General features: G+C 32.9%; 3 protein-coding genes and 2 long non-coding RNA genes across 5 annotated transcripts; all 5 read left to right on the top strand.

Moving 5' to 3' along the window:
* The first annotated feature begins 10,194 nt into the window (after positions 1 to 10,194).
* Positions 10,195 to 14,069, top strand: LOC143067208 (C3 and PZP-like alpha-2-macroglobulin domain-containing protein 8). Its single transcript, XM_076240305.1, has 5 exons — positions 10,195 to 10,280; positions 11,235 to 11,328; positions 12,062 to 12,274; positions 12,771 to 13,004; positions 13,793 to 14,069. Exons 3-5 carry the CDS (start codon positions 12,112 to 12,114, stop codon positions 14,053 to 14,055), a joined length of 660 nt encoding a protein of 219 aa, XP_076096420.1. The 5' UTR covers positions 10,195 to 10,280; positions 11,235 to 11,328; positions 12,062 to 12,111; the 3' UTR covers positions 14,056 to 14,069.
* Positions 14,070 to 22,424: 8,355 nt separating this feature from the next.
* On the top strand, positions 22,425 to 25,422 carry LOC143066320 (uncharacterized). Its single transcript, XR_012975552.1, has 3 exons — positions 22,425 to 23,454; positions 23,671 to 23,925; positions 24,070 to 25,422. It is a non-coding gene; the product is annotated as an uncharacterized LOC143066320 (long non-coding RNA).
* Positions 25,423 to 38,055: 12,633 nt separating this feature from the next.
* On the top strand, positions 38,056 to 43,205 carry LOC143067207 (selenoprotein T2-like). Its single transcript, XM_076240304.1, has 4 exons — positions 38,056 to 38,244; positions 41,152 to 41,389; positions 42,151 to 42,238; positions 43,043 to 43,205. Exons 1-4 carry the CDS (start codon positions 38,087 to 38,089, stop codon positions 43,147 to 43,149), a joined length of 591 nt encoding a protein of 196 aa, XP_076096419.1. The 5' UTR covers positions 38,056 to 38,086; the 3' UTR covers positions 43,150 to 43,205.
* Positions 43,206 to 57,006: 13,801 nt separating this feature from the next.
* On the top strand, positions 57,007 to 66,489 carry LOC143067206 (ras-related protein Rap-2c-like). The gene is made up of 2 exons (XM_076240303.1): positions 57,007 to 57,854; positions 66,355 to 66,489. Exon 1 carries the CDS (start codon positions 57,308 to 57,310, stop codon positions 57,845 to 57,847), a length of 540 nt encoding a protein of 179 aa, XP_076096418.1. The 5' UTR covers positions 57,007 to 57,307; the 3' UTR covers positions 57,848 to 57,854; positions 66,355 to 66,489.
* Positions 66,490 to 69,300: 2,811 nt separating this feature from the next.
* Positions 69,301 to 70,712, top strand: LOC143067205 (uncharacterized). Its single transcript, XR_012975877.1, has 2 exons — positions 69,301 to 70,114; positions 70,157 to 70,712. It is a non-coding gene; the product is annotated as an uncharacterized LOC143067205 (long non-coding RNA).
* Positions 70,713 to 70,988: the final 276 nt, after the last annotated feature.

Here is a 70,988-nt window from a genome sequence, read left to right as displayed (position 1 = left end):
AAAGAAACAAAAAGATTGTAGAACATTGAAAACCGTAAATTAGATAAAAGCCAGGTAGAGAAAATCCTATGTCTTAAGATTCTTTCTATACATTGTAAACCGTAAACTTGCAAACAATGATATTTCATGTCAACACAGGAGTAATGACAACTTAAAAATAGGTTTTCCAATATGTAAGTATATTACTGTTAGGTTTTATGAAACTTTAAGTTGTTAACAACTGTTAGAGAAATAATGTCTCTAAAGTTGAAAAAATAGATATATTAAGTTGCATATCGCTAGATTTTTTAGGTTAGTTAGCCCCTTTTTCAACACATATTCTCTATCCATGGTATGTCGCCTTTAAAAATAAGAGTAATTCTTGCAAACAGCTCATGCCTTTTCTCTACCCACGGTATGTTGCATATTATATAATAATGAGTCCCATAAATAAACTCATCATAGATACCAGGACTGAATTTTGTATATACGCCAGACGCGCGTTTCGTCTGCAAAAGACTCATAAATTACTCATTCCTTTTTCAACTACAACATGCTGCCATATATCATAACAGCGAGTATCACAAACTACCCATTCTAATTTATTCACCAACATAATGCTGCGATATAGCATGAATAAAGGCAACAGTAGTTAACCGCTGTTCAAAATAAAAAAAAAAAACACAAACGCCAACATACAAAAAAACGGACTATTTGATATCAATTGCCATATATCTGTCTTGGTACTTGACTTTTTAAGAATAAATGGTGGTTTGGACCTGGTGTTATGGCTAGCCAAACCTCACGCTTAAATGGTAATATGCAACAGGAATACATTACAAACAAACGCAAGAACAACACAGGATAATGACATTTTACTTTTTGTTCATAATACTTATGGAAAATGGAAATTGATGAAAGTGAGTCTCTCAAAATCATCACCCCTATTCCCAAACTATGATATGTTACTATAGAGCATAACAGTGAGTCTCACAAATTACTCCAAAAAAAATATTTTCTTATTCTTTCGTCCACCGAATATAATTTATATGTATGGGACAGACTCTATATAAACCAGCAAATGACCAATATAATTCTTATCTCATCAATAACTTAAACACCAGATCTTGTCCAACACGATGACCATTCTCGTGTGTGCAAAGAATGAAATTGCAGAAAGAGATATTATAAACCAAGATACTTCAAAACTAGTTAACGTTTTATTCTTTTATTCAAATCGTCACTATGTAATTATCTTTTGGGATATCAGTATTCTACCTTCCATAAAGATTAAATAATTGATCTGAGATACTAGTATGTCTAGCGGCTGAACACCTGCCGGCTCTAAAACTATACATCCCAAAAAAGCTGAATCTAAACCTATTTCTGATAGTAAAAAGATCATGTTTTACTATGATGAAAATCTCTAGAGCACTAGTACAATAAGATTAAGCTCTGAACACAAAATCATCAGAAGATACGTTTAGTTGTGCTTCTAAAACATGTCATCAGGACAGTGTCCTTAATCGAGATTAGCTATCCAAAACGGTTTTTTTGGTTACAATCGTTTTTAAAACTCTCAATAAAAATATCAATATGACTGTTTCCGAATGTAATAAGTTTTGATCTGATCTTGCATAGTTTGCTGTATCTTAAAACTCCTGAATAAGCCAGATAACACATTGCTAACAACAATTGTTTTTTAACGAATTATTATTATCGACAAATTTCAGATTAAAGTCTTAGCATTGTATTTGCATCCATAGGTTATTTCTTAATAGTACTATTAAGCTTTCTTTTAGCTGCCTTCACAATAGTTTTAACTGTACTAGAGTCGCAAGGGTCTTCAAAACCAGCTAAACTCTGAGACCACTTAATAGAATAAAATGGAGCTTTTGAAGTACTAGGTTTGAGTGTTGCATTAAATTTGGGAAATATAAACCGACATAAAATTGGTTGACAGGCAGGACAAATGTGATTTCTGGATATTTCCCGGTCCACATTACTAAAGGTCTGAAATTAAATGCATGTTCAACAATTGCATTTCTGGCTTTCGTGTCAATTATTGAATTTCATATTTCTAAACAAAACCTTCTAAGGTCTGTGTGCTTTACCGGCTTTTGAATTTGTCCAGAATCCCATTGAAAAAACTATCTTTAAAATAATTATAAATATAAAGATAATAATATTTACCATAGAATAGTAATAAATGCCCAGGAATCACAAAACGAAAACAAAAGGTCAACTGACCGTAACTATACCCAGTGGTATGCTGCAGGCCAAGTATGTTCTCGGTTCAGATTTTGACTGGAGTTTTGGGCTAATTGGCCTACATGTTTTGTTTGACTTACAATTAAAATAGTCATAGACAGTTAAAGCATAAGCTGTCTCTTTTATTCACTGACATCCGGTCTTCGTTTTCGGTTACTCTCGTACAATTTCGCACAATTCACCAAAGCGTTAGATTTGTGACAATAAACGCAGAGTTAAAATTCAAGCTAATTTCGGTGTCTGGGACTTTATTGGTGTTTTTTGGTTTCGTGTTTGTCAAAACTGATGCAGTAGCTGTACGATTTTCAATGCAGTCTAGTAAGTTCAAAGCTTTCATTCCACGGCTATTCAATTCATTAAATTTACCTTTCCAAAATTCGGCCAAACATATTTTAGTATCTATCTAAATTCTCTTGCAAGGTTTGTACGAATGTCTTTTGGTAGTTTCTTTAGTATAAAAGGTACTAAAAACGCTGCGTATGAATCATCTGATCATCCTGTTGACCCTGTTTTGTTTCAATTTTATCATAGAAATGTAGAAGGGTGCAATGCATGTACCTCTGAGTAATTTATATTCCTGGTCGTATCTTTCTTGTAAAAGGGAAATTGTGGTTGAATATTTTGACGTTACTTTAGGTAGGGTTGCATGTGCATATACCCGTCATTTAGTCACTGTACTGTGCCCTCGTCTCATTTGCATAACAGTTCCTGCTTCCGTTTTACACTATCCAGTATGTTGTTGAATTTCTTCAAATTTCATAATCAGTTTTGAGACTGCACTTCCATGACTAGCTGTTCTTCAACTAACTGGTTTCGCATCTATATGGTAGTGGTTTCTACTAGACGGCTACTGGTTTTTGATCTCACGTTTATATGGAGAATTGTTCTCACTGTAAACAATTCGATTTCACAACTTCATGGAAGATTGTATTGCTGACGATTAATTCATCTCAGAAATCAATCAATCAGGCCTCCAGAATTGTTTTGGGGTTTTGTAAAAATGTTGTACTAAGAATATAATGTAACGTTTTATAACTAAAACGCCTGATCTCATGTTTGGAGGGACGATTGACTCATATCGACTACCTTATCTCGCGTAAAGAACTTTCTCCTTGTCGACTTCTGATCTTATATCTGCATAAATGTATGATTTTTCTCCCTATTGAATACGGTATCTTATGTCTGCATATATGATTGTTTTCTCTGTCGACTTCCCAATCTCGCGTCTGTTTGGACTATTGTTCTTCCTGGCGAATACAGACGTTGTAATCCGACTTTGAAATCAACAAATCAGAGTTCAACTTCTTGATTAGGCGTTTTGTACATAATTTTTACACTCCGAGTACCAAATGCAGTTTTGTAACTGGAAGTCCTTTGCTATGCTAACGTATGTGTGGAAGATTGTTTCCCTGTCCACTAGCTAATCTTACGTTTTCGTGGACATTTTCCGCTCTCTACTTGATCTCACGTGTGTTTGTAGGTATTTTCTACCTTTCGACTATTCAATTTCACAACTTTATTAACATTGTTCTCCCTGATGACTATCTTATTTTACGTTTGGGGAAAATGTTTGTAAGTAAAATGTTCTCATTGTTGAATGTATGATCTAACGTCGGTTATGGAGCGTGTCTGTTCTCTCTCTCTCGACACTGTGGGTTCATTATTTTTCGTTGGATACCAATTTTCGTTGATTTTGTCGAAACAGGTAAAGCACGAAAGTAAATATTAAAACAAAAGTTAATTTTCTATAGGTTTGTGTGCAGACTTGGCCAAAACCTTCAAATTAAATATCCACAAATCCGTAAGTTTTCCATAATCCACGAAAATTGGTATCCACGAAATAAATGAATCCACAGTATTTGGTCTCCCTTACGTATGGAAGACAGTCTATCTATATCGACTAATTGATCTCAGGTTTGTATGGAAGAATGTTTGATTTTTAACCCATTTAATTTAATGTCTCTATTTTCTGAACGATGCGGTAATCTCTCGACACAGAATACATCACGTTTCGTTTATATGTTAGAATTTAAATCAGATAAGACAAATACGATTGATTATGTGGAAGACTTGGTTTATTTTAACTTTCATTACAGTCCAGACGTCAACTCAACAGTTAGGTATGTCTTGAATTGTGCTTGCTAAAGTCCACCTTTGATGCTAAATCATTTATTATAAGAAGTATCAAAACTGCACACAATTTGCTTGACTCTTTCCATTTGTATTTTATTTGAATCAATACACACAGTTCAAATATTACAAAAGAAAATTATCACCTTTTCATTTTAAGATAATTTATTAATGTATTGGTAAATGCGTTACTTAATCACGGCTGGTAATCTACACACGCAGAACATTTGGTTCTGCAATGAAAACCGTGAGAGGATTTTCCGGTTGTGCTTGAGTGGAGCAATTGTCACTGCTTCGAAATGTATATACATTTCTAAATCGCAATTTTCTTATTCGACTGATCAAAATATTGAAAATCGGAGAATGCTATGCTGTGGTAAATACTTGAACAAAAAGATGAATGTATCATTTACCTTTGTACGTGGAGTTGAATTCCTACAAAATCAGTTGTCGCACGAGAATTTGCCTAAAAAAATGACATTTAAATTTTAAAATGGTTCTTATTACAGACCCTCAAGTTCAAATTTACTTTTTATTCGGTCAATGGGTATGCATGTCGTTTTGGGCGGCATGTACGCTGTCCGGTATTGATCGACATCTTGATAAATCTAAAAACCTCATATTTTCATTATGACATGCGTGAGGGGATCGGTTCTGATTGAGGACATCGTAAATGCGTGAGGGGACGTGAAATCATAATATTATATCCAAACTATGAGTATTTGAAAGTTGCCTAAATGTGGTCAGATTGTTCATGAAAAAACACATTTGTGTGAATAAACCAAATGAATGAGATAGAATTTTGAAATACATTGTGGGAAGATAGGTTTTAGGAACAATAAAAGGAAAATAATTTTCAACGATTAATTTCTAGCTACAAATAAAAGTTGAAAAGTTTCATATCAGCCCAGTATATATTTTTTACGAAAAGAGGTAACTCCCCTTGTATTGCGTATTTAAAAAAAAAAAAAAAAAGGGATCGCGAAAACACAAATTTTGATATTTAGTTGAATATTTTGATTTATACAATACAGCACAAAATTTTCTGTATATTAATAAACAGTCTTACCAATAAATTGCATATGTCTCCAATAAAGGCAACAGTAGTAAACCGTTGTCGAAATTCATAAAATGATTGAGAAAAAACAAATTCGGACTGCAAACTAAAACTGAGGGAAACACATCAAATATAAGAGGAAAACTACGACACAACACAAAATTAAACTTTAACACACACAGAAACGAATTACAATTTAACAATGGCCATTTTCCGGACTTGGCACAGGACATTTTAAGAAAAAATGGCGGGATGAACCCGGTTTTGTGGCATGCCAAACCTCCCACTTCTACGGCAATGGTAAATTTATCAGTTAAAGACAACATTACATGACAGGACTACAATACAAATAAATGATAGAACATATAAGGACAGAGAAACACTCCAATTATAGCTAACAAAAGGTTATTTCGAATAATTCATAATTTTACAACCAGTAATGTTTTATAATATGACTATATAATAAATATACATGATATAATCGAAGTGGTGACTAACTACACAATAAAAACGGATACATAAAATTACATAAACCAGCATATAAAAAATCACAGCCGAGTTAGCCAAAACCATACACGCACAAAGTGACGTATTAATATATGAATTTCTTAAAAAATATCCAAAAATTAGGATAGACAGAATTCAAGATTAGATTTGCAATACTGATATGACATTTATCAATAACAATGAAAATTACAATATTAAATAATATCAAATTGTGGTAGTAAACTATACCAATTATTTGTCCAAATCCACGAATTTGGACACATATTTGAAATTTATTGGTTAGACTTTTATTCATAAAAAGAAAACATGGTCATTTATTGTTATTTCAAAATTCTATCTCATAATTTTTATTTATGCACACAAATTTGTGTTTTTCATAAACAATCTAACCATATTAATGCAACTTTCAACGACTGATAGCTTGTATATAAAGATATGATTTCAAGTCCCCTCACGCATTCACGATGTCCTCAATCAGAACCGATCCCCTCACGCATGACAAAATGAAAATATGAGGTTTTTAGATTTATTAAGATGTCTATCAACACCGGACAGCGTCCACGCCGCCCAAAACGACATTCATACCTATTGACCGAATAAAAAGTAAATTTGAATTTGTAGGTCTGTTAATAGAACCATTTCAAAATCGAAATGTCACTTTTTAAGGCAAATTCTCGTGCGGCAACTGATTTTGTAGGAGTTCAACTCCACGTACAACAGTAAATGATACATGTATCTCTTCGTTAAAGTATTCACCACAGCATAGCATTCTCCGATTTTCAATATTTTGATCAGTCGAATGAGAAAATTACGATTTAGAAATGTACATACCTTTTGAAGCGGTGACAATTACTTCACTCAAGCACAACCGGAAAATCCTCTCACGGTTTTCATTGCAGAACCAAATGTTCTGCGTGTGTAGATTACCAGCCGTGTTAATGATTAGTATTGAAACTTTCGCTGTAACGTGTATTGGTGTGACGCAATAGATTTACTCATTGACAAGAGTAACGTGTTACCACCATAAAACTTACTATTTGCTGTAATATAAGATTATCTATGGTTCTGAGTTTTTCAGTTACAAGCTGATCGAAGGGCGAAATAAAAGGCATTAACAGTGTATAGTAGCGCTATCTGGAGTTGGTAAATTGTCAAATACAAAAATCATATCAAATTTAATACAATAGGTGATAATGTATCTTATTGATTGTATGATTACTTACACTTGTCGGTGTCGGCTGACAGCACGAATAATGATATTGACAGGTCCGAAAGATTCGGTATGTGGGCGTTTTTCAATAAAAGCGTAACTTTTAGACCTAAAAAAAATGGAAAATCATCTTGTCTAAAATTTAATTTCAAGAGTTATTTTGAATACCTCGATAATAGACCTGTTTGTAAACAAAAAGTGCAATCTTAAATATTCTTTAAAATGATATTATTTTCATAATTTGTGTACTGTTTCGTACGAAACTTTTTCTAAACACACATATTTTTTGCAATTTTAAATGTTTCCTATAGACATTCCAGTTTGTTTACTTTAAATACTAGAAAAATATCATTTTTTTTCTGAATTAGAAAATCATTTTTATCGATAAAGATTAGACAGTACATCACATATGAAGGTTCAACTCATGTTACGTAGTGGACATTTTGATGTGTTTCGTAGTGGACAAAACCGTTTCGTAGTGGACAAAAAGTTTCGTAGTTGACATCAACCCTATTATATGTTAATAAAAACATAATAAAAATTACATGAAACTAACCCTTGTTATTTGTTTTGCACGAATATAATTGAAAAAAGATTTAAAAAAGACTCCATGGTAGTGGTAGTGTCCACTACGAAACGTTTTTCTCCCATACTTGTTTCGTAGGGGACCGTTTCGTAAGGGACGTATTCGCATGCTTTCTTTTTTCCCCACAATACCTTTATTGCAATAGTAACAAGACTGATTGTATTCATCAAAGCATTTATCAAGCTGTACACTGATATTTTTTTCATAATTTTAAAACCAGATACTGAAGGAGATTTGACCCGTTTCGTAGGGGACATTATCAAAAATACGGTGTCACTCTGGTCCATTTGATGTGCTCAATTTTTCTTACCAACAATTTAATTGCCGTTATAAAAGCTTCTTTTGTAAGACCCTAATGTGTATATCTCTTGCAAACAAAAATTACATTGATTTTATAAAACTGTTTATTGGCAAATTTTGATGACTTCGTTTTGTAGTGGACAATTTGTGAGGGACACACCTTCTGAAATTAAAAAACCTAGTATTGAAAGCTGTTTATTAGAATATGTTGGCTCTGAACATACTTTTGAATTATTAAAGAACTTATGTAAAGTAAAAAAACATTAATTTCTTCATTTTTTTACGATATTTTAGAGTATGAATGTTGAACAGGCGGTCTAGGGACATGCCATTTTGGTTGTTTTGGACCATTCAGGAGTCAATATCTTATCAATCTCTCTAAAAAATAAACTGTGTTTTTTGCTTAAAAATGTTAAATCTAATTCAATATGTATTGACTGCACAAAAAATTACTTGCAAAGATCAAACACATTTTTAGCTCACCTGGCCTAAAAGGCCATGTGAGCTTTTCTCATCACTTGGCGTCCGTCGTCGTCGTCGTCGTTAACAATTTTTCAAACATCTTCTCCTCTGAAACTACTGAATGGATTTGAATGAAACTTAGCATGATTGTTCCTTAGATTATCCTGCACAAAGTGTGTGCTTCGATTTTTGATCCGTCAAAAAACATGGCCGCCGTTACGTAAAATAGAACATAGGGGTCAAATGCAGTTTTTGGCTTATATCTCAAAAACGAAAGCATTTAGAGCAAATCTGACATGGGGTAAAAATGTTCATTAGGTCAAGATCTATCAGCCCTGAAATTTTCAGATGAATCAAACAAACCATTGTTGGGTTGCTGCCACTTAATTGGTAATTTTAAGGAAATTTTGCTGTTTTTGGTCATTATCTTGAATATTATTATAGATAAAGATAAACTGTAAACAGCAAAAATGATCAGCAAAGTAAGATCTACAAATAAGTTAATATGACCAAAATTGTCAATTGACCCCTTAAGGGGTTATTGTCCTTTAATGACAATTTTTCACAATTTGTTCATCATATTTGCTAACTTTAAAAAATCTTCTCCTCTATAACTACTTAACCAAATTCAACCAAACTTCAACTGAATGATCAGTAGGGTGTATAAAATAAAGTTTGTGCTTTATTTTTTATTTCGTCAAAAAACATGGCCGTCATGGCTAAAAATAGAACACAGGGTAAAATGCAGTTTTTGGCTTATATCTCAAAAACTCCAGCATTTAGAGCAAATAAGACAAGAAGTTAAAGTATTTATTAGGTCAAGGTCTACCTGTCCTGAAATTTTCAGCCGAATTGGGTAACTGGTTTTTCAGGTATAATGCCCCTGAATTGATGATTTTAAAGAAATTTTGCAGTTTTTGGTTATTATCTTGAATATTATTATAGATACAGATAAACTGTTAATAGCAAAAATGTTAAGCAAAGTAAGATCTACAAATAAGTCAATTTGACCAAAATTGTCAATTGACCCCTTAAGGAGTTATTGCCCTTTAAAGACTTTTTTCACAATTTGTTCATCATGTTGACTTACTTTAAAAAATCTTCTCCTTTGAAACTGCTGTATCAATTTCAGCCAAACTTAGGCTAAATGAGTTTCAGAGTATCTAGTATAAATTTTATATTTCATTTCCTTGTATGTCAGAAACATAGCTCCTATGGCTAAAATAGAACATAGGAGAAAATGATTTTTTTTTTTGCTTTTGAAGAAAATAGGACGATTCAAAGAACATTTAAATAAATTGAAAAGCCAAAATAATCATTGATTGATGAGAGATTTAACCAAAAAAATTAAGGTGAGCGATTCAGGCTCTTGAGAGCCTCTTGTTTTTAAAGTGGCTAGGACAAGAAAATACGTTTTTATTGAAAAACGCCCATGTAACTTATTGACGACACGCTATCTGGTACCCGGTATACTGTTCGGTGTTGATATTTTACTTCTTTTATTGGTACTACATAACAATGACGTTATTGAATGATGTCACCGACACTGAAGTTATACTGTTTGTGTCATTGTATTGTTACTTATGGCAACAAATAGAGGCACCTCTGTGGCATGGGTTTTATTGCCGCAGGATTAGTATCTACAAATACCTATATTTGATAACTTCCTTTATTTCTATTTTGCAGGAACAGGATGTCCTTCCGGTTTTGTTAAGTACAATGGTAACCAGAAATGTTATGGTTTTGTTACGTCTCAAACAACCTGGGCGTCAGCTTTGGTGAGGCAACATTATTTGCAATTGTTCTTATTTATTTTACCCAGAAATCTAGATAATTGTGAGCACCCAATATAATTTAAGCGGAAGAAAATAAACATTTAGTAGGGGGTACATATGTGAGGGAGGGTAGGAGGGGTCCTGATCCCGAAATCCCGGGCTTAAAAACACGACATCCCGAAATCCCGGGCTTAAAAAACACGAAATCCCGGGCTTAAAAACACGACATCCCGAAATCCCGGGCTTAAAAAACACGAAATCCCGAGGTCCCGAAATTCGAAGAAAGAATTCCCGAATCCCGAAAGGGTCAATCCCGAAATCCCGAGCTTAAAAACACCCGATCCCGGAGTCCCGATAAAGGTCCTATCCCCCCTCATATGTATTACAGCTGCGTTCACGTGTACACAATTTAACATGTATGCTTGTGTGCATACTAGTATGTGAGTCATATGTATGTAGATATGTATGTAGATATGTATGTACACAATGTGGGGCCCTTTAAAGCTTGCTGTTCGGTGTGAGCCAAGGCTCCGTCTTGAAAACAGTACTTTGACCTATAATGGTTTACTTACAAGTTGTGACTTGGATGGAGAGTTGATTGTCTCATTGGCACTCATACCACATCTATCGATCTTAGCGCTAACATACAATTACAGTACTCTGATTTTTTTTCGTATACTATTGATTTTTTTACTCAGGAACAGAGTAACTTAGCTGTAGGATGACCTTTAATTGTTAACGTCCATGTTAGTGTGGGTCTCTTGAAGAGTTGTCTCATTGGCATATACCACATCTTCTAATTCGTATATCATTGTAATCATTAATAACCTTACACCATCCGAATTATATTAAAAGAGGATGGAAATATTTTTAGTTTTCATTATACATTCACTATGTTTTCTTCTCTTCTTTTCTTTCCTTTCTTTTTTTTTTTTAATTTTATTATTTACATTCTAGGAATATTGTAGTATAGTTGGCGGAACTTTGCCCCAGATAACTGACGCCAACATACAAGCTTTCCTTGAAGCTCAGATATCTAGTCGTTATAAAGGTAAAAATTTATAATATGATTTCTGTTTTTTTAATAACCTTCAGCAGGTGCGCTCAATACCAAAAGTATGGCAAGCTAAATGTAAAACAGAACAACTAAACTCGCAGAGTAAGGTAACCAGTAGCGATACCGACCCAGTGGAGGTTACAAAAAATATGATGTGATTTTTATAAGCACAAAAAGTGTTTCTAAGATAACTGTCACAAGGTATACGCTTTAGTGCAAGAGTTTTTGAAAGTAAAAATAAAGATCGTTTAACCAGAAATATTACAAACACAACAGCCAAAACGATCAGAGGTAAAATGTGAATGAGGGTACCAGTATAGATAGCTATGATATGATATGACAGGATATGACTATGCAATTATGTGCTCTGTTATAGTATGCTATTCTTATCTATATATGCTATGCCTTTCTATGCGGCAGCCATGACATGATGTTTGATAAGATAATATAAGATGATTTTATTAACCTATCATGGTGCCCAAAATTTGAGCTATACAATCAAATGAATTACACAATGAAGCACCGAAAATTATTAGAATGATTAGAATGATTAAGGTACACATGTTTAATATGTTAGTACTATGCTAATGCTACACAATTAAATGACATGACATGAAACGACATCCCTGATCATTGCTTGGTTATAATGTATATTAGTCTATATTGAATGATCATCCGTCATCAACTGAGTTTTATCATTTTGTCTGGTCTTTATTTTCATTTTTAGAAAGTAACTATGTTATATCTACTGAAAATAATTATCACTACCACTACATTATGGACAACGGAATTGATGTTAGAGGTCAAACTTCGATAACCTTCGAAGTTATGGCTTGTAATGATGCCCATATCGCACTATCTAAAGACAATGGAGTGGATTCACGTGACACGTACGAGATCGTCATTGGTGGTTGGGGAGACCATCAATCTGTAATTAGAGGTGTGTGGAGTCGAGATTCATGATGTGCAGGGATTTGATAAAGGGTTGATTTTGCATCAATTAAAACTGTGTTTGATGGGGTAGTTTGGCTGTTTGTGAAGAAATAATTCGTGGATTAACGTTTCTTTTTTCCCTGAAAATAAGTTTGAATGAATTTACTAATTACAATTCAAAACACCATCGTTGGTGTTTATTAGGGACTTTCGCTTAGATAATATCCGTAGTCTATTAGTAGAGTTTTCGGATTTGCGTTAATGAGAAAGCAGCGCTATAAAAAAAATAAGCTTACTGTAGTGTAAATGCTCTCATAGACAACATCCTATTTCAAAATTCTGTAGAATGATTAACAAATCATATTATGATACACAAACCATATTATGAAAAATCATTCTGACATTTTCAACGCAGATTTTTTTTTTTTTTTTCAAAACTTAAACATATACTGAAGAAATTGTTTTTTTCTGTTTTTAGTATAATGCATTGCTTTATTTCACAGACTGTAAGCAATGTACACACATGGACACAAACGTGCAACAACAGCATCCAATAGACTGTCAGAACTATTCATCATTTTGGGTCAGCTGGACCAATAATGTCATTAAAGTTGGAAAAGGAAATGACGTCGGCAAGCAGACGTTTCTCACTTGGAACGACACAGCTCCACATGATGTCAACTATGTCGCCTTTTCCACTGGTTTTGGAGCTACAGGAAAATGGAAAGTGAAGAGAGGTACTCGTTTATTTAGAACTGATATTTTGATATGAGTATGACAAACTCTTTATTAGATCAAGGATTTGTATAGTAATCCTTGATTAGATACCAAAAAAATAAAACAAAATATCGTTAAAAACAAATGCATTCTTTATTAAATGTTATGTCAATTAATCTTGCTGTAGATACACTAGTATTCTCCAACAATCCTTTTATAAACTTGTAGAAAATATGAAAGTCATTTTTATTACAGTTTTGAATAACATATTGTGGCCAATTAACCATTTGATTTATAGTAATTTCCCATTATGTTCTCCCTACAAAACAGCAGAACGTTTTAGTTTTTTATCTTCATTTGATCATGAAATAAACAAGTAGCAAAGATGAAAAAAACACAATAAAATTCTGAGTTTTGTTTTCTCCATGAAACATCTCCGGTTTCAAATACTACTTTCTCCAGAACCAACTCTAAAAAACAAGAGGCTGATTTCGTAATTCAGCCTTCTTACTGCACTACGGATAATTATACTGGTTAGATAACGTGAATTAATCAAAATGTAATGCTGTCGACTAGGTTTAGTTACGTGATTTGCATTTAATATATTTTCATTTTGTCACTTTTTGAAATATTGTACACGTAAATTTTGGCATTGCATATGATCATGACTTTCTGCACTACAAAGAAAGATTAACTTGAATACAAGCTTCCAGTTTAGAATAAATAAAGAATGCCAATCTTAATTGACTTCTTGCTTTTCGATTGCTAGTTTTTGAGGGAAAAACAACTTTTAAATATATATTTTCAGGAAACTTTAATCCTGGGTTATTTTGGATAGGAGCATCCGATCTTGCCAGTGAGGGAAACTGGTTATGGTTACCAAGCAAGCAAAAGTTTTCCTATTCGAACTGGGCACCTACAGAACCAGACAATATCAATTACTATGAACACTGTGCTCTTATTGATCTACATAGGGGATACAAATGGAGCGATGACAACTGTGAAGAACGTCGAAACTTTATATGTGAAACAATACCAAATGACGAAGGAAATGAAGTTATTGGCAAATAAATTTTTGACACAAATCTTAGTTTGTTTGCTATTTCTATAGTTCGCTAAGCAGCTGCAGTCATGATAGATCAGTGTTTATTTTGAAGTCTCCGTGCGTTAAAAAACAGAAGAATTTGTACCCAAAATTTTGAATAAGTAATTAATGAACAGGTATATCATGTTATAGAGGGTTATTTGCGAAAAAATACCGGTCAATTGACTGTGAAATTTCTCGAGCCGCCATTTTGAAGTTGGAAATACAAATGTATAGAAAATCACCAAAATTACCATAAATAGTTAACAACAAAAGGTTTCAGATGTGTCTGTTACATTAAATCAAAAAACTTCACTCAAATAGAGTGATTTATGGACAATTTATCCAAAGGGTCTGGAGTGGTGTAATTTTTAAGAAACACCATTATCCTATATTAGATATATATATAAAGTTTAATTCTTTGATTTGTCGTTTTTACCCCATGACGGCTGACAAATTGGACCTCGTTATTTTAGTATTATAGATACATTTTTCTACATATTTATTTGAAATAGTAAATTTATTGACTTTGTTTTCTTGTCGAAATTTAGCCTTCTCTTCGTAAATTAGTGCTCGGAATAGCATACTGTCATCTGTATATTATGTTTCCGATTATAGACGGACCCTCTTTTCAATTTAATTTATTATCAAATAACTGTATTCCTAATCGAACTAGAGTATATAAATCAACGTAAATCACACACTGTTCATACAATATCCACACAAACAACACATGCAATCTAACTGTACAAATATGTCGGTTAAAAGCTCATTATAAGAGCTTATTCTTACTGTCTCTGTTTGTATACTTTGCATACTCTAAATAATGCTTATTTATTACATACTGATTATTAAAAATTAAAATGTGATGTAGAATAAATATGGAAAATGATCATACAAAGCATAGGCGGATCCAGGGGCTATTGGTACTTTACGGAACGGAACGGAACGGAACGGAACGGAATTTCATTTAAGGTATCCAAAGGGGGCATTTATCAAAATTTCGAAAAATCTTTAAAACAAAACAAACTTTAGAATTTCTGTGTTTTACGGTTTTCCATATACAAATAACACAAATGTATACTTAATCTCATCTTCACAGGTGAAATGTGTAATAATGTATAACATCGGGAAATATTCTGTAGATGAATATGTCGGATTGTCGGATTGTCCTGATAAATTATCATGAAATTAACGCATTTGCAAGTCATGCATGTCAATTGCTCTGAGGAATTGGTATTTAACGGAAAAAACAGAAACAGACATCTTTAATGTAATTAAAGCAGTATGATAGGTGTCTGACACCTCTTTTTGCATGAGTGGTATGTGTTTTAGATAGCATTTTCGACTTGATCAATAATAAAAAATTTAACACAAAGGCAGGTTACACAAAAAGTCTTTCTCCTTCCATCGGTAATTATATTTTAAAAAAGGGGCCTTCAACAGCCCGTTCCGACGATGATTAGAGACAGTGATCAAGTTGAATCTGATGTAAACTTTTTAATTTATTTTTCCGTTCCGTTCCGTTCCGCAAAGTACCAATTGCTCTGAGGAATTGGTATTTAACGGAAAAAACGGAAACAGACATCTTTAATGTAATTAAGCAGTATGATAAAAAAAAATTGTCTGACACCTCTTTTTGCATGAGTGGTATGTGTTTTAGATAGCATTTTCGACTTGATCAATAATAAAAAATTTAACACAAAGGCAGGTTACACAAAAAGTCTTTCTCCTTCCATCGGTAATTATATTTTAAAAAAGAAGCCTTCAACAGCCCGTTCCGACGATGATTAGAGACAGTGATCCAGTTGAATCTGATGTAAACTTTTTAATTTATTTTTCCGTTCCGTTCCGTTCCGCAAAGTACCAATTGCTCTGAGGAATTGGTATTTAACGGAAAAAACGGAAACAGACATCTTTAATGTAATTAAAGCAGTATGATAAAAAAAATTGTCTGACACCTCTTTTTGCATGAGTGGTATGTGTTTTAGATAGCATTTTCGACTTGATCAATAATAAAAATTTAACACAAAGGCAGGTTACACAAAAAGTCTTTCTCCTTCCATCGGTAATTATATTTTAAAAAAGAGGCCTTCAACAGCCCGTTCCGACGATGATTAGAGACAGCGATCAAGTTGAATCTGATGTAAACTTTTTAATTTATTTTTCCGTTCCGTTCCGTTCCGCAAAGTACCAATTGCTCTGAGGAATTGGTATTTAACGGAAAAAACGGAAACAGACATCTTTAATGTAATTAAAGCAGTATGATAAAAACAAGTCAGACCCTTCTTTTTTGAATGAGTGGTAAGTGTTTTAGATAGCATTTCGACTTGATCAATATTTAAATAAACAGCTGCGCCATGAGCGCATGATACGCCCGTCGTCTTGTGAAAAAACATAAATCTTTTTTGAATAACACAGGGTTGTACAGGATGTCATGCTTAGTATATCCTGACTCATTCCTTATTTCCGCTCAATAGGAAGATTGTACAAGATGTATTTGGAAACCCGACGCAGCATTAGCCTGTTAAGTTTTAAGCAATAGAGATACAGCGCAACATGTGAAAAAAAAACTCTTTTTTTACAAAAAACTCAATAACTCGAAAATATAAAAATGAATCATCACCAAAAAGTATTCAGATCTTTAGATTTATATAACAAAAAAAGTGTGTTAAGTTTTAAGCAATAATCATAAATCGTTTTTGAGATATGGTGCGACATGTAAACCCCCCCCCCCTTTTTTTTACAAAATACTCAATAACTCAAAAATGAAATTTTGAATCATCACCAAAAAGTATACAGATATTAAGATTAATATAACTAAGAAGTATTTAAAGTTTTAAGCCATAATCAAGAATCGTTTTTGAGATACGGTGCGACATGTGAAAAAAACACACCCCTGTTTTAGTTACAAAGTGACGTAACTCAAAAAGTTGTAATCTTATTTTCACAAAAAAGTATACAGATCATTTTACCATCATAAAAAACAACTATATTAAGTTTCATGAAATTTGGATAAGTCGTTCTGAAGTTACGGTGCGACATGTTTACACCGGACAGACGGACAGACGGACAGACGGACGGACGGACGGACACTGGACATTTGTATACCATAATACGTCCCGTCAAAATTGACGGACGTATAAGAAATAACACAAAGACAGGTTAGACAAAAGGTCTTTCTACTTCCATTGGTAATTATAAATTAAAAAAGGGGCCTTCCGAAGATGATTAGAAACAGTGATCAAGTTGAATCTGATTTCCGTTCCGTTCCGCAAAATACCAATTGCTCTGAGGAATTGGTATTTAACGGAATCGAACGGAAACAGGCATCTGTAATGTAATAAAAGCAGTCTTGATAATATGAGTGCAAAGTTTTTAAAAATTACTTCTCATCTTATTTCAGTTCCCTTATGTCAAATTTTTAATTCAAGCATTAAAAAATCAGTTTATCCATCATTATTCAAACTAGCTAAAGTCATACCAGTTTTTGAAAATAAATGTTAGTAGAGTAGAGGGTGGTTGTACCCCCTCCCAACTCAAATCTATAAATAGTATTTCTAAGGGAGAACCCCAAATAAAGCAGATGTCTATATGTGGGGTTTATAATGATTGAACCCCAACTATTATAAGATATGCCGTCAATTTCTAAAAATACCCTATGACAAAGGACAGATGTCTATATTGATCTTTATTTTTGGGGTTATACTACTTTTAAACTTTTGAATAAATTAGAGAAGTCGTTGATTCCTGAGCCACTTGTTAGGGGTTATAATTTTAATCGGTTATGTTCTAGTACTATAAGATATGACGTCAATTTCTAAAAATACCCCATGACAAATGACAGATGTCTTTATTGATTTTTATTTGGGGGTTATAATACTTTTATACTTTTGAATAAATTAGAGACGTCGTTGATGCCTGAGCCACCTGTTGGGGGTTATAATTTTTATCGGTTATTTTCTATTGAGTAAGGGTATAAAAGCTAAGCAGTCAATGTAAAAGACCGTATACACAATCTATGAGTTCAGATATACCGATAGAAAGCAGTCGTTACAAGAAATATAACTTATGTACACGCGTTCAAATAAGCAACTCCTCATCCTGAATTAATGGTAAGAATAATCTCAAAAAATTTAAAGAAAAATATTTTTGTATTATTCACAATTGAACACCTGATTACAATAAAAAAACAAATCTCATTAATATCACATCGTTCTTATCTTTATTGACCTAACTTTGAACCCATGAGGGCATTCGTTATTTTTATATTTTTTGACCGCCCGTATCCATACCCTTAGTCATACTTTATATTGGTATTGCAAAGTGTTGTGAAATAATGGTTTTGTAAGCACAGCTGTCCTTTTTTGATCATCTACTTTTTGAATAGAACACGATTAAACAGATCTTTCATTGTACCTAATCGTTAAGCATACATTGCGCCATTTTCGTTTATATAAAACAGCATAAAGTTTATTGGTAAAAGTAATAAACTAACTGAAAATAGGTGTTGATGGTAAGGAAAAGGGGACATTTGTTTTAATATATTTTTCATTTAAGACCCGTTTTTATGTTGTTATTGAAATTTCCAACCAAGAGTTATGGTAAACATCAATATATTTAAAACATTTGAGTTTACATAGCAAATAAAATTGATGTTTTTTGGGAAGGTACATTGAAATCTATATAAACTTAAGTATATTTATTATTAGGTATAGAATATAATTTTAAAATTTTACTTTAAACAAATTCATTTTAAATGACATTTTTATTAGATAGGGGAAAAAGGTTTATTGATAAAAAAAAATGTTCTAATAGTTTTCTTTTTTTTTCTGAATTATTATCTTTAAAAAGTATTTTAGTGAGCTTTATGGCAGATTTGTTTTTCAAAGAAGAAAACAAATATCAAATAATAAAAACGTTTTTGGAATAGATTTCAAACAAGCAAATGAAAATCATAAAGTAAATGAAAATCAAATAAAGTAAATGAAAATCATAAGTGAAGATTGAAAAATTATTTGAAAATCAAATAATAAAAAATGAAAATGAAAAAGAAAATCAAATAAAGTAAATGAAAATCGTAAGTGAAGATTAAAAAAGTAATTGAAAATCAAATGATAAAAATGAAAATCGAATAAGTAAATTAAATCGGTTAAGTATAAAATGAAAATCGAATTAGTCAATGGAAATCGAATAAGTAAGTGAAAATGGGAAAAAAAGGAAATTGTATTTCCAAATGATTTTTTCAAGAGAAAAAAAGAAAAAGAAAAAGAAATTTCAAGAATTATTTTTTGAGAAATAAAATAGTTTTGACTAAAGATATATTTTTCTAATTTGAATAATGAAGTAATGAAAACGTGAATAAATAAAAAAAATGGAAAAATGAGAATAAAACAGTTTGAACTGAAAGTAATTGAAAAAGAAAATTCAAAATCGAATAAGGAAATTAAAAGCGAATGTCAATGGAAATCGAAAATTAAGTAAATGAAAATAGAAAAAAAATAAAAATATCAAAATAAATTTTTCAAGAGAAAAAAAATATTAAGAAAGAAAAATTTGAAGACATGTTTCTTTTTAGAAATAGTTTTGACTACAGATATTTTTTCTAATTTGATTAACGAAGAAGTAATGAAAACGTGAATAGATATTAAAATGAAAAGAGAAAAAGAAATCAGTTTGGAAAAAAAAATTAAGTAGACTAGGACTATATTTCAATTTTGAACATTGACACAAGTTTAAAAAAAACAGTACTATTTTAATCGCAAGAATCATTATGTCAGATACATTAATTTGCTATCCGTTTGTCGTGTAATTCTTCTAAACCATTGTTAAATTATTCACGATGTATCAACAACGAGTGAGACACAAAACACCCTTGAGTTATTCTCAATGAATGATTTTGACAAAAGCCAGTGTATTTCTATTCACAGATTGTAACCATAACAGTGTAATTGAAGTTTTTATTACATTAACATTAGTAGAAGTTTCAATACACGACTCTTCAATGAAAAACTAAACTAACCAAAAGTTTTAAAAAATAATACTTGTGTGACATTGTCATTGAAGAAAACAATTTGTTAATCATTTAAATACCTTTAGTAGACCTCATACTCCACCCCTAACATTAATACTATAATAACGGATATTTGAAAGTGAATACTGTAATAATGTTTCTTTAGATTAGTACACGTACTCATATTTTGTTTGATTCTTGTATGTTTAATATTTTATGAAAAAACGAATCTAAAATTGAGGAAATTTACCTCCGCTATACGTAGCTGAAACAATGGTAAACACCCCCTTGCTCAGTACATATGTTTTTTTAACATATTGGATCTCATTTCTTTTCTCAGATGGAAGGGTGTCCGATTCTAACAGACATCATAAACTGTTTTACGTCCACTGATCAATTGCTGACTTTTGTTCGAGCATATGGTTTGGAGGACGATCCGTATGTTCAACTCCGCTTAACTCATTTGAGACAAACCAATTCAATGGATTTCAAATGCACGACATGTGGAGAATGGTTCAGTAACCAAGAAAACTACGAGTTTCACATGTTATACCACGAGACAATTCAAGATTTTGACTTAAGTTTATTTGATGACACTCCTCCTGACAAAAATCATATAGAACCGACTATCAACTCTAATAAAAGGACGACATCCATTCCCGATTCATGTGACGTTTACACACCACCTCCAGCTAAAAAAGCAAGTTTCCCATCCGACCAGTATGGTGCCGGTGACGACAACCCTACAACACACACATTTCACAAGAAAAGAGAACGCACCTACGCCAACAATAGGGCTACAGACATTACGTATGAAGTTAAATTCTCTAATCAGTTGCAGAATAAAAAACTGACGGACATAGTCGACGATTTACACAACGTATTCGACGATGTTCTCGATCAAGTGCGTGTAGGATCTCAAGACAACAGTCTTGCACGACTTATCATCGAACATAATGGTTTAACGGACCCAATCGTCGTCCCTTTACAAGAACTTCATACAATGGATGCCTCCACGGTGATGGATGAAATAAGCAAAGTCCTGCAAAGCAACGAAGAACTACCTGTAGACGATAGTTTTTCTGTTACGGTAGGGCGAATAGATATTCCATCCGGTGGTGGTCGAGTATATATTACAAAATTGACGGGTGACGATAACAGTTTAAAACGCAAACGTTCTATTATCAGTAGGCCTAGTGACACAATATGCATGCCTATGGCAATTTCGGTTTGCTTCCTGAAAACCTGTCGCGTTGTATCCCCTAGGGAATGGAAAACACTGACGTCAGACGACACAGAGTGTATGACAGATAAAGTTCTGAAACACAGAACCACCCCGAAATGGTTCTACAATCATGTACTTGATAAGGGGAGAAAGGAATGTATTAATTTTGCGAAACGTCTCTGTGCATTAGCCGATGTCAGTACGAAGAAACAATGTAACATTAATGACATAGAACGCTTTGAAAAGGTGGTGGACTTGCAAATTTTAGTCATTTCATCAAAACTAGGAAACAAATTCATTCGTGTTGGTGAAGGAGAAACGGACAGAAAAAAGGTGTTTCTCTACCTTATTGAAGAGAACGGTTGTGGACACTTTGCAGCCATAGTGAGTATATCGGGTTTCTTTTGTTGTAGCTACTTCTGTACAGACTGTCTTAAACCGTACAGTGCCAAAGATCAACATTCTTGCCAAACGCATTGTACCGTATGCTGCAGTTCGGATTGTGTTCTGACAGGGAACAGTTTGTCTTGTCGGGCGTGTAATAGAACGTGTAGATCCATCGCTTGTTTTCAAAGGCACATAGAGGAAAAAATAACAAAGAAAGGAGTTTCTTACACGGACTGTGGTAAAAAGTACGAGTGTAAAACTTGTAGAAAAGTGCTAGTCCGAGAGGAACGACCATCCGAACTTCACCAATGCGGAGAATGGAAATGTGTCTGTTGCCGAGATTATCAACCCGAAGAACATTTATGCTACCAGAGGGCAATCAATACCGAGAGAACCGACAGACAAATGATATTCTTCGATTGTGAAACGACCCAAGACATACTCCTACAATGTGAAAACGGGAATCTACCATCCACTTCGAGATGCCAAAATTGTAAAGACAAAGAGGAAGCGTGCAATCAGTGTACACTTTGTCAAAACTGCGGCAAATCTTGGTGTGGTTCAAAAGAACACAAAGTGAATTTCATCTGTATGCAAACAGCATGTGACCACTGTAAAGACAAACAGATATCTGATGAACCAAAATGTAACTTTTGCGGTGTTCGCTGCTCGATGTGTGATAAAAAGGACAAAAAAGAATTTAAAAAAGAACCACGTTTCAAAACATGTGGTTTTAGGGAAAGAATATTTCGCGGTGAACTCGCCACTGATGCATTCTGTAGAAGGGTTTTCTCAGAGCAGTACACAAACGCAGTCGTGTTGTCCCACAATGGATCTGGTTACGATAATTATTTTCTGATTGACTGGTTGATAAAGAATTCTATTCGCCCAGACGTTATCTTCAATGGATCCAAAATCATGTACATGGCGATAAATCGGGGTTTAAACATCCGAGTTTTAGATTCGTTGAACTTTTTACCTATGAAGTTATCGAAAATTCCGAAAGCGTTTGGACTAAAGGAATTGAAAAAAGGCTACTTTCCTCATTTTTTCAATACAATGGAAAACCAAAATTACATTGGCCCATACCCGGACAGTACATATTACGGTTGCGACTACATGAGTAAAGATGACAGGAGTGATTTTTTGTCGTGGTACAAAACGAAAACAAACGAAGTATTTGACTTTGCAAAAGAAATAAAAGAATACTGTTGCAGTGACACGACGATATTAAGGGAAGGAGTCTTAAGATTTCGTGATTTGATGTTGGAGGTAACTGGAACGGGGAAAACGAAAAACACACACGGGCAAGGGGTTGATGTTTTAGATTATGTGACCATTGCAAGTGTGTGCATGGGTGTTTACAAGACTAATTTTTTAAAAGAACAATATGACTTGGAAGTATTGAGGCATGACACTGACAATATCGACCAAATACCCATGACATTTACAGAGAAAGGATTCGACGTTTTAGATCATGACACTTGGAAGTCTTCCGAAACATTTCTCTCCGAAAATCCACAAAGTAAATTTGGTCAGCGAAAATTTGTCAAGAGTCCGCTGGCCCACGTACCATCAGAGGGATACACCAAAAGATACAATCATAGCAAAAGCTCGATAGTATGGTTGGAATGGATGATGAAAGAAGAAAAGATGTCTATTCAACATGCCTTGAATCGAGGGGAATTCAAAATTCCTGGAACAAAGTTTCATGTCGATGGGTACTGTCAAGAAACCAACGAAGTCTTTGAATTTTTAGGGGTAAGTTTTTTCCTTTGTTACGGAGGGGTAGGACGCCCGCCCGCCCGCCCGCCCGCCACCGCCGCCGCCGCCGCGTGCATATTATTGATACGCGTTTTAACGGATAACTTAGATACGCGTATTGTGGGAAACGTTACCATGGGGGTGTCACTTGATAACGCGTTTACTCAAACCAAAAAAATGAGCTGTCATTTACTGATTTGTCTTCTGTTTCAGTGTCTTTGGCATGGCTGTAAAAAATGTTTTCCATGTGAAAGAAGCGGAACAAAAACATCCTTAACGAAACAATCGATGGATGAATTGTATGTGGTGACCAAAAAAAGAGAGAAGACCATACGGGAACTTGGCTTTGGATATCGAAAGATATGGGAGCACGATTTCGCTAGTCAATTGAAATCAAACCAGAGACTGAAACTATTTGCGAATAATCTTGATATCGAAGAACGTCTTGATCCTCGCCTTGCCTTTTTTGTAAGTATATAAGCATTTTCATTTTTGTAATTCCTCTCCTTACAAAAAAAATGTATTTTGAAAAATAACGCTATTGTGTTTTTTTGAAAGTGTTCCTAAATGTTTTGTTTCACATTTCCTTATTGTTATTATTTTCTTTTACAGGGTGGACGAACAGATACTACAAAGTTGTATTACAAAGTCAAAAATGAAGAAAAGATCAAATACGTAGATTTCACATCTTTATACCCATGGACAAACAAATATTGTCGCTATCCATTGCATCACCCAGAGATCATTACTAAAGATTTTGAAGAGTTGGATACATATTTTGGTTTGTGCAAAGTGAAAGTTTTACCACCTAGACACTTGTATCACGCTGTTCTACCTTACCGATGTCACGGAAAGCTCACTTTCCCACTATGTAGAACATGTGCTGATACAAAACATCAAGGTAAATGCACGCATAATGAACAGGAACGAAGTATTACAGGTACTTATGCTACACCTGAAGTAATGGTAGCGAAAGAAAAAGGATACCGAGTGTTAAAACTGTACGAAGTGTGGCATTTTCCGGATGATACACAGTACGATAAACAATCTAATTCCGGAGGATTGTTCACAAACTACGTACAGCTGTTTCTTAAAATAAAACAGGAAGCCAGTGGTTTCCCCCCACACTGTCGGACAGAGGAAGAAAAACGAGACTACATTCGATTGTATAAAGAAAATGAAGGCATAGACTTAGATTACGACAACATCAAGGTAAATCCAGGTTTACGTAGTCTTGCCAAACTGTGTCTCAACAGTTTCTGGGGGAAATTTGGACAACGACTGTTCCTGAAAAAAGCACTCTTTTTTCCACGAATCAGAGGCCGACAAATTCTTTCAGATCATATCAGACCCCACTAAAGTAGTCGAAAATTTTCACATTGTATCAAACGATACAATACAACTAGAATGGACACAAAACTCCAAGTTTCCCCCTGTGGATGCGAAGACCAACATCTTCATCGCTATTTTCACAACGATGTGGGCTAGATTAAAACTGTATGAAGTTTTAGACATGTTGGATGATAGAGTTCTTTACACAGACACTGATAGCTGCATCTACGTAAGCCAGAAGGGAAAACCTGAACCGTCGTTAGGGGATTATTTGGGGGAACTGACGTCCGAAATACCATTAGACGAGGGGCATATTGTAGAATTTGTGTCCGGTGGACCGAAAAACTATGCTTATCGGACACTCAAGACTGAAACGTGTAAAGTCAAAGGTTTCACGCTTAATTTTACGAATTCTAACATTGTTAACTTCAATTCTGTCAAGGAGATGATCACATTGGACAGGGACATGTCCAAAACGTTAACTAATCCAACTAAAATAAGTCGACTACCTCACCAGAGAAAAATATTCAGCAGAAAAGAAAACAAGAAGTATAAATTCGCGTATGACAAACGTGTTATTCTTGACAATTTCGATACAGTTCCTTATGGGTATTTATAGAAATAAAAAATGACTTTCAGCATGATTTTTATTGAAAAAATATATATAATATATGTTATACAATAAAGTCAGTATTTTATCCAACGAATCTTTTCTTTTTTCTGCGTCGTCCCAGGCATGATGTCTCTCCTCCCCTTTTTCTTAACGAATAATCCTCCTGTCTGTGTTAACGATTTTTTCCCTCGTTCTGCTATTAATGTCTTTGGTACATTCATTTTTCTCAAAAGGATTTGAAACTCCTTACCTCCAATTGGCTCTTTCTTTGCCGTGTTGACACGGTGTAGTGAATAAGATCTACAATATGCGAACCAGTCACTGTTTTCCCGTTTCGTATTAATTCGCCTTGTTCGTTATGATTTACCACGTTTTTGTCTTGAGCTAAAACGAATCTGTAAAGGTCGGCAGCATGTTGTTTAATTTTTTGGGGTAAAGTACTATCTATCATTGGCATGAAGTTAGTGACGGGGTGTTCTCCATGGTCAGTTTTCGATATTTCTTTTTTTCTAAAGTCCGTTTGATTGGTAGTTTGTGTTTGATTCACGAGACGTTCGTATCGTTCTTTAGACACGAGTATGAGCTCTTGGGCCATTACTGTTCGTTCAAAAATAACAAAACAGGTTTAATCAAAAGGCAAGTCAGTGTAGGATGTCTCACTAAAATATTCCTTTTCCGTGTGTATGTGATCGATCGGGATGACAAGGAACGAATGTGTAATATGTAAGGTCGTAGTTTTCTTATATGTGAGGGGCTCACCGGTATACTTCCTCTGTACACATTCAATGCTATTTCCGATATGATATCCATTTGGTCGTTCGAAGCTGACTGAATTAAGACTTTCTGCTGTCTAGGGGCAGCATCATATGCAAATTTAAGAAATGTACTGTATGACGTGATACTCAACGGCATATTGTTTGTCAACTGGTGCTTTACGTTTGCTCGTCATGGTTTTATTACTTTGGGGCATATACAATGGTGACGTCATCACTTGGAAATATCGAAGTACGTAAGCGGTACTTTTTATTCGTATAAGGTGACAAGTCGCATACTAGGTACCCACCAACTGAAACACAATTGATAGCTTTATCATAAGCGTCTTTGAAATATTTCGTCTCCCCGGGAAATGCCTGACTTGCAAAGGCGATGAGTTGTTTTTTATCTCTGTTATTAGCCATTAGAACAAAAATATGGGTGTTCAAACTTATCGATCGGAAATGTGTCCCTTTTTCAAACAGGTTTTGGGTGATGAAAATTACCGAACAGTTTCTGTGATGTGATAGAGCGGTAGCCAGGTGTAAAGCCTCATCACTCTTACTGATCAACCTCATCATGTCATCCAGAACAAGGAGTGTGTGCTTGTCCGGGTTGGTCCATTCCATAAGGTCACTTCTTGTGGGGAAGCCTTCGTGCAGAATACAATTGGGTATATTTTTTTCAGCTTGGTCGAAAACAGGTTGAAACTCCGTATAACAATACACTGTTTGAACCGGAGGGGTCTTAAACATGGCAGTTGCATGCTTTAGTAATTTCATAACAAACGTAGTCTTTCCGCTTTGAGTAGCACCCGGTATCATGAAAGTGCATGGACTTTGAAAAGGTAACACGTCGTGAGAAGTTGTCATCTTGACGTCCGGATAAGGTATGAAGGAATTGGACACAGCATAAATAACTTAATACGATGGACAAATGTATATATTTTATTGACACAAACTATAATAGGTGTTGACAAAATTAAATACAAAATGGTCGTTTACATTAACGTTTGAATCGAAAATCTTGACAATACAATCTAACGAATATTTAAAACATAGGTTCAACATGAGAAAAGTTAACACAAATAATCCACAATGAGAAGACGACTTTGGCTGAACTTGAACATTAAAACACTCGTATTTTTTCACGTTACAGTTCAGAAAATGTTTTAATTCTTCTCCATAAAATTCAGGTGGTCTGCCAAAACTGTCGAAAAACATCCCGTGAGATTTACTTTTAAGCACAATTGCCATCCAATGTTCTCCCGGCATATCACTAGTATGGTTGTTGACGATGTAGGCACTGGGGTAATGTATCTTATTTGTTGGTAAATTGTTCCTAGCAAATACTCCTTTCACGTGTCGATGTATACACGAATTTGATCGGAGGGCACATTCTAGTTCGTATCCGTTCATGACTGTATATAGCGAACGTTTCGGGAATGGTCTATCTCTAGAAATGAATCGAATACTCCAAAAGCTATGCAAGTGACAGCAGAGGGTAGTCCAGTCTTGAACTTTATTTCCGCTCTCACATTTCCATGCTTCACCAAGTTTATATAGTCATCTCCAAGTCCTTTCGGGTCCAATGGAAAAGCATACAAGGTGTACCCTTTTCCATAGTCTTCTCTTGTTATAGCAAGTCCTGCGTCTCTGTTCATTTTTTCACAGACCTCAAATAAATTAGCGTATGCCGTTGCATACTGTCGATTATCCCCAAAGTCAAGCTTTAACGGTCTCGCTGGAACGCTCTCTCCGTTTACGTACAGTCCTACATCAGTAGCATTGTAATGGTTGAAACAGAAGGGGTTGGAATCGTACGTACCATTTCCGCTTTCTTGTGAAATTAGCCCTAAGACTAGAATACTTGGACGGATGTTGAACATATTGTCCCAAATGAACTCCCTAGAGTCTTTATTGATAGTGTTTCTTTTTACTTCCGTCCTTTGGAAATAGTAACGGACAGGCTTGGTTTCTATCTGTTTCATATGGTTAACAATGATTCCTGGGTCTACTTTAATTTTGAATGCCTTATAAACACAATCTAACAACTGTAACTTGTAGGCGGGGGCGTCCTCACCCGAAATGACAAAAAACTGGTCGCTACTACGATAAAGTTTTATATACAAATCGACGCCTTGTATTAAATGGCGATCCAGTGAAAATATGTCTTCAAACAGCGGTCCCTCCATTTCAAATTCTCTACTGTTCTTGATAAAATCTCGACGAAGAATCAATCCAGTGTTAGCTCCGTTTTTTCCATCCGTATTCGCTAAATCACCGGAATCTTTCATGAACAATTGTGACTGATTTCTATTCATCGGTCCCACTGGTAAGAATAGTGTTGATATAGGCTTTCCATGGGTAGTTTGAAGTATTTAACGACACTAGTTTATTGTTCATATACACATCCATTTGTGCCCACATAGCTTGAAGAGGCAAATTTACAATACTTGACGTATCGGTATCGTCTAGTGCCGTTCCATCAGTCTTGACAAGTTTTGCCCGAACATATAATCTACTGCGTCTTAAATCCATATATTCGGGACCTTGTCCCGAAACGAAAAAATCTACTGTAGATACATCTGGCGAAGTAAAGTTTGACATAGGCCTAGTTTCCGAAAAAAATATTCGATCGATAGCTACTTGATTTTTAGGTTCGTCAAACAAATCCAACTCCATTGGAATGCTAATGTCTTTATTTTCTTCGTTTAGATACGCCATTTCTTTGTTGTCCTTTTATCAAAAATGGATGGTTCAGTTTCTAAATTGATCTTTCTATTCTTTGTATAGTGTTTTGTCTTGGGTGGTGCCCTGTTTTTAGCTTTCTGCGTTTTACCTCTTGCTCCTTTAAGTTTTTCGACTTGAATGGTTCTTGGTTTTGATTTCTTTTCTTTTATACCCACTGACTTAGCTTTTTCTTGTTTGATGTGCGGGTCTTTGTCTCGCGTCTGTTGTATAAGTTCTGAAACAGCACGATGTTCGATTGCGGCTGTTGGGGCTACCTGTTCCACCCTGGTTTCATTTTTAGGTACGTCTTTCTTCAGAATTACAAATCTTTTTCTACCATAACGTCTCGAAATTCCTCTTCCAAGTTGATTATTATGTTCCTTTTTTAAATAGCTCGCTTGATTTATGGCCTCTTGCTATAACAATGCATCACTTATGTATGGGGATTTCGACATCTCTACAGAAAAGGATACTTTTTAAAGTGAAGTGTTACACAGGCTTCCAAATTGATAACTGAACACGGTTGTCCCTTGTCGTCTCTTAAATAGATATGAACTTGATTCACTTGCCCCAAACGAACAGGAACATAATATGGAGTGTTAAAGATCACGTTTGTCCTATAGTGTTTCATCTTCCTAATGACGCGTGCGTCTGTTGCGTCTTTACTGATGTGAACTTTCCGTAGGAGTGGTTTCTCGGATGAACCCACAAAACTCTCTTCACAAATGTTTGAATAGATGTAAACATCGTCTATATATTTCGACGCGTTTTTATAAGTGATATCGATTTCTGTCAATGCTACAACCCAGTATGCTTCAAGATTTATTTGCCTATCTAATTGTACTGTGAAGTCGTAAGCCATATTCTGTTCAAACAAATGTGATCCATCGGACGATTTAAGAACCATACGTATACTCATCTTGAACAGAAATGACGTTTTATGACAAGAGATCGTGTTATTTATTCATTTTGGATATCTGAAACGGGAACCCATGAGTCGAACTTTTTAGGGTACCCTAGCCAACGCACCAGTACCTGCTTAGTCCCATTTCTTTTTCGTCTTTTAATAACCTTTTCTATTTTCCATTTGGTCTCTCCATCCTTCCGTACTTTCTGAACTTCACTATCTTGGAAGGTCCCTTCTATTGCTTCATCTTGAAGGTCAACGACCTTGTACAGACTAAGTTGTTGACGGAAATACCGACGTGATATCTTGAATATCTCCTCTGTCCATTTCTGTAAATAGCCACGTTGAAATGGATGACGTTTGAACGTAAGTCTGACAAGATCGTTTACCTTGTATCTAAAGCTTTTTTTCCTACTTTTGATCTTTGTTTTTTTAACGACTTTCTTTTCCCTTCTCTTAGGGTTTCGAGCAAGATATGCACTTAAACGAACTTCACCTGCATTGTGTTTATTAACTTCGAACGGTGCGAATCCACCAAGGGTACGATGCGGTCTTGCGTTATACCCCTTGACCATATCTTGCAGGACATTCACGTATTTATATGTTTGGTTGTGCCTGAAATACCTGAATAAAATCGACTTCAGACTTCGAATGCTTCTCTCAACAATTGCACATTTTGTATCGTTAAGAGAATAATACGTGTTAATCCCCTGGTTTGAAAGATATTTCCGTACGTATTGGTTTTTAAATTCTTTCCCCAAGTCTGATCTAATAGAGGAAGGCTTCCTGTTTCCACTCATAATTGTTTTTAAGGCGTTAAGTACACTGGTGTGGGTTTTATCCACAATTGGTTGTATCCATAGAAACTTGGAAAAACAATCAATAACAAACAACAAGAATTTATTTCCTGAGTTGAAGTCTTGAAATTTATCTAATTGCGCCAAGTCCATTTCCCAGAGACTATCTATTGTATCCACAACATATCGACTCCGTTTAAATTTGTGTACATTATTCCGTGAAAGACTGTAAGCGTCCTGGTTTTGTAACCATTTTATTTTGTGTCTTCCTATTTTTATTTTCCCCTCTTGTTTAACTATGTTGTATAATTTGTCAGAACCCGTAAATGCAGCAGCATGCTTAGGGTCATGCCATATTTTATCTAAATAGTCCTCATAGTTTAACGAACTCATCTCGAATAATGTTTTTTTTATGTGAACATGTTATTTATTAAGGATTTATTAAGATCAAATTCTTTATTCTGTTACCTTTTGTCTTAATCTCCGATTGAAGTTTCAGTTTTTGGGGTGTGAATGTATGTTTTAATTTGTCAATGTCGATAGATCGAAAATAGTTCACTTCTCAGTTAAAATAAAAACAAAACATTTGATATTTATTTTAAAAATTTATTATAATAAAACAGTATACTAAAAATAACATCAAACTAATCGATCATGTCTATTGTCTCAGTTCTTTACCAGCTTTTTTCATAGCACTGTTGATACTTGATTGTAATCTCTGCAGATATCTCCATTGTTTAGTGCTGAACAGTATACCGCACCTTTTATGATGTCTTATATCTACCTGGACTTGTTTTCGGAATAAACACACAGTGACTTTATAGTGCCCCGGTAGATCAAACTGTTCAAAATATTTACAGGTCGTGTTGTTCATCGTCGGATCACTGTTTTTATGAGCTATCGTAATCCTTTTACAGTCCGTCTGGTTTGTGGGTACCCTCCGAGACATTTCACTGGTTACCGCTAAACTTGTGGACATTAGAGCAAGCATTACAACGACACCAGTCCATTTAATCAAGTCCAAATGCATTGAATATTTTTCATACATTGAGGAAAGATTAGATGCCAAACTTAACTGAGACGGCATTTTATGTCCCATAGAAAACCTAATTGGTTGCTCATCATTTCGTTCTACAGACTCAAAAGATATTGCTCGTGAATTCATGTTGTACTCTGACCCAACAGGAGACAAAATGGATTACTCTTTAACTGTTAACGTTTTTATACCATGACTTCATAAAGGTTCAGCGAACGGGTTACAGTTTGAACACCTGAGCATCCCTTCTTGGTTTTGATGGTCCTCTGATAAAATACAAGGGGTCGTGGTTTCCAGTTCAGGAACACTCTCTCTGACGTCAGGAAATGTGCCTTTCAACGCTTCCCACTTATCATATGTCAGAGAAATACCCTTCTTTGTTGAAACTATCTTATTGGAATCAGGGATCTTCCATCGTTGTCTGACATCAACGGTTGGATACGTTTTGTTAACAGAGACGTACACACCTTTACCAAGATGAAAAGTCATTTCAGGAACCCCTGTAACGTCATCAATCATCTGACCTATAGCCGCATCTATTTCGTTCACATACATTTCTAAAAGCTGCCACTGGTTCAAACGCAATGCTATTCCCTTTTTTGTAGGAACATATGTGTCTGCTGAATTCTTTTCGTATTTGCGGATGTGAATAAGCACTTTGTCATCCCATTCATTGACGACGACAAAGATATCACCTCCTATAGGTATCATAACTCGATCTTTTGATACTTCTGATTCAATCGTTGACTCTTTTAAAAGCTGTACTAAACTGGACTTGCCTTCATCTACCAGTGCTGTACAAAAACATTCGAATGCCATTGGTCCCCTTCTCTGAAGTGTAGAAATAAGTTGTCTAGTTTTCGAATAAATATTTGAATTCTGTAAAATTTCTTCTCTCAACTCATCTGTTAGTATTCCATTCTGATATAAATGATCAACCACAGCATCTGTTGGTGTTTCTTTCACCAATTTCACGTAGTTTTTCTGAAGGGACTCTATGTGTTCTTTCTGCATGTTGACAGTCGAATTGTTTTTCTTATTCTGATACTCTGAACAATTTTTAAACGTGTATTTATAGTGATTTGGTAGAACAGGTGCTGTAGTTGAAACCTACGGATTGGGGGTTTTAATATCAGGAGATCGTGAATTTTTATACACCCTTTCTCTGTGATCATGGGATAAAATTGGGGAGCATATCTTCTCCATTGTGTGAATACGTCGCCTGAAACGATGGGTATCAATGGCGTATGTCATCCAATGACCCTTTCTTGCCTCTCGGGAGGCAAACGACCAGACTACCATGGGGTGTATTTCTTTAATTCTTCCCTCTGGTAAAAAGCGAACCTACGAAGAATCAAATCAAAACAATAACAAAGACTTTTTCTAAAACAAAAACAAAAGCTCGAGTGAAAAAAATAGTTGTTTAACGCTACTCACCGTCTTAATTTCCTTTGAAAGTACGTTTGACATTTCAAAACCTAGATTGAAAAACTCACGACGGACTAATTTCTATATAGTAAATATATGTATGTTTAAATCTACTTATAAAGTAAGGGGAAAACACAGATGAATAAATTAAAAAGCAATAAGTACAAGCATCTCATTCAATATTCATAACCCCCACATTATGTTTACAATAATCGATAACATTTAGATTATAAACCCCAACAGGTGTGCAGGTGAAGTCTCACATCTATTCATAAAAGTTATAACCCCCACATATAGACATCTGCTTTATTGGGGTTCTCCCTTAGAAATACTATTTTTAGATTTGAGTTGGGAGGGGGTACAACCACCCTCTACTCTACTAATGTTAAAAAATGATGTATTTAATTACAGACCAATTGCATTTTTACAATTAGTATCTAAAATACTTGAGAGACACGTAAAAACTTATTTAATGAACTATACGGACACATATAATCTGTTGTATGTCCTGCAATCAGGTTTTCGTTCGAACCATTCCTGTCAAACTGCCATGACAACTTTGTTAGATAAATGGTTAAAAGCAATTGATGAAGGCGAATTAGTAGGAGCAGTATTTCTGGATCTTTGTAAAGCTTCTGATGTTCTTCATCATAAACTGCTCCTCCAGAAATTACAAAAATACAGATTTTCCTATTCTTCACTGCACTGGCTTACTTCATATCTAACTGATAGACAGCAGGTTGTATACATTTCAAATACTTTTTCAGGTGTATTAAAAGTAAAAACAGGTGTACCTCAAGGGTTCGTTTAAGGTCCCATATTATTCTTATTATTCATTAATTTTTTGCCTTTGTGTAATCCAAATCATAACAGTGATCTTTTGGCTGATGATAGTACTATTTCTGTTACTGGTAAAAACAAAAGTTGTATAGCCAGACACTAAATACTGTGTTAGAAAATATTTCTCATTGGTGTGATGAAAACAAAATGTTAATCAATGTATCCAAAACAAAGAAAATGTGTTTATGTTCAAAACACAAACTTTCTGTCATGTGTAATGAACCTTTTAATATCTTCATTAATAATCAATATATTAATGACATTAAGCGTGAACAAGTCCTTGGTATTTTTGTGGACGCAACTCTGTCTTGGTCTGATCATATCAAATATGTTATTTACATCAGATTCAACTTGATCACTGTCTCTAATCATCGTCGGAACGGGCTGTTGAAGGCCTCTTTTTTAAAATATAATTACCGATGGAAGGAGAAAGACTTTTTGTGTAACCTGCCTTTGTGTTAAATTTTTTATTATTGATCTGGTCGGGAATGCTATCTAAAACACATACCACTCATGCAAAAAGAGGTGTCAGACAATTTTTTTTATCATACTGCTTTAATTACATTAAAGATGTATGTTTCCATTTTTTCCGTTAAATACCAATTCCTCAGAGCAATTGGTACTTTGCGGAACGGAACGGAACGGAACGGAACGGAAAAATAAATTAAAAAGTTTAAACCAGATTCATTTTGATCACTGTCTCTAATCAAGGACGACGTGAGGTCAGTCTAGATATCATAATGCATGACTTGCAAATGCGTTAATTTCATGATAATTTATCCGGACAATCCGACATAATTTTATTCATCTACAGAATATTTCCCGATGTTATACATTATTACACATTTCACCTGTGAAGATGAGATTAAGTATACATTTGTGTTATTTGTATATGGAAAACCGTAAAACACAGAAATTCTAAAGTTTGTTTTGTTTTAAAGATTTTTCGAAATTTTGATAAATGCCCCCTTTGGATACCTTAAATGAAATTCAGTTCCGTTCCGTTCCGTTCCGTAAAGTACCAATAGCCGATCCAGGGGGCCTAGGGGGCCCGGGCCCCCATTTCGTGGGAAAAATTTGGTTGATTATATAAGGGAATCATTATATATATATATCTTTATTCTCACAAACCAAATTACAAAGGTATAGAGATAATTATACATATTTCAAAATTACATAAATAAATAATGTACGAAAGTAGATAGAGGCATTCACAATTGTTCACCCAGAAAAATTCAATTTGTTATTGATCTCCTTAATAAGTTTACATAGTTCGTTCAGTTCTGAACATTTTTTTGAATTCATTAAGTCATAAAACTTCAATGTATTTGGGCTATTTCTATAGTAAAATGCAATACATTGTTTTCTACAGTTATCAAAAGCTGAACAATTAAAAATGTAATGGTATTCATCACCAATGGCATCTGAATTACATAATACACATTTTCTGTTTTCTCTTTCTATTTTTTGCCATCTTCCAGTTTCTATTGGAAATTTCATGTTCAAAGTTCGAAATTTAAAAAATAAGGATATTTGCCTATCATCCAAAATATTAAAATATTTTTCAAACTCCAAAGTATCTTTTAATAAACGATAATTTAATGCTTTTGGTGATTCCTGTAGGCTTGCTAGCCATTTTTGTTTGAATTGATCTATTAAATTCTGTTTGATGGTTACATGTAGCCATGTTTTATTTACAAAAAAGATATTGTCCCATACATATGACAAGCCACACGTGTCTAAAATTGACTTGACTTGTTTTAACCATAAAATATTTGTGCCATATTTGGCATTTGCCAAGTTATACAAAATAAAAGGCAATTTGTCAGGTTTTCCGGTTACCAACTTGAACCAATAATTTATCATTCGTAACTTAATTGAAATATCAAATGGATATCTTCCCAATTCACCATAAATCATAAAATCAGGAGTAGACTTTTTTACTCGAAGTAATATTTTACAAAATTTAATATGAACCCTCTCGATTATTGAATTATTTCCAAAAATGAAGCATGACTGGAGCGCCCCCCCCCCTTTTAGGAAAAGTTCTGGATCCGCCACTGCAAATCCCCCTAATATAAACATGATGGGATAGTGGGTTACACTAATGTCCTGACAATGTCCTGGCAGAAATGAAAATGCTTAATACTTTTTTATTATTGGATGGATTTACTTGAAATTTAGAATCAAACAAGATCAGAACTTATATTAAATAAATAAAATTTAAAAAAAAATAAAAAAATATTTATAAGAGTTAGAAAACTTGACCTGACCAACTTGACTTTGAAACTACTAATGTCCTGACCGATATGAAACAGCTACAAACTGCTTTACTATTGACAGGATAGACTTCAAATTCGATACCAAGGAAGATTAAAACATTTAATACAAAAATATAAGAAAAAATAAGAAAAAAAATATTTTCAAGAGTTAGAATATTTGACCTGACCAACTACGTCTTTCCCATGACCAATGTCCTGACCGATGTAAAATGCCTGTAACTTTTTTTATTCTTTAAAGGATCGAATTCAAATTTGATATCAATGAAGATTATAATACTAAATATATAGATACAAGAAAAAGATTTAAAAAAAATAATTTAAAGAGTTAAAAAACTTGACCTGACGAACGTTGACTCTGCTCAGACTAATGTCATGACCGATGCAGAAAATGTTAATTACTTTTTATTATTGAAAAAAAAATGACTTAAGTTCCTTACAAAGGAAGATGATAGCATTAAATATAGGAATTTATGAGAGAAAAAAATGTATTTTAATTTTTGAAATGTTAGAAAACTTGACCTGACCAACTTGATCTTTGTCATGATGAATGTCCTGACCGTTATAAAAATGGCAATAACCTTTTTGTTATTTATTGGGATATTACCAAGTTTGGTATCAGGGAAGATTACAACACTTAATATATAAGCATGTAAAATAAAAATATTTTAAACTTGACCTGACCAATGTTTACCTTGTCCTGCAATGTCCTAACTGATGAAGAAAAGACAAATATTATATAACTGGTTTTTTTTTCTCTCTAAAGACAGAAAAGACTTAATTCTTTAAATTATATTGATATTTCCTTCTTTTTTTTTTTAAACATAGTTTAGAAAAAACTTGGATGCACTTTTTATTATTCGTAATATATGTGTACAAGAAAGCCAAAAGACAGTGACATAATAAAATTATGTTTATTATAAGTTTTTATATTTCTATGTGATTCTAACAAAATTCTACTTTAAATGCTTGTAAAAACAATATATTGAAATCAAAAGAAGCCCATTTCCTGTCCTTTTTTTATGTTATTTGGCATGTGTTATCCCTCATTAACTAAAAATATCAAAAGTTGAGTGAAATAAATAAGAAAAATATAGATGAGTAAACACTCCAATTTGTGTTAATTTGAATTAATGTAGGTGTGATTAAATTTTAATTATTCATGTCAATGTCTTTGGACTAAATTGCATTCTGTACATCTTTATCATGATCCTTTCATATTAAATGTAGAAACGGTGCATTTACTTAGTATCTACAGCATCTCTAATCACATACTTTTCTCAGTGATATAAAACTGTGCGGTTATATCCCTTTCAATAACAAAAAAATTATTGGCAATGCAATTTTATAACGGTCAGGACATTCATCATGATAAAGATCAAGTTGGTCAGGTCAAGGATTTGTATATACAAGTCCTTGGTCAGGTCAAGTTTTCTAACATTTCAAAAATTAACAAACATTTTTTTTTCTCATAAATTCTTATTTTGAATATCCTTGGTAAGGAACTTTAATTCAATAACAAAATAGTTATTAACATTTTCTACATCGATCAGGTCAGGGCAGAGTCGACGTTGGTCAGGTCAAGGTTTATATCACTTAAAATTAGTTTTTTGAATATTTTTTTATTATATCTCTGTATGCAATGTTAGAATCTTCCTTGACATCAAATTTGAAGTCAATCCTTCAAAGAACAAAAAAGTTATTAGCATTTTACATCGGTGTAACCCTGGGATAGTGCAGGTACAAAGAGGAATAACTCGATATAAATTTTATTTATCTTAACTTTTGTCTCTTTTTTTGAAATGATTCGGATAGGGAACATTCTGATGACATATAGTTGCTTACGAATAATGTCTTTCACTTCGGGTAAAGATTAGAAAGTCTAGAGAAAATCGAAAGAAGGAAAAAACAAATGGCCGATATGGCCCAATTTTCGATGGTTGCAGTTTTTGCTGCATTTATATTCCTCACATGGAGAGATCTCTCACCGACTGAACAAGCTGACGTTCATAAAGACATTAAAGCTCCAAAATTAGCCTTAGCAACTCCCACAATCAGGTTCCTTTTTTGGTAAGCTACCAATTCCTGCTTCCAGGAACACCAAGTTCCTTGGTATTTTTTTTTTTATACTTGTACTTACCACAGGTATTTGGGGCATGGAACCCCCTTTTTTTGGACCTCACTAAAAAAAAAATTGTTTGGTGTTTTTTTTAATTTATTTTCAATTTTCTACAATGTATGAACATATATCAAGTCTCAACAATCCATTGCTAGTCGATTGCAATAACTTTTTTACTATCCATACGAGCCCCAAGTGAAAAAAGAAGAAGGTAATTACCTTCGATGACTGACCTACTTTCACTTTGAAGGATCAGGTCAGGAAATCGATAAAAATTTCATATAAAAACTCACTTACTTTTCATAAAAAGTACATCCTTAGATTCCTGAGATATTTTTCTCGACGTTTAAATAGGTCACATGGTGATCTGTGGAGGTTTTGTGTCTTGTTTTACTGATTTTGTTCTACAATTGTCGTCCGTTTGGACCTCGATGCACGGAAGTGAAAATACAGCGCCATCTGCGTGGTCTATCGCTATGTTTCTATAACTCCGTTTGACTAAACTGCTTTCCTGTTAACTGTTTTTTTGAATTTTTAAAAGACCGGCAAAAATACTTTTTTCGAATATCTCTTACCTTTTCTAATAGCTACATTGCATTCGGAACCCATCTGTAAAACTGGTAACCAAAAACAGGAAAGCAGTTTAGTCAAACGGAGTTATAGAAACATAGCGAAAGACCACGCAGATGGCGCTGTATTTTCACTTCCGTGCATCGAGGTCCAAACGGACGACAATTGTAGAACAAAATCAGTAAAACAAGACACAAAACCTCCACAGATCACCATGTGACCTATTTAAACGTCGAGAAAAATATCTCAGGAATCTAAGGATGTACTTTTTATGAAAAGTAAGTGAGTTTTTATATGAAATTTTTATCGATTTCCTGACCTGATCCTCCAAAGTGAAAGTAGGTCAGTCATCGAAGGTAATTACCTTCTTCTTTTTTCACTTGGGGCTCCTATGGATAGTAAAAAAGTTATTGCAATCGACTAGCAATGGATTGTTGAGACTTGATATATGTTCATACATTGTAGAAAATTGAAAACAAATTAAAAATACACCAAACAATTTTTTTTTAGTGAGGTCCAAAAAAGGGGGGGTCCTTGCCCCCAAATACCTGTGGTACTTACAGGCTTCAGTTACTATTTACATCGAAAAATTGAAAAATGTAAAATGGTTAAACGTTCCTACCCTCGTGTACATTCGGATGTCTTGTGTCGGGAGTTTCATAAAGTTCTGGCACCTAGTACAAGTACATTTGTAGAATTTCTGTGCATTGTCTTGCTTGCACATGTTGTAACTGACCAGAGAACACAATCTAGATCCAGCACAAGATATAACAACCTCAGTTGGTACTGCACATATTTATGTCCAAGATTACTCAGACGTTCAACGGCTGTTTTGCCAGACAAGCTGAGGCCATGGGACATTAGAGCTTGACCTATATCAAAAAGTGGATATTGGTCCGTCCAAAATAGGTGCGCTGCTTCATTGCTTCTAGGGCCAACTGACGGCCTTGGATTATATAAATTGGGCATCACTCTATTCATTTTTCATTAACTCTTCATTTATGCAAGTTTCACCTACCTGCCACCCTTTATTTTTCCATATTGGCATGATTGCCAATAAGACAACTCTCCGCAAATGATTAAAAGACATAGAAATTTTAAACTATAGGTCACGGTATACATGTACATGTATGATGGCCTTCAACAAAGAGTAAAACCATACTGCATAATCAGCTATAAAAGGCCCCCAAAATGACAAATGAAAAACTTTTCAAAGGAGAAATCCAAAGACCTGATTTATGTACAAAACAATGGACGAAAATTTAAAACAGATATGATATACAGCAAAAAAAGGACAACTACTGAATTACAGGCTCCCAACTTCATGCTTTTATAGACATATTTGAATAAAATATATAAACATGTGTTTGGGAGGGACACATTTGAGTGTTACTTTGTCATGTATCAGGGCTCACACTACTTCAGAATTATAGGGAGAAGTGACTTCTCTTTTTGAAACTGATAGGGAGAAGTGGTGAGATTTGAAAGAGAAGTGCTCATTCGCGCGGTGCGATACAATGTTTGGATTTTACAATAGTATAAAGGGCCATATGTAAATAATGTTCTTTTTATACTGTTCAATTCATATCTGAGTAAAAAAATTACAATTAAAGTAACATTTGAAATTAAAAGTTGTTTAAGCTTGTGAGAAACTACCAACTAAATATCTAGCACTAAAAAAATACAAAATATTTAAAAAAATGTAAAGAAATTATAATATATCAATTACAATTTAATTAAAAATTATCTTGTGTATGACATTCAGTGTGTCTCATAAAAAAATATAAAAGTTATTAAGCTGGGCCATAATATATTGATATTAGTATAATAGTCTCAGAGTTAAGCAACTTTAATCAATAGTTTGAAACAATCCATAAAAAATATAAGGAATTATATACACCAATCAATTAGATGTAACCAAAAGTCTCTTAATGCGTCTGGAATGCGTAATTTTTCCCTTTGGGATCAATATTCTTCTGTCAGCTGTTCCATCCGTGCGTCCGTAGTAATTATTGTAAAAGTACGGATGGTCCGGTTCAGGTCCGGAGATTAGAAATCGGTCAATGGCGACTGAAAGCGACTGTCGTCAAGAACAGGGCGACTTGTTTTCGCTTTTGGGGGTCGGGGAAAGCGAAGTGACGGTCGGGAAGGCGACTTCTTCGCCCAAGTCGCCTGGTAGCGTGAGCCCTGATGTATGTGTTGCATTTATATATTTTAGAAAAAATAATAACTATACTTTCAATAAATCTTAAAATATATTCTTTAAATTTGATTTTACTTTTTTGCAGTTACTCCTGAGGGTACAAGAAAGTTTTTGAGCAATACGCTCATGCTTTACATGAGCGGTTCCCAGAACTGAGCATTGAGGGAGATAATTATCCTCCACCTCCGACTCGTTCTGCTATTGCTCAATTTCTCAGCATATTTAAATTGGTTGTGATAGTAATGATTGTTAGTGGGCAGAATCCTTTTACACTTCTCAATATGGATACGCCTAGTGTGTTTACCTGGGCACAAGAAAATAAAGTAAGTATATGTGTAAAATTAAAATTGTATATATGTGTATTTATTATATAACAGCCTGTATTGTATTGTCTGGGTTCTAGTACCTATCATTGTCCTAAAGAGACAAGTGAAAACATTGATTGACTGCCAAACAAACTGTAAAGTCTATAGTCATGAATGATAGTAAAGGAAAATACTTTTCCAGTATTAGTTTGACCCTAGATTAATTACATGTACTTTAGACAAATGTTATAAGACAATGAACATTTGCTAGACCATGTAGACAAATTGTACTTTTTATTTTTTAACATTGAACTTTTGTCATGTCCATGGAATGAAGGAAATTTTACTTTCCCAGTGGATGCAATGAAATATTTGCCATAACTCAGATAAACTTAATAAAACTATATTTATAACATTGTAAATGTATTCTCCACTGTGATGGTTTGAGAGCAGAAGAAAATAAAATTATATGAATACTAATAATACAGGTACATACATTGTAATGTAAGAGGAAATTTGAGGTTATACACATCAACCTAAGAACCAAGAAAAAACACAAAAGAGACATCCATAGTACAAGTTTAATCCAGGTGTATAGGGTAAATGATGTGATGTGAACTAGATTATGGTTTATATTCTCTTCAGCTCAGGGAATATAAACAATAAGCTCGAAATGTCACATTACTGTACATACTGGTACGCTTTCTGAAACCTGCATAAATATAATATTCAGTAGAAATATGAAAAGTAAAGAAATATTGTATTTTTCTTTTTTTCAGATTTATGCTTGTTTAATGATATTTTTCATCAGTAATGCCATTGAAGGACAGATGATATCCACAGGTGCCTTTGAAGTCTCTTTAAACGGTAAGTTTTTGATATTTAATGATATTTTTGTCATGGGAAGACCCATAATATCCACTGGTGCTGTTAAAGTCTTATTACTTAAATAAGTTTTGTTATGGAACTCCAACAAAAGATGAGCACATTCCCATCTCTACTGATTTCTTTATAAAATGAAAGGTTTGACTCAGAGTGTTACCCCATGTCTGCCTTTCTTTCGTTCCTTCTGTTTGTCCCAAAAGTATTTTTCACATATTATATGCAAGCTTGAGTGGGGCATTCATGTCCTCAGACAATTCTTCTTTTTATGTCATTTCAATGATTTATGGTCACAAGATGAATATATTTATACCTTCCTTCAAATGATTGGATTTATTAACATTCTTTTATAGCGTTTACTTTTAATTTTGTTCAAGTAAAAATGCTAAGAACTATATTGTCATTTCATTTTGTTGCAACTTCTATGACATCTTGATAACAAATCTTGATGTAAGATATCATAGGAGAAAAAGTTAAAAGATCTAATATGACTGTAATATCAATATGTCAGACTTTGTCATTGCAGCCAATGTAATAACTTCTTAAAATTAATTCTTACAAAATTATGTTCTTTAAAATCATTGTAATCATCATCTACATTCAAGTGGAAAACCATAGCATATAAGGATAATTTTCTGGAAATACAATCAAATATTATATTTTGTATTTTCTGTTCCATACAAAGTTCAATAACATTCAGAACAAAATTATTTAGTGATTTTGGAGTACTCAACATAAATGACTTTGTACAATTAACATTTACATGTATCATTATTTTTTATGGCACAGATGTTCCAGTTTGGTCAAAGTTAGAAACAGGAAGAATACCACAACCAGGAGAAATATTTCAAATTATAGAAAATCAAATGAAATTTAAATCAGATGGTGTTAAATAATGTTACCTGTATTTGCAATCATAGTTCTATTGTTAATGAATAAGTAAGTATGAATAATCCTCATTAGATTTATACTGCCAAGCCCTTACTTAAAACCGGAGTATATACTCATATAGAAAAATAATAAATGATAAAATACTGTCAACCTTCAGAATGAAAATTCAGATCATAACCTGTATCAATAAAAACATTATCTGCTCAAACATTGTCAAAGCTGAAAACCTGTTCGGCAAGATAAATATAGAGATTATATGGCCCTGTTTCTTTTGCTTTTGTTAGTGACTCTTAAATGCTTTGCATAGTTGAAATGTTAAAGTATGCTTTGCATAGATGAAATGTTATGCTATTTTAATTTCAACATTTGCACTTTACTATTAAAGTAACATACAGGAAAGACATATCTCAGTATCAACAATTTATCATTTGATATGTCAGGTGTTTATTGACCAAAAGTAAAACACATTATTGCATCAAAGTTGTAAAACTGGTTTTCTTTTGATATATCAGGTGTTTATTGACCCAAATTAAGGGGGGGGGGGACGTGGCATATAGCATTTATAAGTTGTTGTGCTGTTGATTTCCTTTTCATTTCTCAAGTGTTAACTTTCAAAAGTTTAAATATGTCATTACATCAGAGACCTTTTAAAATGATGTTGTAGAAGAAGTAATTCAATTATTGTTTAGTAGATCCATAATACAAACAAATATTTCAAGCACTTTTCAAATGGTTATTTAGTGATTAAAATTGTTTCCAAAAATCTCACAATAATATTTGCTATTTCAAAACAATATACCTCCTTCAGTCTGATGTAAAGAAATATGAATGGTAGGTAAAGATTTCAAAACAATATACCTCCTTCAGTCTGATGTAAAGAAATATGAATGGTAGGTAAAGATTTGTCTTGAATTATTTGAATTTATTTGTTTTGTAAATAAATGCAATCACATCATCTTGATCATACATGTACATCTCATATTGACCAGAATTTTTTTTTAACATTTTCAGCCAAATAAAGTTTGTCATGGAGAAGGAACCAACTGAAGCACATCACAAATCTGACTAATGAAGGTTGGTACTGAAAGCAACCATGTTGCTGGTACCTAACTGGATCAACCAATCAGAAGCTGTGTTGTTTTACAGTTAGCCAATCAATGATGATGTTTTATTTGTTTATTTATAAACTGATTGTCCATATTTGTATATTTATGTAAATATGATTTTTGATTATTCTGTGATGAGATCCTTTACATCAAAGCTTTACAATATTCCATCATTCTTTTACTTGTTTATCTGTAATATATGATAATATATTTGTACCTAATTTCATTTGTTTTTTAATCAATTTATGTCTTTGTAAATTTAAGAACTACAGATGACTTACCAGTTACGAAAACTTGTTTGTACCATAAATTCAAACTTTTAATCATTCTATTTATCAACAAAAAATTAATTGGTGAACTTTATTTGCATGCTATTTTATGGGTAAAAGACCAGTTGTTATTTATATGTTTATCAATTAGATATCAAAAATAACAAGACATGTCAACAAATCATTCTGTCTTTATATTGCCAAATTTTGTTTTGCTATAGAGTAACTCAAAGCTTAATTTTTTGATAAATATATGTTGAGTCTATTGAAAGTGGTTTTGTATTGTACAGTTCACCTGAGTTATTGCTTGTCTTAAAATTACAATTATTATAACAGCTTCCTCCACCAATAAAACCTGGCTAGAGTGCTGAAAAACATGAATTTTTTTACATTAAAATTCCTTACAACTGATTTAATATAAATTAATACTTATTTACTGAAGATAGTATATAAAGGAATGTCTGCATTGTTTACATTTTGTTTTGCCTTGATATGATGTAAATGAGTCTTTTAATTGAAATGATGATGTAATCTAATTTGCTGAGAAGTTGTATTGTTGTGTATGCATTGTGTTCAAATGATATGCATTTAATCTAATAATAGCATGTAGATATGTGTTTCTTAACTAGTCAAGTTTTGATGTCAAGCATGAAAACTTGATTGTTTTACTTTACCATTCCATAAACAAATGATGTACCTTGATTTCAGAAATAAGTTACCAATGATTTTTTATTGATTTTTATATATTTTCTAGATAATTTTAATGTTAAATCAGATATAAGAATTCATAGTATTTGATGTTGATCATCTCTTTAGAATACATTTCAGTAAGATATATGAACAAATTCTGCTGTATATATATTTCTGAACAAATATCAGATTTTCAGTAGAGTATTTGTAATTTGTTACATCATTGTACCTCCAGCATTCTTAATGTTAGAGTTACTATTGTGGGATAATCAGAGACAAATATATAAAAAAGGAAGATGTTCGCATCATCATGTAGATTTTATTTATATGATAATATGTGACAATCTGTTCCATAAGAGAAAGAATTATATATCATAATCAGATATATTTTTGGTTTAAGATCATTTTATCTACATAAGTTTTTGAAACAGCAAATTATGATGTAAATAATTAAAAGAGAATATTATAATATTAATTTCTATCTTTTTCCTCCCTTTCTCGCATATCCTTGTCATGGCACTTTAAAAAAAAACTTTCTTTTAATTCACATATACATTGAGTTTGTCATATAAACTGCATAACATGGGTTTAGAGCCAAACAAGTAAATCCTGTGCTGTTATAAATTATAAAAGTATGAGGAATTGTGTGCTAGTATAACTGGGTATGTAAATGTGATATAATTATAACTAGATTGTATTGTAATCAGGCTCAATGTTCATTTACAGTAAATAATTGTTGTATGAAAATAAATGAGTATACTTTTGACATTTTTATTTTCAATGTGGTTTGTTTAAACTGTATGGATTTGTACCTGTGTGTAGGTTTAATAAATCAAAGTACTGTTAACTCAGAAATTATTGTGAAAAATGTGACTGGTAAATTTATTAATATTGAATAATAAGAACTTGCATTTTAATATCAGACACATATCTGCATGATAGAGGAAATAATTACTTATTATGAGTAAGAACAAAACTATATTTGGTATATGAGTTACTTCCAAATGGGGTCTGCCTGGACCTCATTTTCATTGTTAATTGGTCAATTTTAAATTTTGTGTTTTGAGTTGTTTCTCATGAATTATAATTGATAAAACCACTATATTTGGTGTATGGAATCAATGAAAGATATACATGTCTGTGCTGGCATTGTTTATACCAAAGTGACTCCATTTTCATGATTCATTGATAAGTTTGTGAGAACTTGAAGTAAAACCTTCATATTACAGAGTTTTTAAAATACCCGTTAGTAAAGCAGGTGAGACATTTTGTGGACTCTTGTCCTTAAAATTATCAGTTAAACTGCTACATGTGTCTACTTCCAGGTTCTAACAGCATTATGGCATATTTCTGGACATGTTACAATATTTAAATTTATACCTAAAAATGGCACAAAACTGTAATGATAGTAGATTTTTTCTTGTGGTAATTATATGCAAGAAAGGTCATTCTTAACCAAAGGTCATATTGAAATTAAATCTATGTGTTGTATTTCAGTTACAATTTAATTCTTGTGTGTTAAACAATACATAAAAAAGGAAGAAATGCCAAAAATATAGCACATATCAACCAACAACGCTGTTCCTCTTGAAGACACAAATAAACAGTTTATAGCTGCAGTCTTAAGAATATGAGTGAATAAGTTTCTTATAAAAGCTCTCTATATTCAAGTTCCAATTTAAGCAACTTGTTTGAGCCCCATGAGTGAAATAATTTCTTGATCTTTCAATACTTAACAAAAGTTTTACCTACAAAAAAGTATTGAAGTTTGTCAGTTAGATTTCATGTACTATTACTATTCCCTGTCTTTTCTATACACCCACTCTAAAGATGTATACCGAGTACTTCTGTCTTTTCTATACACCCACTCTGAAGATGTATACCGAGTACTTCTGTCTTTTCTATACACCCACTCTGAAGATGTATACCGAGTACTTCTGTCTTTTCTATACACTCACTCTGAAGATGTACACTGAGTACTTCTGTCTTTTAGAATTGTTGCAATTCCTAAGGAACTACAAATTGGAATTTCTTATAATACTGTATTTAACTTCATGTGAGCATGTAGTACTGTATGATGTATTTTAACTATCCCGTATACAGAATATTTATAGCAAGGGTATCATAACATTTGCAGATCCAGGATTAAGAAAGCAGGCTGGCAAGCCACCATGTGTAGTCCAACAGTTGTAAAAAGTCTATGGATTTTTATCATGCTGGTATATGAACCTCCATATAGTGTGGCATTTCCCTCTAAATCTGCCTCTGAATAAGTAAGCAATAGCCCACAATCTTATAGTTCCAACAAAACCCTTATTTGTCAAAAAATAATTGTTATAAGAAATAAAAGGGAGACAAAACAATCTTGCATTGATAGCTTCTATATTTATCTAGAGCTAGACAACACTAGGCCAGCATATGTATGTCTAAGCTCTTCCTGATTTGGATGTTACTAGGTCAAATTTTACAGAAATGTCTGAATATCAGATGATTTTATATGAATATACTCAATTGTTATCAATTTTACCATGATAACATCCCTTTGGCGAACCCCTTTTGATTTAGGGAAAGTTTATTTCATGATACCCTCTACAGTCTTCATAACAAAAAAACTACAAAACATACATGACGTATGTTCAAATAGATTTTAATCAATATCATTTTGGATAAGGAAGTGATATTACTGCCAGTATACAAAATACTTATATATATATTCAAATTAAATAATAAAAAGTTGGTGTAAAGAGTGGCATTACCAATACTAAAAGTACCAGTAATACCTTTGATGTTAGATTAATTGACTCATCGATGTTCCTTCTATTTTTAGCAGACCTTGAGACAAAAAAAAAGATAAAATGAAATGTGAAGATAAACAATTCAGAACAAAGAAGCAAAGATAAATTTCGTAAACTTACCGGGTAAAGACGTGTGGTTACAAAATGAAAGAATGTATTAAGAAAAAATATTGAAAATCTTGTTTAATGTCCATTGGAAAATATCAGACATAAATAAGCACCTTGCTCAAAAGCTGGATTTTTAAAGGGCAAGTTCATAGGGTAAAAGTCAGCAGGAAAACAAGTCAGCTTGCCAGACAAATTATCAATTCTGACTCCGAGCTGATCATGAACACCTTTTGCTATTTCTCCAAATGCGTTGTGCTTCGCTTATTTGCAGTAAAATCAATTGACGTCTTTAGTTTGATCTATGATATATTGCAGTCAAGGTGAATAAACTGCAATGCAAGAGATCCCCATGGTGGCTAGGAAATAAAGACTAAGAAATCCCCATGGTGGCTAGGAAATAAAGACTAAGAGATCCCCATGGTGGCTAGGAAATAAACACTAAGATGAACAAATCCCACCATATTGTCAGAGATCCCCATGGTGGCTAGGAAATAAAGATTGAACAAATCCCACCATATTGTCAAACAAAACTCAGATAAAAAGTAAGACTACAATTCACAAAACACCGTAAATAACCAGAATAACTAGAAAAATCACAATGTAAAAACGGTTTCAAGTAATTAAATGGAACCAACAAAATATAAAAAAAATCAACAAAGTTCTTTAAATATGTCAAATAGATCAGATTAAGACATTTTCTTGTTAATGACTCCTCAGGTGGGCAATTGTGTTATGAATGAATACGTTTATTTGCAAAATGTATATATGATCGTATATACTTGCTATGGTAATCAAAACATGTATTGCATACATGACATAATGATAAACAGCAGAAAACAGCACACATGGTACATTGTTAACTATTAACCAACTAGATCTAAGTACATTATTGCCAACAATGACTGTTTATTATATAAACCCAAACTGGGCTTAATACAGACAAACTGGGCATCAACACAGGGCCATTACAGAAAAAACAGGGCCATTACAGAAAAACAGTGTTAATATCAAATATAATGAATTTAACATTACCGCCGATTTTCAAATAATGGGATCACTGTTCATCCTGTTTTTCAACTCATAACTTCTGTCAACTTAACATCTTGGATATTTGGTATATTAAAAGCTTTATGATGGTGGAGCATAGGCGTATCCAGAGGGGGCCTGGGGGCCCGCCCCCCCTTTTGTGGGAAAAAATTGGTTGATTATATAGGGAATCACTGAAACATGACTGGAGAGGCCCCCCTTAGGTCAGTCAGCGCCCCCCCCCCCTTTCCCCCTTTGTGAAAAGTTCTGGATCCGCCAATTAGGTGGAGTACAAATTATTTTTTTTCAAACTAAACTGTCATTAAAAGAGTAGAGAGTACATCCAGTTGGCAGCAACACATACACTTTTGTTCAGTTGGTTAATAAATGTATTAAGAAATGGGTGTTTTTATAATGGACCTGTTATATGTCCTCGCGGTCAGTAATAATATCCTCGGGTGTCCTCGGCGTTGCCCCTGGCCATTACAGTCTTCCTCCATTATTACAAACAAAAAACTGTAAGGGACTTTTCACAGTTACAGAAGAATTAGAACATGAACTTGATGTATTTCTCAATATCATTTTATTATTATATGCTGATGATACTGTTTTGATGTCTGAAACACCACAAGATCTTAAATAAAGTTAGATTTTTTAATGAATACTGTAACTATACTGGAAATTAAAAGTAAATGTATCCAAAACCAAAATATTATGTTTTTCATATGGAAGATTACCGGACAATTTACACTTCGATGATCAAGAAATAGAAATCGTTCAAGAGTTTAGTTATTTGGGTATCTTATTGACAAAAACGGGAAATTATAAAAAGGCGATTAAATCACAAGTTGAAAAAGGGACAAAAGCGATGTATGAGATACTAAAAAGGGTTAAATTGCATAGCCTATCAGTTTCTTGCCAGTTAGATCTTCTTGATAGAGTAGTAAAACCTGTTCTTTTAATATGGATGAGAAATATGGGGATTCAGCAACTGTGATATTGTCGAAAAGGTTCATCTAAAATTTTGTAAGTTTCTCCTAAATCTGAAATCTTCCACTCCAAACTGTATACGATATACGATGAGCTAGGACGTTTTCCACTCTCTACTGATGTAAAATTAAGGATGATATCCTACTGGTCTAAATTAATTATGGGAAAGCAGTCAAAGTATTCATGTATTATTTATAAGCTACTGTACCACTTGAATTGTACTAAACACATAGATTTTAAATGGTTAATATGTGTTAAAAATATATTTGATGAATGTGGATTTTCTTATATCTGGAACACCCAGCTCTTTTTAAATGATGTATGGTTGAAATATAATTATCAAAGTAAGATTGTGTGATCAATTCAAACAAACATGGAACGAGACTATTCAAAACTGTTCCAAAGCCTTGAATTATAGTATTTTTAAGAATTTATTGTGTTTTGAAGAATATTTTAATATTTTAGACGAAACATTATGTAAATTTAGAATATGTAACCATAAACTTCCAGTCGAACTTGGAAGATGGTACAATATAGAAAGGGAAAAAAGAAAGTGTAATTTATGTAAGCTAGATATTGGAGATGAATTTCATTACATTATTAATTGTTAGAGAGAAATAAATTTATCAATCGAAATTTTAGTATAAAGCCAAATATTATAGTATTTACTGAAATTAAGTCGTCTACAAATAGGACGATCTCATTAATTTATGCAAGTTTATACGAATTATAAACAAGCGAGTGTGTCCTCCTGAAGAAGTTCTTTTCGTCTTTCTTGTTGTTGTATGTATTGTATATTTGTGTTTATGTATTTAATATATTGTATTATACATGCATGTCTTCTCTGTACCTATGTATTTGGTGATGAGAATAAAGATATATATATATATATTACAGACCTTGGACATATAACAGGGCCATTATAAAAACACCCATTAATTGGACATCTCATTGTCCATTCAATCTTAAGATAATTCCATAATTTTATTATCAAAGTTTTGTTGACAGCTTTTAAAAATTGAAATATTTGGCAAAGAACAAAAGTATTTTGGTAAATAATGTGACCTTACAGGACAAACTATCATCAAGATATTCGTCTTCAACAACGTTGATATTACAACAAAGACATAATCGTAAGTTCTCTTGGAGTATTGGTATATCTACCAACTTCGATGTTGAATTGAAATGTTCCACAACGTAGTTAGTAAGTAATCGATCATCACAAAAGAAATTTTAGTAATTTTCAAGACAAAAATCTTTCTTGACTCTTCTATACAGACCTATACGCACAAAGTTTTTCACCTCACAAAGATGCTGACCACTGTTGTAAAAATTGATCAGCAATACGTTTTTGAGCAATATCAAAAATTACATTAGTTAATATAATATCCTGTCAGTAAAATCTCCCAAAAGTTCAGATCAATAATTAGACAGTAAATCTCATACACAAAAGTTTTACCATTATTTAACATTTTTAAACGGTTCTAAGATCTTCTACGCATGTAAACATCGTAGACAACTTACACTTGTTTTTGTTTTCAATATAATATGCCGGAACCAACATTTTAAAATGTTATCAGTAGCTTTCTCTTAAGATTTCTTATATTTTAAACGTTTTGATAAATACTATTGTAAACTGCAACTGGGAACAGTATATCTAACATATATGTTAAAAATTCATGACCAACATGATCGGTTTTCAAAACAATCCAACCACCCTGGGTTGAAGTCATAAAACTTCACAAAATCATGCTCGAAACATGAAATCCATCATTTTAATTGGTTGAGTTTGGAGTATGAGTACAAAAACTGACTCGAAATGTTTATGACTTCAAGTCCATTTTAAGCACAATCCAACGTCCGTATGCAATACAACAATCTTCTGTGCATTTTTCAAAACAAGTTTATACTCAAGTTCCAATACCATACAGCAAGTTCAAGCAGAGTTTTTAATACAATATTGCATCACACTACTTCTCCTTATTTTTCAACACTATATAGTAGCGTGAAAAATGCAACAAACTTATGTTCATTTCTCTTCCAATACAACAATATAATATAAATAAAAGTTGTGGTATGATTGCCATGCAATGACCCAGGGGCGGATCCAGGATTTTTGAAAGGGGGCGAAGTTTTAAAGATCGGTGAGCGGAGCGAGGCGAAAAATTTTGAGAGCTTTTTTTGGCTAAAAAAAATAAATAAGTGTAACATGCAATTTTTAAACGCTTCCTGTCGTGGGGCATGTTTATTTTGTAGTTCTCCCTATTAATTGTCTTTCATAAAATGATAGTATGGATCCAAAGCTATGTACTGATAAATTTAATGTGGGACTTGTCACGGTCAGTAAAAAATAGACAAGGAAAATTCTCGCCGGTTTGTACATGTTGTGAGTTAAGTTATCATAGCCTCACAGATATCTTGTTGTAAACAAGATATACAAATGTACGCCTGGCTATTCAATGGAATTTACAATATGATGGACAAGAGTTAAAAAAGACAAACAAGCATATTTTTTTTTTATCTCAATGTTAAGGGAAGTGAAGGTTCCAAATCCACCAAAGGCTACAAATGAGTCTAATGACAACGAATTTATGAATGACGGTCGACAAATGGAGACAGAAAGGAAACACCAAGAAGGCAGATTGCAGTCTGGTCTTGAAAAAAGTATTCAATAAATCAGTTTGGCAAAACAAACATTCCGGTCAGACATGCAAACCCCGGCCACAAAAAAATACGCCCGTTTTGATTCATCATATCATTTAATGCTTAATAATTCTGTTGGAAATGTTTGTTTCTAATAGCAAAAAAATTGACAAGATTTTTGTTTTCATTCTAGTTCCGGCCAGAACTTGTTTAAGGAAAAAATCAGAGTCATTTTTTCTCTCTCTCAAATATCTAAGACTGCCTACTCAAATGAAATGGTTCGTACCTTAATTAGACTTTAAATCTATCTAGAGCTTATACAGACTTGGAATCATTATTCAGCTATGTTATTTTAAAATAGGCTGGCGTTTAGGATTAAACTTGTTTTCGTAGGTAAATAATATTGCTGTGGAACTTTTTTTTTAATGAGAGTGTAATAGTCTATAGAGTATTACTTTCTGTTTGGTGGAAAAGTGAAATAGAAGTCAAAACGTTCTTCCCAATCCTTTGTCGCTTTAAATGTGTTATGATTGTCATCCCCATGTAGCCTAAGCAATGTATTACTGTAATTTGAATTTCAAAATGACCGAGTGACGTCCTATCAAAGGGGGCGTACGCCCACTACGCCCCTTTCTGGATCCTCCACTGATACCTTTATATAACACTGTGTTATATAGAGGTGTATAAAGGGGGGAATCTGAGACGGGTGTCTGCGGAAAATGGGCCAAAAAATGGAAAATAATGGGTTGCTTAAAGATTAACTGCAAAATTAAAAATATACTGATTACAGAAAAGGACAATTTATTATGTCCAGAATACGGTTATCCTGTAATAACACAAAGATTTTGCCGAATAAACAAGCATACAGAAATGAAACGGTTAATGTTCTCTCAGGATACACTTTGTAGCAACGGTGTAGATTAGTGTACTAACTATATTAACAGAGACATATCTATTAAGCAGAGTATTATATCATGTCCCGTGGAAATAAATATAATCATGATGAGTAACTGACTATATTTGGAGAATGATATTCGTTTTTGTTTCTATATTTGTGAAGGTTTTTTCTTAACATACCGTCAGAGACATATATGTACAGTATTTATATGTATCTGATACGGTTACATCGTAAATTAAGTATTTACGTATAGTACCGCTGAACATTTTTTTTTAATAAGTTTAGCGGATAATGATAAATGTAGGCTTTGATCTCAAATGAGAAAGAGACAACTTTGAGATTTTATCTCTTTTATTTATTCAGTTCATTAGGAGTATTTGGGGTTTTTTTTTGGTTTGTTTTTTTTTCGGGGGAGGGACTGGGTATTTATTGGGACTATTATAGTTCCAGGTATTTAATGGGAAAAATCTCATTTTTTTTACTATCTTATTCAAGCTGAAATAAAAGCTTATGTTAATTGTCTATGTTTTGTATACTTTGTAGACCAACGTTCGTAAATATAGCCCAACATGCAAACTTCTTATACGTTCAGGTATTTCACATCCAAATTTTTATGGAAATATTCTTTATAAAGAACAAAACTGTCAGTATTCACCTCAGAAGCTAACAAAACCTTTAAATAGACTTATTAAGGTAGATGGGGTGTCTAAATTATAATCCATAGAATCTTTTAATAATTTGCCAAAATGTAGTACATATCCTGCTTGTTTAAAAACATTAATAAAAAAAAATGGGTCACCGGACTTATTTTCACACTACAGGTTGTGCAAAATTGTCAAGATTTTGTATAGATTATGCATGGAAAACCCATTTTTCCGCCATAAAACGCAAACCACACCATAGAATTTTGAGATAAAATATGAGAAGATAGCTCCAATATTATGCTTTCAGATAAGAAAAAGAAAATATGGGGTCACCGGACTCGTTTTCTTGCTACGTGTAAAAATGGGTAAATTCCTAACACATTCTATTGTAAAAGTAACACTATCTGAATTATCTGCCCTTGCATTTGAGTTGCCTCCCCTTATTTGACAAAGTTGGAAAAAAATGAATCAAACGAAAGAATTCTTATATTTGTAAAATACATTCATAAATATGATCAAACATGGCATTTTCTATATTATAATGAAAATTCTTACAAATGAATTATCTACTACTATAAAAATTTGCACATTTCATCAAAGATCTAGACCTTGTTTTCTAGTATTTCAAAATCCAAAATGGAGGAAGACACCCTATCTACCTTAAGAAGGGATATAGTTACGATACTGTTGTCAGGTCATTAGTTATTGCATATTTTGGCGTTAATATTGATTCACTTATAGGGTCGTTGCATCGGAACTAAACACATTTATTCAAAAACCAACTGTTGGCATGACACGGGTAATGTTCTTCTCATATATGTTATGATGGTATGATACTAAACCCCTAACGGTAAGGATTGTGCCTGATGTTCAGTCAGTTTAATTGAAGTCTGGAGCTGGCATGTCAGTTAACTGCTAGTAGTCTGTTGTTATTAATGTGTTATTGTCATTTTGTTTATTTTCTTTGGTTACATCTTCTGACATCAGACTCGGACTTCTCTTGAATTGAATTTTAAATGTGCGTATTGTTGTGCGTTTACTTTTCTACATTGGCGAGAGGTATAGGGGGAGGGTTGAGATCTCACAAACATGTTTAACCCCGCCGCATTTTTGCGCCTGTCCCAAGTCAGGAGCCTCTGGCCTTTGTTAGTCTTGTATTATTTTAATTTTAGTTTCTTGTGTACAATTTGGAAATTAGTATGGCGTTCATTATCACTGAACTAGTATATATTTGTTAAGGGGCCAGCTGAAGGACTCCTCCGAGAGCGGGAATTTCTCGCTACATTGAAGACCTGTTGGTGACCTTCTGCTGTTGTTTTTTTCTATGGTCGGGTTGTTGTCTCTTGGCACATTCTCCATTTCAATTCTCAATTTTATGATACTTAACCCCTAACGGGAGGGATTGTGCCTGATATTCATGATGATGAAGACATAATCTTTCAATCAGTTTAATTGAAGTCTGGAGCTGGCATGTCAGTTAACTGCTAGTAGTCTGTTGTTATTTATTTGTTATTGTCATTTTGTTTATTTTCTTTGGTTACATCTTCTGACATCAGACTCGGACTTCTCTTGAACTGAATTTTAATGTGCGTATTGTTATGCGTTTACTTTTCTTCATTGGCTAGAGGTATAGGGGGAGGGTTGAGATCTCATAAACATGTTTAACCCCGCCGCATTTTTGCGCCTGTCCCAAGTCAGGCATATAGCCTTTGGTCTTTAATTGTTGGTCTTGTGTTATTTTTTAATTTTAGTTTCTTGTGTACAATTTGGAGTTTAGTATGGCGTTCACTATCACTGAACTAGTATATATAATTGTTTAGGGGCCAGCTGAAGGACGCCTCCGGGTGCGGGAATTTTTCGCTGCATTGAAGACCTGTTGGTGACCTTCTGCTGTTGTCTGTTCTTCTATGGTCGGGTTGTTGTCTCTTTGACACATTCCCCATTTCCATTCTCAATTTTATTTGCCGACTCCAAATAAACTGAGCTTATTTATTTATTATCAATATTTATTATATATTTGTATGTACATTTCGTTGTTTTATCTTGGAGTTTTATACAAAAAAATGATAGCTAATTTATATGGTTCTAGGTTTTATCAAGATCTATCAAGGAGGGTGGTAAAGGGTTATTTTCGTGCAACGTGATCGCCGTTTTTTTATTTCACGTTCAACGTGTTTTTACTTTTTTATTTGACGTTCAGTCGTGCAAGACGGATGCCTCGTTCAACGTGTCCAGCTTAATTAATTTTACGTGCATCGTGCTTTTCAAAGTCACGGCTTATTTTGCGTGCTCGGTTTTTTCAAATAAAATTCAAACACTTGGTAGGGATTGTCAAGAAATACCATTTTAAAAGCCGTAAACCAATAATATCATAAATGTGTATACTAAATCGGGAATATCAAGTAAAACAAAAAGACGACGGTTAATCATGATACTAGAAGACAATGACTCAGTCACAAAAGGTTAACATAAAAGTATTTATTTTTCGTGCGACGTTCATTACAGAAATTATTTCACGTGTGAAATTATGTCTTTATTTCACGTTTTGTTTCGTGCAAGCTTAATTTAGTTATTAATTTAGAATTTTATATTATTTTTCATTTTTATTTATTCATTTTTAGGGGTATTTTTTTGTTAGGATACTGAGTTTTATGGAGAGTTGTCGTTCTTCTTGTACTCTCCTGTTATTTCCTGCGCCCACCCAAAATGGCAGATGACTGTCAGAGTGAACATGCAACAAGTTTTATGTTATATTGACTATATAACTAAACTATCATTGATTTAAATTAATTCATAGCTTGATATTATTCACCCGTCATTATTCGTACACTTAAATCAAGTTATAGGTGCAGAAGACATGAGAAAAATGAACTGATTTAAAAAGAACATTTTTTAATCGCACCCATTTTTGTGACCTCATATTATCCTGGGGATTTAAATTGTGATAGACAAGTCCATTCAAAGGCAACTGACCACAACCTGTAATCACTGACCATGAGGGAATATAAAGTTGTAGTTTTAGGCAGTGGTGGTGTAGGAAAAAGTGCTCTAACAGTTAAATTTGTAAGTGGTACTTTCATGGAAAAGTATGATCCAACTATTGAAGATTTCTACAGAAAGGAAATAGAGGTTGATTCAGCACCATCAGTGCTAGAAATTCTTGATACTGCAGGAACAGAACAATTTGCATCTATGCGAGATCTGTATATAAAAAATGGACAAGGTTTTGTTATTGTTTACAGCATAACAAGTTTACAAACATTTCAGGACATAAAAACAATGAAAGAACAAATACAGAGAGTGAAAGGCATTGATGATATACCAATGATATTAGTTGGAAATAAAGCTGACTTAGATCATCAAAGAGAAGTACCATCAAGTGAAGGGGCTTCATTATCTCTGGCGTGGGGGTGTCCCTTCACAGAGACTTCAGCCAAAGTTACACAAAATGTAAATGAAGTTTTTATTGAAATAGTGAGAGAAATGAACACTAGTCCTGTTAAAGAAAAAAAAGGCTGCTGTGTGATAGTATGAAAATAAGGTTTGTACATGTACATTATGAAGAGCCAAACATTATCATTCTTGTTTATTACAAGGCATTTTTATTATTCCAAGGCATTTTCATAGCGCATTATATAAAAATACAATTACTCTAAGCGCTTTACAAAACAAAAAATGTTTGTTTGAAAAAATTGTACCACAACAGACATGACAGAGAGCTTGAGATTTAATGTAACTCAATAGCTTGAGGTTTAACTCAATAGCTGTACTGTAGTGGATAAGAGGGATATTCGGTGTATTAATTTATGTCAATGACACAAAAAATGGACCCATCATGCACTCAACAAAACCATAACCTTAGAATTTTTTAGTGCTTCCCTTTTCATTGTTTTGGATTGCTTGTACCAATTGACAAAGTCATGTGATTCGCTATGGTGGAGTTGACCAGTGTGTCGATCAAACATCACTCAGTCATTTAGAAATTCAAATTACAGCAATACATTGCTTAGGCTGCATGAGGATGAAAATCATAACACATTCAAAGCGACAAAGCCAAAGGATTGGGAAGAACATTTTGACTTCTATTTCACTTTTCCACCAAACAGAAAGTAATACTCTATAGACTATTAGACTCGCCCCCCCCCCCCCTCCTTTTAAAAAATCCTGGATCCACCCTTGCATTGTTTGCACCTGTCCTGCATGTCCTAAGTCAGGAATCTGTTGTTCAGTAGTTGTTGTTTGTTGACAAATGGTTGATGTGGTTCTTAAGTGTTTTTCATTTTAAACCGGATTTTTGTGACAAAAATGTTGGTTATTGATTTGCATGATTTGGGGATGTACGGCGGGCGGTCGGCAACCAAAAATTGTCCGTGCATTTACCCATGAACCGTTCATCCAAAGCTTTTAAAATTTTAATATGTTGTTACTGATGACAAAATGGAGGTCAAGTTCAAGAATGACGATTTTGACTTTTACCGTTCAGGAGTTATCATGGTTATGTTTCTTGAAAGATTGAAAAATGGTGTTTCCAGTCGTGTCCGTGCATTTACTCATGAACTGTTTAACCAAAGCTTTTCAAATTTTAATATGTTGTTACTGATGACAAAATGGAGGTCAAGTTCAATAATGTAGATTTTGACTTTTACCGTTCAGGAGTTATAGTTCTTGAAAGATAAAAAAAAAATGGTGTTTCTATTCATGTTGTTGCATTTACTCATGAACCATTCAACCTAAGCTCTTTCAAATTTTAATATGTTGATACTGATGACAAAATGGAGGTAAAATCTGATATTGACGATTTTCACTTTCACCGTTCATCAGTTATGGTTCTTGTGATATTGCCAGGACACAAATAAATGTTAATAAATCTGGTTGCTGTCGTTGTGACAGCCTCTTGTTTTATATAGATTAGACCGTTGCTTTTCCCATTTGTATTGTTTAACTTCTAATTAGTCATTTTTGGGACTCTTTGTATTTTGTAGCTTACTGTTTGGGTGAGCCAAGGTACCGTATTGAAGACCGTACTGTGACCTACATTGTACATTTGTTTGTACATGTATATTTGTTAACTTTTATAAATTTTAACTTTGATGGTGAGTTGTCTCTTTGGCACTTATTCAGTCCACCTCTTCTTATATTTATGTACACATTTAACATTTTAAGACAGACACAATATGTTCATGATGTTGGAATAGTTGTTCAAGATTTACTTTCTTGCACTTTCATATGGCATACTTTAAAACATGGGGGATACTTTTTTGCTACATTAAAATGTACATGTACATTTACATTTGTAACTAATGTGTGTTAATAATATGCTTTATACATGAACATTAAATTATTAATTAAAGAGGAGATTTTTTCTTCATTTCCAGTCCAACTTCCAGATTTTTTCTGTTATAACTTTATAGGGTTACATGCATGTACAATGTATAAGTGGACTAAACTTGAAACACTTTGAGATATTTGCATGATTTGTTAGATAACACTTCCTATCAGGATTTCCTTATAAGAAAACCTTGCTTCCATGCAATGTGCATGTACAAGGAAGCTTTTTATCATGTTCTTATAAATGGTAAAATGGAAGTCATCTTCACTATACAGTGTACAGTAAAAGGTATAAGGTAGTAATTGTTAGAGGTGAAAATTTCATATGCATTTAGCATTCTCAGAAAACAGAATTTGCACATGTTGTAATACTGTCATTCTTCTAAAAATCAATGCATCAAATACACATCCATAACACAATCTACATCATTGTACATGATCTACAAGAATATCATATGAATATTAGATAAATGTTAAGTATCACATTACCATGATGCTTAAGGGCCCTGGGGAGAATACTGCAATCAACTCACATGGTATTCAATTGCAATGACAGATTAACTATTAAAACCCATATGTTTTAGCTAATTTATTAAAATCTAATATAGACATGATAGACAGAATGACAGAGAAATTTTATCCTGCAATAATGATAGCAAGATTAGATCTTCAAAAATTCACCACAACTAAAATATTCAATCAACTCCTTTTAATGTAGGAGCTATTGCCCTTCAATAACAATTTTTGCCTATTTTGGGACTATGTTAGGTTAAGAAATACTGTGAACAGATTATATGATAAACAAAGTAAAATTTAACACAACTGAATTTGTGAATCAACCTCTTTGAAGATGTACTGCCCCTACATGTAAATGTTTGTGTTTTTATCTTGAAAACTATAAACATGGTCATGATGGTTGGTTAACAGTAAGACAAAATTTGAACAAGAAATTGAATTAACTCCTGATTGGGGTTATATTTATTGGCCTTAAATGAAATGTCACTGGACCTTTTTATGCCCCACCTACGATAGTAGAGGGGCATTATGTTTTCTGGTCTGTGCGTCCTTTCGTCGGTCGGTCCGTCCGTTCGTTCGTCCGTCTGTCCCGCTTCAGGTTAAAGTTTTTGGTCGAGGTAGTTTTTGATGAAGTTGAAGTCCAATCGACTTCAAACTTGGTACACATGTTCCCTATGATATGATCTTTCTAATTTTAATGCCAAATTAGAGATTTTACCCCAATTTCACGGTCCACTGAACATAGAAAATGATAGTGTGAGTGGGGCATTCGTGTACTGAGGACACATTCTTGTTTTTTATGAATACATGCATTTATAAACACCAAAAAATGTACTTTTCCCCAAACAAAAGGTAATACTTACCCTTTCCAGCATTTACATTTATTGCAATGTAGTAATTATGTTATTTAAGGAATTACTATTTTTTTTCTGTCAAGAAGAAATAACATAAACAATATGGTGCACACTGTACACAGGTTATTTATAAGTGTACATGCCAATGCATTTGCACAATATTTTTAAAGCAATTGCTTTTATGCCGTCGCGTATGGCCATCTTTGTGACCCAGATCAGAGACTCCGCCCAGATCAAGCCATAGTATTTTGTTAAACAGGCTCCTGGTCAGTCATTCTTTAACACCTATGTATGTTTTCTAATGCAATACATAGCTTGAAACTTTAAAAAAACGTTAGTGGATTTAAGAAGTTTCAGAATATGTTCTTGTAGATGTATTTTTGTATTTAAAGGGTCAACCGTTTGACTATCAAATAACATAGAAGTCCGAGTGAAAAAAAGTACATTTTTATAAATGCGATTCCGTTTTCCGCCGTTCGTACGATGTTTCAACAAAATATGGATTCATTTCAGTTGTTGATTTAGTATTGAAAATTTAACTGGATTATCTCCTAATAAATACGGTTTTTTATGTTTAATTTGTGTTTCTTTAAGAGGTCAGGTGCTCTTGTTCATTCATAAAATTATCATTCATTCATACATTTATCGTAAAATCAAAATCACTACACAGGTTAATGCGTAGTGTCAAATTATTACCTGTAATCTAAAAATAGACAAACTTTATTTGCGCAAATAATTTAGCGGAACGAAACCCTTGTTGAAAACACATAACAATAAGTTCGTTTTCCTTTTCTGTCAAAACTCCGTAATATTTATCGATCACCTTACTAATGAAATGGACCCGTCCAAACGTAGTAGATGCCAAGTCGGTCCAGATGAAGAGATATTTACAATTTGGAATTTTCTAGTTTATTAATACATAGATTGAAAAAAGTACGTCTTTTTAAATATCATGATCAAAACTGGGTTTGCATAACAAATGTGACTTGTCAGATGAAACCATTATCCTCGTCTTTTCAGTGAACAAGTCTACTACGTTTGTTGACACTCGACGGTCCACCGTGTTAGCAATTTTATTTCACATGTTTTCGAAATATTGAAGATCATTTTTCGCAATGTTTCCTAAAAATTGATAAATATCAAAGCAACGTAGAGCTGTTTGTTCTTGTTCGTATAATAAAATTGAGAATGGAAATGGGGAATTTGTCAAAGAGACAACAACCCGACCATAGAAAAACATACAACAGCAGAATTAAGGTCACCAACAGGTCTTCAATGCAGCGAAAAATTCCCGCACCCGGAGTCGTCCTTCAGCTGGCCCCTATACAATATATATACTAGTTCAGTGATAACCATTTAATGTCATGTTTGTCTGTGATGACCCCCCTTTTCGGGATTGCATGAGAATTGTAGTTATCTCGTACCCACATGCACTTGTTTCTATCCATAGGAAGGTCGACTATCCATATAAAACTATTTATATGGATAATCGACCTTCCTATGGATAGAAACAAGTGCCTGTGCTCGTACCGCATCAGAAGGACACATATCAACTGAGCAATAATGTTTGGAACTTAGTTTTAAAAATGATGACAAAGTAACATTATGAAAATATTTTTATTAAGCTGAAATATACATTTATTCTTTACATGTTTATGTCTTGTAAGATATTTTATTTCTTTCCCGTTTTTTAACATTTGCGTCTGGAAAGTTGAAATGTTTTAACTTAATCATTTGTGTTAATGGTTAAATATAAATTAATAAAGAAAATTGTTAAAATTAAATCAATAAAGGAAATTACTGCCAAGGAAGTTACAAACACTACCAGGGGATAATCCATGATGATTTCTTTTTGAGTTATATGTTTCAACACATGTATATTTGACCCCAACTTTAGCCTGGTAAACGTGTTGTCTCCTTGTGAAATATAAAACATATTAAAAATGACTTTCTGCTAAAGTCTTTTATTTATATAAAGTTAAAACCTTCTTACTTTTAACTAGACAACACTCATGTCAGGTTTAATTCTTGTATATATGTGGATGAAAAATAAAAGTCCCCAAACATTAACATGGCAGCAATTGCTTTTACAGCCTTTAAGGCTTTGATTTAGGTTATTTTGAATAGACAGAAAAAATAAAACAGTCATTCCTTATACAATGTACATGTAATTTAATTTAATTCTAAATTCCATTTGTAAGAAGTAAATTTAGGGAAAGCATTTATGACGTCACGGTCATATGACAAAATTACATGTACAAATGTATGTCTATGAGCTGATAGACAAAACACTTTCAGCCAATCAGAAGGTGTTTTACATCCAAAATTCAATTATGAAGGAAGAATACTTGTTTTTCTTAAATTAAATTATCAAATTATGTGAACCTGATGACAACTATACATTTTCTCTTACTACGTAATATAAACTAAACTGTATAATTTGCAGGATGTAAACTTATCTAAAGATGTAAAATTGTACTTATATGTATACATGTAATTGTACATGTCACCTTCTATTTACCATTATGAACCCGATAAAGGAGTTCTGTCAAATAGCTAGAAACTTCAGGCTCAACTATGTTTGTATTATTCAGATCACCATACTGAAAGGCATACACATGTATATTCATGATGCTATAAAGTGAAATATTTGCAAAGTCTCTCAACTACAGTATTTCTTATTTAAAAAGTCTGTTATCGATCGTTGTTCTGACATTCATATTGTACATGTACATGTTGTATGCAAGTCTGTCTTAAGCATGGGTTGGTATCAGCATACAAAATGAAATTTGGGTGCAGACAACTAACTGGGGTTTTAAACCAACCCAATTCATATATAATCATCAAACGATCTGTTTAATGTGGAAATATTTAATACTGGTAAATTGATAAAATATGTATAATAAAAATTTACTCAATTAAAGGAAGTTAGCCTTGCCTATTAAGGGGTTTATTTAGTTCATACTGAAATACCACTCATAGTAAATAGAATAATAATTAGCCTACATTTGTACATGTACATGTACATACATTTTGTATTTACCCAAATATACGTTTCATAGGAAAATCATTAAATATTTAAAATTATTTATTTTCTAGCTGTCAGTCTTACAATCTGTGACATCTTATTTAGATATATTTACCACACATTGGGGTCAGTCCTATTATTAACAAAAAAAAGATCAGATCAAAGACTGTTCAGACATCTTTTTGAAACAAATGAGTTTTATTACCCAATTGATATTTATAATATATATTTGAAAAAAGTTACCCTTATGATATCGGAGGCATGTTTGTGTAAACCTTTAAGGCTTTATATGGGAAGAGACCCCTTCTGGTGCATCATGTAAGTGTATGTCACCACTGAAACTTGTGGGAATTTTGTGTTAGTTCATATATGCAGACTCAGAGGAAATGCAATACATGTATGGTGTGTAATTTGATTGAAAATGAAAAAGCCAATTATTTTGTCAGGAGTACAAAGACATGATGAGTCAGGTTGACAATAAAGGATAGTAGTTCAAATACGTTGTTTTCTGTTAGACATTGTTGTTTTCTGCAGTAGTTCAAATAAATCTGAATATATATATGTATACCAGCATTCCAAAAATATACATTCTCTACAGGAATAAGAGAAATAGATTATGGATGGAACCTGTATTGATTGTGTTAGCAGTAGTGTTTCCGACACTTGTCATTAGGCTTGCCATTGATAATGGAATGGATTCCCATACTAATTTGTTTAATTGGTTTTACAGCCTGTCTTTTATCTATTGCTGAGGTATTCAATTAGACAAGGATTGTTGTCATGTGACTCGGTGTTAATGTCATTGTAGATTTTAACTCTATTCCCTAATATGATCATGTAACAAATAGATTTACCTCAGGATTTATGAGGACTGTGTTTTACAGAGTTGTCATGGTATATCTTTTTATTGTTTCTTTGTTCCACTGACACTGTAAATACCATTGGATATACAACAAACTTGTTGTTTTTAAAACAAATGCAGCTATTATATGCATGCAATGAGTACCAGATGAAACTACCATCAAAGCATAAGTTCAAAATTTATTTACAGGTTGCATACATGTATATACATATACATTGTATATTAAACTACCAAATTTATTTATATTAAAATCAAAGTGGCTACATGTATTTTAATCATAATTTTTAAGTTCCCTGAATATGAAACAATGAAAACAGTGTTGTATCTTTAATACATACATCATTTTCAATTCATTAGTAAAATATGATATGATTTAACATATTTACTGTGTGATAATTGATATCTCAGCATTATTAATAAAATATTTGACATAAATACTTTTGGACGTCCCATTGGTTATTATGTACATGTATATAAAGTAAACATTGACACAGAAGATAGTCATAAAAGTTGTATACATTTGTGATTATTGTATTAAAGCAGAGACTTTGTCATTGTCATAAGCTCCCTCAAATATTTCTACAATTTCTTATCTTGTCTTTAGAAGGCAATATGTGATCACAGATTGCCTCAGCAGTGGTGATAGTGTTGGTCTTGTCATGGTGTCATCAGCATTAAAGTTCATTCCGAGATCATGGGGATTACAGTTCATTAATACATCAATATTTAAAACTTTAATTACTATGTGGTAATTAGAGATCTACATGCTCTGGTTTATTAGCCATTGAACTGCAAATTTATATTTCAGGTGTAGGTTCCAATTTATAAATTGTTTTTATATCTGGGACAAAACAGATGATTAGTAAACTTTCATTTTTTAAAAGTTGTACACTTCACATTGTAATTAAGCATAACATTATTCATCGGATATTTGTGATATGTATGTCCCAGGTAATAAATTTCAAGGTAATATGTATTGTGTAGACTGTAGTCAACAAACTACAATGAATAATCCTGTAATCCTGAATATTACAAACACTTTTTTAAGGGAACGATATAGAAATAAAACAATGAAAACCCATATGTGGCTGGCATGACAGTTATCAATGTGACCAAAACATACTGGTCAAGAAAATAACATAATTTAAATGATACATGTATTACATTGTAAATCTAGAATTGGGAGTTACATTGTACATGTATCTTCCTTTGTCCAGAATTGGGAGTTAAACCAACAATGAAGGTTATAGGAAGATCTATATATCTAATTTATAGTACACAAATATATTGCCTTGTCAAGTTTAATTCTATACTACAATGTTTAATGTTTAGTTCCTAATGCAAAATGCATTTGATCATATTTTATTTTTTTTTTAAATGTTAAAACAAATATTATTTAGCTGTTATCATTGTCTTTTATCCAATATTTTTAGGTCTTATTTTATACTTTCAGATCTCCTAGATGTTTTAAAATGTTACAGACAATTCATTCTCAAGGTCAATGGTAATTAAAGAGGTCCAATTAATTCATGGGCACAGATCCAGCTATCAGCCAACATTTGCAGTTGTCTCCCCTGAGCACAGCAAACATTTGCAGTTATCTCCCCTGAGCACAGCAAACATTTCCAGTTATCTCGGCTTTCATCTTCATATTCAACAATATAATCATCAGCTTTGTTCCATATATTAGTAGAGCAGCTCACAAGATCCCAAGTATTCTACAAGAGACAAACATTGACAAGCAGTGGTTAGATAATCATCATTATAAAGTCAGGAATTGTATTTGATAGGAAATTATTGGAGTTTTATTTTTGTATTAGTATGTCATGTACACATGAACATGCAGTTTATAAACAGTCAAAGATAAAGCTGTTCAAATGTAAACCCTACCTTAAACCAATGTAAAGGTATCATTTCTTTGTTCAGTAGTGTTAAACCATAGTTGTGTAATGTGCTATTTTTCAGGATAGTGAAATTAACAATTGTTTACTTATTTGTGGACTGTGACAAAGTGCTTTATAGTCTGTTTCAAAACCATTGATGTATTATAAAGTTTACAGCATAGCCTCCATCTATTAAAATGCATTATTATATAAGTGCCTTGATAGGAGTTAAGGTGTTTCAATATTTCTAAAGAAACGGTGGCTAAATACATACCTAATAACTTTATTTGTTAAACATTAGATATATAATATGCACAAAAATAGTCTAATTTGACATGAATGGTCAGTCAGGAGTAACACTTATACAAGTCCCTTGTATTAACTGGTTCTGGTAGATAAATTTTGAGGCAGAGAAACTGAGTTATCTCCCTTTATCAATAATTTAAAAAAAAAAATGCTATACAAGAATGAAAGTCATATTTCTTCTTTTTTTTCTTTTAACAGCATTGCTCCAACAGTTTTTAATTGTCAGTAGTCATAAAAGTTATATTATGTAATATCCCTGACTGATGAATGGTCTTACAATGATTATTTAACTGTTCTATGCAAAATTATTTTGAAAACATGCTTTATTAGATTTAAGTTAACATTGGTAAAATTTTAACTCATTAGCATTAAAAAGTTTTTACAACCAAGCCCCATGGGTAATGTGCATGCTATAATAAAAAGGACTTTTTGACCTTTCAAAGATGTAGAGTTTTAAAGATCATATGTGTGATTTTTTTGGGTCTTAAACAACAAGTTTTCAGTATATTTTAATTTTTAATGGTTATGAACACTGATTTATCTAAAAATTAAACATTTTGCAGAAATGCAGTAAATTTTTACCCCTTGATTAGTTTTCTTCATAATTTTATGGAAATTTAAGTTAATTTCAATTAGACTTGAATCTTGAAATGATTTTTACAGACCAGAAAGCAATTTTACAAGCCTACTTTGTGACGACTTTAGAATAACACAACTTTTGTAGAGTCCATTTTGTATTTCTGATGAACCAATTCAGTGAAGTATATATACCTCAGATTTCACTTAGATATGACGAATAGAACTATTTTCTTTCCAATTCTATTGCAATTTCCAAGATGTTTCTATTGTCAGAATACTGGTTTCAGGACTATGACATGCTAATTTGTAGGATCCAGCCATAAATGGTTAATGCTGTCAAAATAGCACTTTTACATTCAACATAGAATACAGTTAGTAAATTATTTTATCAAGAGTCATGCTTGTTATACTTGTTATTCACTGATCAACATGTTGTGGTTATACTGTCATTGCAGTTTATCCTATTACTCTTGGGCATTGACTATCATATTTTGTGTTAGTTTATACTTAATGTCTTTATAAATCATAATTTATTGTAAGATGCATCAGTATTTAAAGAACATTTTTTTACATTTCTGTCGATCAGAATAACAGTCATATATATATTATATCTATAATTTATTACAAGTACACAGATAAAGAATTTTTCAATAATGTTTTAATAATCATCAGCTCAAAAGCACTATAGCTATTGTCAGGAAATTATTCTGTTGTTTAAATCTTATTTTCATTCCATATTGGGAAAAATTTCTAAAACAAAATTGTAATGGCCGCAAAAAATAAAACTGATGTATCTATACTGGTCAGATGCTTTAATGTCAAAGCACACAATGGTGATCATGATATAACTTTTGTTTTAGTCAAACAATCATACTGAATATCTCAAAGGAAGAATTATATTGAACATGCATGATTTGTAAACAAATTATTTGAGATACAGATCTCATGTTTTAGGTTTTACTTACAAAGTTATGAAAACTCTGTTCTATTTTCTGGTCTGATAATCATTATTATGCTAACCAATGAATATTCAACTTCAAAATATTTTTAAAGTGTGTATCATGACAAAACTAAGGATCTCAAAAATATCTTCACCACAGTGAGTGTGGTGTGAAGTAGGACCTTTATTTCTAAACAAGATGCTGAAAGGTTGTTAAATCTAGTGGTTTTCTTTCTTTTTATTTATTTTTAAAAGGGACCAAAACTCAAAACATTTTGAATTTTTATGTTTTAAGTTCAAAAATCTATTAAACATTGTCCATATTGGACATGAAGCTGTACAATGGTCATTAAGAAAATTAATCAGAAAAGAAAAAGAAAAGGAAAACTTCTTTTGTTTTCCATTATTTGCATGAAAACTATTATTCTTCTGTCTTTTATGCTCAGAAGTCAGAAATATATTTTTTTATTTCCTGACAACTATTGATATGTATTTGGACGAGACAATTTTATTTTGTGTTATGATCTATAACAAGTATTGAATCTTTGTAAGAAATTATACTGTGCTGTTATCCCTCTTGTCTTTCATTTTGATTTTTGTAAATTGTAGGTATCATGTTTTAAATAACAGTGTTTATTAAATTGTAAATTCTGAAAGGAAGATGATATATAGAAATCATGCTTGTAATAAGTTTGTTTTGGTCTACAATGTTACTGATTAAGTACTGACTTTAACATTGTATATTGATAACCAACACCATATGTAGCAGTAGAGTTGTAATGTTTTTGAATGGTCAGTCATGTGACTTCAAAGAAACTTTCATTGGATTGTAATCACACTTGAATACATTATTACACATAACGAGGGGGTTAACCTTTGGATGTTCAAGGTCACAGATACTAGAAATTTACCCATGTTTGTTTATGTAAGGGATTCCAGGTTGTCTTAATTCACTTAAACTGTTCAGTACTTTCAGAATTATGTAAGTTTATTGATAAATGTATAAAATGATATAGTCACATTTAAAGTATCCCAGAAACAATCCTTGTTCAACGTTGCGGTGTTGCATGTCATTGTACATTACAATTTGAAATATTATATAAAAATTGTATCTTACAACAGTGATAACTCAATTTAGGAGGTCAAAAGTTTTGACCTAGAGATTTTTATAATAGTAAAATCTGTTTCAAGGATATTAGAATTTAATATTTAAATTCTAGGACATGTAGGTTTCAACAACTTTAACATTTCAACATTGTTCAGGGAAAATTTTGCTTTGAACCAATATAACCCTCAAGAAGTTATAACACAGTTTTAAGGAACCATAAGCACAACACTGTAACACATACCTACTGTGGATTCATTTATTTTCTAGGATGAGGTTTATAGAAAATTTGGCTTTTGATGAATTCGTAGTTCACCTTTACCCATGAAACCAACAAAAATTATTATCTAACAAATAATAATAAATCCACAGTTGATAAACTCATCAATTAAAAAGGGAAGTGTTGTATGTAATTAATACCAAAACAATGTAAAAAGGGAAGTGTTGTATGTAATTAATACCAAAACAATGTGTATTCAGGAGTTCATTCATTATAAAGTGATATCTTCAATGCTTACGTGACATATTTAAATTAGAATTGTAGTTTCTCCATTTTTAGATTGTGAATGATTAGAATGTGCTGATTGAAAGAAAATTAAGTGTAAACATTAATGTAAGTTCATCAACATTATTACCTCCCTTGTAATGGTATTTATCATTAATACAAATGTATACAAGTATAATTATAACCTTTAGTATTATTTCATCATTCAAAGATCATGCTACAACATTCAGTTACAAATATTATATACATGTATCTAAAGTTTAAATGATTATGTTTGCTATCATTTAATAAGTTGAATGAAGTAATGTGTATTAGACATTTTGTTTGATTATTGTGAACTGATTTGTACAAACGACATTTCTCTTTTTTATACAGTGTCATCCTTTTTACTCCATTACTTAGATATTCTTTATAACATATATAATCATTGTATTCTACTGCAGATACTGGAAATTCATTTTACTGCACAAACAATAAACTATCATGAACCAAACTGTATTGTAATATGTTGTTAATTTAAACTTACCATAATTCATAAAACTTGTACTTTAACAAATATGTTTCTGACAAGGGTATAAAACATTTACCCCTAATTTCTGAAGTGAATGAATTGAATTGACTTATCTCATTTAAGATCTCTTTATTTTCTACGATATTGCTTTTATTTTTTTACATTCATCTGTTTTGAGTCATTTGAACAACTGTTTTATTGTTTATGTATGGGTGAAAGATGGTCAAGTCAAGCTTTATTATTTAATTTTTCATGGCA

The sequence above is a fragment of the Mytilus galloprovincialis genome, chromosome 3 (genome assembly GCF_965363235.1).
Source record: "Mytilus galloprovincialis chromosome 3, xbMytGall1.hap1.1, whole genome shotgun sequence".
Taxonomy (NCBI): Eukaryota; Metazoa; Mollusca; class Bivalvia; order Mytilida; family Mytilidae; genus Mytilus; species Mytilus galloprovincialis.
The sequence above is the reverse complement of the archived record's forward strand: the minus strand, read 5'-3'. Positions and strand labels throughout refer to the sequence as shown.

What these genes read in the sequence shown, in the direction of transcription:
- LOC143067208 (XM_076240305.1), top strand. Translation starts at nt 12,112, where the DNA reads ATGGACAACGGAATTGATGTTAGAGGTCAAACTTCGATAACCTTCGAA. An exon ending in CCATCAATCTGTAATTAGAG is followed by an intron (nt 12,275 to 12,770) that starts GTGTGTGGAGTC and finishes TTTATTTCACAG; the next exon opens with ACTGTAAGCAATGTACACAC. An exon ending in AAAATGGAAAGTGAAGAGAG is followed by an intron (nt 13,005 to 13,792) that starts GTACTCGTTTAT and finishes ATATATTTTCAG; the next exon opens with GAAACTTTAATCCTGGGTTA.
- LOC143067206 (XM_076240303.1), top strand. Translation starts at nt 57,308, where the DNA reads ATGAGGGAATATAAAGTTGTAGTTTTAGGCAGTGGTGGTGTAGGAAAA.